Source organism: Cnephaeus nilssonii, assembly GCF_951640355.1.
Source record: "Cnephaeus nilssonii genome assembly, chromosome: 4".
NCBI classification, from domain to species: Eukaryota; Metazoa; Chordata; class Mammalia; order Chiroptera; family Vespertilionidae; genus Cnephaeus; species Cnephaeus nilssonii.
The window spans coordinates 2,370,169-2,440,879 of NC_137075.1; the positions used below are offsets into that span (position 1 = coordinate 2,370,169).

A 70,711-nucleotide genomic window follows, 5' to 3' on the forward strand; every position below is an offset into this window, starting at 1 on the left:
CCTCCCAACTGCCCTCTCCTGCTGGCCATCTTGTAGTGGCCATCTTGTATCCACATGGGGCAGGATCTTTGACCACATGGGGGCAGCTATATTGTGTGTTGCAGTGATGATCAATCTGTATATTACTCTTTTATTAGATAGGATAGAGGCCTGGTGCACAGGTGGGGGCCAGCTGGTTTGCCCTGAAGGGTGTCACAGATAAGGGTGGGGGTTCCCTTGGGGTGTGGGACGGCCTGAGCGAGGGGCCTGTGGTGGTTTGCAGGCCGGCCATGCCCCCTGGCAACCCAAGGGGAGGCCCTGGTATCTGGAATTTATTTCCCTTCTACAATTGAAACTTTGTAGCCTGTGGCGGCAGCCATTTCTGGGGCGGCAGCCATTTCTGTGGCAGTTAATTCACCTTCTACAATAGAAACTTTGTAGCCTTAAGCGGGTGAGCCCGGCCAGGGTGTGCGGAAAGCTTTGCTTCCCCTGTTGCCGCCGGCAACCCTGGCCTGCTCTCTCAAGCTCCATTCTGCCGCCATTTGTTTGAATTTGTTTACCTTCTATAATTGAAACTTTGTAGCTTGAGTGGAGGCTTAGGCCCTCAACGGCAATGGAAAGCTTGGCTTGCTCTGTTACCTGGGAAACCTTGCTCTCTGTGGCTGTAGCCATCTTGGATTGGGGTTAATTTGCATACTTGCCCTGATTGGCTGGTGGGCGTGGCTTGGCTGATGGGCATGGCTTATGTAGCGGAGTGATGGTTAATTTGCATATTACCATTTTATTAGCGAGGATACCATATTTTGTTATCCACTCATCCACTGATGGACACTTGGGTTGTTTCCACCTTTTGGCTATTGTGAATAATGCTGATATGGACATGGGTATACAATGTATCTTTGAGACCCTGTTTTCAATTCTTTTGGGTATATACTACCAAGAAGTAGGGTTATTGCATCCCATGGTGATGTTATTTTTAATTTTTTGAGAAACTACCTCCTGTTTTCCATATTAGGGTAAGCGTGCTCCTTTAATGAGCTTTCCACAAAGCCCCAACTAGTGAGCTTCATTCCCATCTCACGGGCTACAATGAGTCACTTGACCACCTCTGGCTGCAAGGAAGTCTGAGAAAGGATGCATTTTCAACTGGGCATAGAAGAAATATTTTTTGAACTGAGGGGATTCCTGTGTGTATGATGGTCACTCAGTTTGTGTCCCGGGCCAGGTATCTGGGTCTCACATGCTGTCTGTCGCCTGCCCCAAGTGTTTGTCCTTTCTGGGGGGTCAGTGCCCTCTCAAGCCACTGCGTCACACTCATTTCCTTCCCTCTTGACCTGTTCTCTTGAACACTATTATCATAACTGTCTTTTGACTTTTATCAGAAGTCTCCCCTCTCCCCCACTATCAACTGCCCTGTGTTGTTTCTTCACTGTCCATTACAGCTGAGGCGTGCCTTCCCAGTCAGACTAGTCCTCTGGGACAGAACCTGTGTTACCACAGCGAGGCACAAAGCACAGAACTGACTTTTGAACAAGGGAAGGAAAGGTAATTCCTCTCGGGTTCTGCTGCAGGGCTCGTGGCTCTCAGCCTAGGACACCTCTCTCTGGATGCTTCTCCCCAGGGTGTGGGGCGTGTGGGGGTTTGGGGGCTGAGACTTTCAAGGCCAGGCCCAGGCTGCACAGGGCCTGGCAGGGCAGAGGGAGCAGTGTGGATTGGTGGGGAGGCTGATGACCTCCAGATGGCCTGGCCTTAATGCCCCACTCCCTGCTCCCATCCCTAGGAGCAACCCAACATACAGAGAGCCACCATCAAACTTACACTCAGGAATGCATGTGCACATAGACTGAAACACAGAGTTGCTCAGGTGTTCACAAATACACATGCCCATGCACCACAACCACACACACACACACACACACACACACACACACACACACCCCACAGAGTTAAGTTTGAATTCAGCACTAAATTCAAGGGGGGAAATCTTGGTTCCTCAAATCCTGGATATCCTCAAGCAAGTTAGTTAATCTCTCTGTGTCTTAATTTCCTTATTCATAAAGATAATAAATGCTATGATAAAAATAACATTTACCTTACTGAGTTGTTGTGAAGATGAAAAGAGATAAAATGGTACAGAGCTTTAAAACAGTGGCTGATAGGCAGAGATGCACGTGTTCATGCATATTTCTTAAGTCCTTCTGGGATACATCTACCGCCACTTGGTGGTAGGCCTGGCAAAAGCACAGTGAGAGACTCAGTTTTTGCATCTGTGAAACGGGGACAATGTTACCCGATGGACTGTTGTGACCCCGGCCCAGCGAGTCCTGTTGCACTGTAGCTGTCACCGTTTGTAAGACTGAAGGACCGGCCGCAGAATGGATGCGGGAGGGATGGGCCAGGCGGAGTCCGGACTCCATCTGCTCCCGGGCTGGAGCTGGGTCTTTTAAGGACAGAGCCCAGGCCACGGAGTCCGAGCTGCTTCCCTCGGTCGGAGCCAGCCGGGCCTGGCCAGTCCTGGCCTGCGGCGGGGCAGGGTGGCCAGGGCCGTGGGTGGAAGGGAAAGGGAAAACCAGCTCCGTGGAAATGGCCTGCGGTCGGCCGGCGCCCACGACGCGGTATTTATGGAGCAGGCCCGACTCCGCGCAGGCGCGTTAACCCTTCCCAGCCAGCCTGGGCCGGACGGCTCCCGGGGCTCCCGCTCAGCTGCCCGCTGTTGGAGCTGTAGAAAGGGGGTTCGGTGACAAGCACCTGTCCCCCTCACCGGAAATGAACTCCGCAGTCTGGATTGTGGGAACAGGGGGGGCGGGGGAGAGATCAGCCCTGCGCCCCCTTCCCGGGGCGACCGTCTCCCCACGTGGTCGGATGGGGTTTGGGGGCGGGTCCCAACCCGCGCCCTGCCCGGCGGGCGGGCTCAGGCCTCGGCTCCAACCCCCCCCCCCCCCCGCGGGGCCCATCCGGTCTCGGGGCGCTCCCGCCGCCTTCCGGGCCCACGCTTCCTCCCGCCCGTCCCGCCCGCCCCTCGGGCTCGCGGGCCGCCCCCGACTCCCGTTCGGCCCGGCCTCCGGGCGGCCGCTCCGCAGCTCCAGCCGCTGAGCCGGGACCGGGCGGGGCGCGGCGGGGGAGTGCCTGCGTGGCGCGGGCCGGCGGCCTTTGTCTGCGCCTGTGCCTGCCGCGGGGCCGCCGCCTCTGGGGCTCCCGTCCTCCCGCCCGCCCGGCCGGGCCCCCGCACGGTGAGCACCGGACCGGCGTCATCGCCGGCCCCGGCCCCGGGGCCTCTGGGCGGCTCGATCCCCACCCGGCCCGCCCGGGCCCCCCTCCCTCTGGCCCGGGGGCCGCGGCCCTGAGCGACCTGCCCCCCCCCCCCCCCCCCCGCCGCCGGAGGAGGAGGAGGGCGGGAGGGCGGCCCCGACGGCGGAGGTCCGGGGTGGGTGCCTGGGGCGGAGCAGAGGTGTCGCCGTGCTGGTGGCTCGGACGCCTAACCAGCCCGCTGGAGCCGGGGGTCGGCGGCCTCTGCGCCCTGCGGACCAGAGTGAGGAGGGGAGCTGCCCGGGGGGAAGGGGGCGCCGGGGCCCGCCCTGTGTGAGCTGGCAGGATGGAGGCATGGGTGCCGGCGGCCGCGGGCCTGCGGGGACAGATCCCGAGGACCGGCGGGGACAGCCGGCCTGGGTGAAGGGGGAATGGGTATTGGAGGAGGGAAGAGACGGGACACCAAAGCACAGGAAAGCACGGGGTGAGGGGTGGTTTGGGCTTGGGGGTCTCAGGGAGGTGGTGGGTGAGGTTGGGTGGCGGGAAGGGAAGGCAGGACCAGGGGGAAACTAGAGGGGAGGGGATTGAATTCCAGGTCCCAAGACCCTCACTTGCTGGTCAGCCAGGGAATGGACAGGTTTGGGGGCTAAGGTAGCGAACTGCAAGAAAAGGGGATTCATTTCAAAGGGCAGCCTGCCCTAAGAAGAAATGTGTGGTGGGTGACGGGTCTGTCATTGAGAGAACATGTCAAGCAAACAGTAAAGCAAAAAAATTGAGGGGGGGGGAGGGGTGATTGACCTAATTGAGAAAAATTACCTTAAAATGGGATGTGGGTAATTGTAAATGAGTCTGATTTTGTCAGTTATTTAAGGCCCTGGGTCCTTTCCTTACGGGCATCTTGAGCGGTGAGCTTAATGAAGCGCCTGTCTTTAAGAGAGTTCTTTATTTAGTTCAGCTCCTGGCTAATCCCTTCTGGCCTCCCAGAAATTCCTAGGAAATCTGATGCTGTGCCGCCCTCCTTATAGTTTGGGTGCTTTTGGAGGCTGAGGGAAATTGAAGTCTAAACTTGAAATTGAAGTTTAAACATGTGGGCGGGTCAGTCTGATCTCAGCGGCAGGGAAAGGTGAGGGGCTGTGGGGCTGGAGTCTGAGTGGACTGTTTTGGGTGAGTACATTTCCCTGACATCTCAAGTTTCCGAGCTCAAGCACTACCACTTCTGTTAACTGTTGAGCATGGAAATCTTTCTCCCTACATTACGTACAGCACAATCTGACATCAGGACGCTCATTTTTCTTCATGACTTCAGGTCAGCACTGTGAGCATCAGTGTTTGCACTCAGGGGTCATAAGACAAGGGGACTCTTGGAGTAATCTTTTCATTTAGTGGGCTTCAGCGATGCTTTTATTGGTCCCATGACTGATCTCTGGAGTGCTTTTCTCTCTTCAATGACCGCATTGGTAGTTTCTCCTGCCTGCCTGCTCTGAGCTTTCCAATGTACTTCAGACGCCTGCATTCCAAGAAATCAGACACCCAGCTTGTTAGAGGTGAGCAGCCTGTCAATGCCATGAGAAGGGTGCCACAACTGAGGACCGCTTTCCTCCTGCCCCTGGTCCTCTTCACCTCATGGAGCAGGTGGCTGGATGTCTGGGATGCTCAGATGCCTGGCATCTGGGTGCTTGAATGTTTGTGGGAAGGACAGTTAGAGAAGTGTTGTCTGTTTTGAGGAGGCTGTGTCCGTATTACTGGTGAAGTTGACTTCTGAGTCTTCCTGTGGGAATTCTCACATCCTTAAACTGTGGTCTTCTCCAGAGTCACATATCTTCATTTGTTGGAGCAGGATTTGGGTTTTGCAATTACCTGGACATTACTGTTTGGGGTCAGAGACACAATGAGATCATAGAGCCATGAGTTGGGACTCAACAGCACCTAGAGAGACTCCTAGAAAGTGTTGTGGCACAGGCATCTGGCCTGCTGCTGGCCTGTTGCTGACATGGTTTGGGCTGGGTGAAGAAAATGACTTAGGTCCAAACAGCCTCCAAGTTTATGACTACATAGGGCCTGAGCCTGTGACCCTGAGTCATGGGGTCAAATAAAAGAGAAAAAAGGCAGGCAGGATGATGTTATTGCCCATGTGCTTGTCCTCTGAGTGGGTGGCAACTTCTCGTTGCTGTACCTCTCCCACACCCTGCCCGGACAGGAGTGACAGGGAGGTCCACCAGCAAAAGAGGGAAGGAACAGCTTGGCTCAAATGGAACAAAAACATCTGGAAGAGGCTGTTATGCAACCCTCCATCCCCTGCCATCCCCAGTCCGCCTCACCTGCAATATGAAGTTCCAGATAAGGACATTGGATTTTCAGGTTGGAGGTGGAGCTGTGCTGTATGCTCAGTAAACATCATTTCATTTAATCATCATAACAGTCCTGTGAGGTAGGGTGTCATTAGCACAACCACACCTCCAGGGGACACTTCTATACCCTCTGGCTCTGACCAGTACTCTGCCTCCTCCACACCCCTGTGCCTTTTGGCCTTCCTGAGGCCTAGAGGGAATATGTCGGAGGGAAATCTGCGGGGAGTGGGGACGAGAAGCATTTTTTGTTGGGAGCCTTGGAGCAGGGAAAGATACATCCTCAGGGAGGCAGGGCTCCTAGGTCACCCTCAAATCAGCATAGACTCTGAGGAACTGGAACTCCTCAGGGGAGACACTGAAATGTGTGCTTGGGGGAGAGGTCCTATATTGGGGGACATGGCAGCAGTAGGGGCTGGAGCCTATGATGTGTGGTGCTTGACCTAGCTTCTGGAAGGAGGAAGGGGGAGAGGACTGCTAGGGGTGAGCCAGACAGGGATGGAGCTGAATTGTGCATTTTCTGCTTTGGAGCTGGGGTGCTGGTGGGGGTTCTAGGTGGAAAGGGGGTCATAGGAGGAGTAATGGCCCCAGGGACCTGGATGTATAGCTCAACAGAGAGGACTATTGGCTGGGGAATGTAGAGTGGGAGGGAAAGAGGAGGCTCAGTGCAGAGGGCCCAGGAGGCCTAGTCCCCATGATAACAATAATAGTAATAATTGTTACCACTGTTTGGGTGCTAGGTACTTTCCTAAGTCTTTTCTGTATATCGTCTTATTTTATTCTCATAACTAGAGGCCCGGTGCACGAATTTGTGCACTGGTGGGGTCCCTCGGCCTGGCCAGCGATTGGGGCCAATCGAGGGGGGAGAGGCTGGCTGGGGGGAGGGACCGTGGGAGGTTGGCTGGCCAGCCCCCTCTTCCTTCCAATCGGGGCCAATGGGGGGGGGGGGAGGTGGCCAGCTGGGGGAAGGGACCGCGGGAGGTTGGCCGGCCATGGGAGGTTGGCTGTGGGAGCACACTGACCTCCAGGGGGAAGCTCCTGTGTTGAGCATCTGCCCCTTGGTGGTCAGTGCACATCATAGCAACCGGTCGGCTGGTTGTTTGGTCTTTCAGTCATTTGGTCGCTTTGGCTTTTATATATATAGACTAGAGGCCCGGTGCACAACATTCATGCATGGGGGGGTGGTGTCCCTCAGCCCCGCCTGCACCCTCTGCAATTTGGGACCCCTATATCTTTTTCTTATCTAGCTAACCTCTTCACATTTAAAAAAATTAACTGAAATATCACCTACTCTAGGAAATCCTCTTTGAACAAATGTCTTTACAATCTGTATTAAGTATTTTCATAGTATATCATTCTTTTTCTTTAACAGCTACTTAGAGTGGATGCAATGTGGTTTTCAGTCTTGCATCTGAATTTTTTCTACTTGCTCTTGTAATAGCAAAGCTTATCCAACTTACATTTCCCCTTCAAGGGCTTGTATTTGGTTCAGTTTCTAGTTGGTTCCCTGCTTTTTTTTTAAGCAATAAATTTGGGTTGTGATAGTAAGTCTCACTTGTAACCAAGCCTGTACGTCTCCTTATCTGAATATTTCTATAATACCTATCACTTTAGCATACCAGAGATTGTGTTCATTTATAGAAAATAACAATAAATGTCATCTGATCATTTGATCTTCTAGTAATATTTTATAGCAAGATGTATTATTCTAGTAATTTAACTATTACAAAACTGAGGTGTACAGAAATAAATTACGTCGAACAATAAAGAATGACTCAAATATCAAAGCATAGTTCACTTAGGGCCTCCCTTGTCCTGTGCCTCAGATATCATAGCACAGTACACAGTTCACACGGAACTCAGCTTCCTTTAAAATAGGAAGGGATGCCATACTCATGAAGCAGCTACTTCCACACATACTTTTTTTAAATTTAATTCATAGCACATACTCTTTGTACTAATTATTGGAAAATCATCCTAGCAATTGCCTCTGTTCCTCTCTGTATTGTTGTCTTACATTCTGATGTTATTACTGTGCTTTTATCATCCACTCGCTCTAATAAGATTGTGAATTTTTTAAGGGCAGAGATCATGACTTGAGCTTGTGTTTCTCTGTCCTGGTGCCTAGATAAATACTCAAATGCCATCCAGTCCTAATGACTGTGATGAGAGAGGCCCACCGTTGCTGGAGACCTCTGGTTTTTATTTAAGGGCCTCACTTGTTCTGCACCTTTACAGAGGGGTGAGTAGGGGCTGAGGGAGTTTGAGGAAACCCAGACAGAATTCTCCTAAAAGATTTTACTAAGCTGGCGCCCGGGACGCTGGGCATTTGTCCAATTAAAACCCGGACACACGGCGATAACAAAGGCACTGGTCTCCTACTGCTCATGCGTGGGGCTCAAACCCCAGCCTGCAGGAACTCACCCCCGCAGTCAGGACCAGGCCGCTGGGTAGACCTGGGCTGGTGCTCCTAACTCTGGGGAGAGGGAGATTTCCCGTGGCTCCAGGCTAGAGGCCCCGGACTCTGCGCCACGCCGCCGAACAGGTCCCTAGTGCAGGTTGGTCAGCAGAGCAGCTTCTTCGCCTGGGATTGCGGGGCAGCTTGGCCAGGCTCGGCCTGGCCTGTTCTCCCCATGATCGTGGGGCAGCTCGGCCTGGGCTCTTCGCCCCGTGATTGCGGGGTGGCTCGGCCTGGCCTGGGCTCTTCACCCCGTGATTGCGGGGTGGCTCGGCCTGGCCTGGGCTCTTCGCCCCGTGATCGCGGGGCGGCTCGGCCTGGCCTGTTCTCCCCATGATTGCGGGGTGGCCCAGCCTGGCCTGTTCTCCCCATGATTGCGGGGTGGCCCAGCCTGGCCTGTTCTCCCCGTGATTGTGGGGTGGCCCGGCCTGGCCTGTTCTCCCCATGATTGCGGGGTGGCTCGGCCTGGGCTCTTTGCCCCGTGATTGCGGGGTGGCTCGGCCTGGCCTATTCTCCCCATGATCGCGGGGCGGCCCGGCCTGGCCTGTTCTCCCCATGATTGCGGGGTGGCTCGGCCTGGGCTCTTTGCCCCGTGATTGCGGGGTGGCCCAGCCTGGCCTGTTCTCCCCGTGATTGTGGGGTGGCCCGGCCTGGCCTGTTCTCCCCATGATTGCGGGGTGGCTCGGCCTGGGCTCTTTGCCCCGTGATTGCGGGGCGGCTCGGCCTGGCCTGTTCTCCCCGTGATCGCAGGGCTGCTCAACCTGGGCTCACTGCTTTCCACCAGCTGCAGCTCGCCAGTCTCCTATGGGCTGGAGGAGCCGACCCCACAGCATATGGCAGCTGCTGTGAAGGTCTCCACGGCAACCCAGCACTGACTTCTGGTTTGTCAGCCTTTGGTCGTGATCGGTTGTTACAAGTTACAACCCTGGGCTTTTATTATTAGGACTAGAGGCCAGGTGCATGAAATTCGTGCATGGGAGTGCAGGGGTGGGGTGTCCCTCAGCCCTGTCTTGGCCAGCATCCCTCACCCCGCCCTCTAGCCAGAGGTTCCTCCCCTTCTTCTGCACAGCCTCTGGGAAGATGCTTGTCCTGGGGCCTCCTCAGGGCCCTGGCCCACGACGCCCTGCAGTTCGGGTACTCAGGGGCTTGGGCTTTCAGGTCTGGCTTCCTCACCTGGCATGGTGAGCATCAGCTGCCATGGGAGCCTTGCCTTAGGAGTCACCCCCTTGGACCATACTACTTGTGAGTGTGTGTGGGGGGGTGGCCTCGGTGGCAGTGATTTGATGTCTGTAGCATGCCCGCTGACACCCACCACTGCGGCGCAACACTGGTCCCATCTGGACTGCTGGCAGGGGGCTTCCAGTCTGTGACTGGGGCTGATGGGCTGCGACTGGGGGCTGCAGGTGGAGGACCCCGGCACCCATAGGGCTGTCAGCATCAGGAACTGGAAGGATCCATTTTTCTGGTTCCTCCCCTGCCGCGCGGATCCTGAGCTCTGGGCCCCACAGGCCCGTTCATTCCCGCCGCACGGCCGGCTGGGGCGGGGACGTGGGCTCGCTGCCCCAGAGGCCCCTTCTGTGCCCCAGCACAGCCATGGCGCAGACGCTGAGCTCGCGCCGCCGCTGGCGATGCGAGCTCAGCCTCCCGCAGGCCCCATTCGGTCCCGCTCAGCGGCGCGGCGGCCGATCGATCGCGTTGGCGGGGGACGGGGACTCGCGAGTCCCCGCCCCCCGCTCCTCCCGCCGGCCCAATTGGCCACCCCAGCCAACCCGAGTCCCGCCCCCCCACGCCTCCTGCCAGCCCAATCTTGGGGTAGCGGAGGGATGGTTAATTTGCATATTACCCTTTTATTATGTAGGATAGCTGTGGAGTAAGGATTGTTACCCTGTTTTAGAGATGTGGAATTGGTTCTCAAAGAGGTTAAGGCATTTATACCTGGTTAGTGTCTAGCAAGTCTTCTGAGTCAGAATTTAAACTCAGGCCTGCCTGTGTCTGAGCCCAAGCTGTACCCTGAGGCAGACAAGGCAGCCTGTTAAGTCCATTTAACAGATGAGGAATCAAGTCCTGGTGACACTTGAGAGCTCTTAGTCACTTCTAATGGTGACTGATGACTCAGCCTAGGCCCTTGGGCAGCCTGCCCTCCTTCTGTGGGCTTAGATTCTTACCTGTGCAATGGGCATGGAGATGGACACTGAACCAGGTGAATTCCAAGAGGCCTTCAAGCTCTGAGGACTAAAGGAGCCAGCTACACTCCTGAGGGGGAATCCCTGGAGAGCAAGAGGGCTGATACTTAGGTGAACAGGGATCAGCAGAGTTGTTCTACTAGAATGAGCTTCTTTGAGGATAGAAACTTAAAGAATTTAGAAGTAGGGAGGCATTTAGATAGAACACATCTGGAGAAAATGGGTTCTTCCTGAGTGAAGTCTGGAAAGTCTTCTGGAAGGGATGGGATTTCCAGACACATGAAGGCAGGCACCTAGCAGGACTCAACAGAGGTTGAATGGAGGCATGTGTGCTGCAGCCTGCCAGGAGCCCTGTTCTAATTTGATCTTGCAATCCCTCATCTCTTTCCTTTCTCTCTCCCTTCCCCTTGTTCCCATCCCTTCTTCTGGGTAGACCTCTTCTGAGTTCAGTGTAGCTTTACCTCAGGGTTCTGTACCTCCAATGATGTGTGTATGTGTGTGCATGGCCTCGGCACACACTTGAAGTTCTGAGATAGTGTCACACTGCCTTTTCAAGTGATGTTGAGCCCTAGAAGATGCAAACTCATGTTGGGGTGGCCCCCTAGCCAAGCGATTTTCAACCTTTTTCATCTCATACACACATGAAAGTAATTACTAAAATTCTGTGGCACACCAAAAAATATATTTTGGCCAATCTGACAAAAAAATTGCTATAATTTTTATTCATTCACACTGGTTAACTATTGTTGTGTTGGTTGTTGTCATTTTTTATTTGACAATCTAAGGGAAAAGAGGTCAGTGCCTCTGACTAAATAGTGAGGTATTACATGTTTAAAAAATTCTTGTAGTTTACTGGTTGAAAATCACGATCCTAGACAGAAGAGGAGTGAAAGGCAGACCAGCTGCTGCAGTAAAAGTCTCACCATGCTCTCGGACCCACAGAGATGGGCTGGGTTCTCTCTGGTTTTGCCTCCTCCCATTCCGATTCCCTGATTTCAGTGTGGAGAGGATGCTGGGTGGGGATGGTGTGGCTTGGAAAGACCAAGGCTCTTCTCTGTCCTAGTCTCCTCTCTTCTCTGTTCTTCCTAAAGCCAGGAGGGAAGTAGGTGGAGGATGCCAAGAAAACCTTGCTGCCACTCTGCTGGACTGGTCCTGATGACACACTGCTGCCCTGACTCACACAGAAATCACTTTGAGAGGAAGAATTGATTTCTTCTCTTGGGTGGGATCATGGGGCTTGGAGCAGTTCTAAACTGACTCAGATTATCAGAAAAAGGGAAGGTCAACATGGAGCTGTTTCCAGGGAACTCCGGAGACTGCCCCCTCCCCAAGCCTCTTCCCATTCATAGAGCACCTGTACTAACTAGGTATGTTTAGATAATTCTGCTCAATTCAGTCCTACAATCATCCTAAAATGGTAGAGTTTATAATCCCTATTTTACAAATGAGCAAACTGAGGTTTAGAGAGTATGAGTTCCCAAAGCCACATGACTAGGAAGTGACGAGTCTGGATTTGAACCTCTACCTCTGACTCCAAAGTCATCTTCTGAAATACCAGAGCTCACTTCTTCCATGAAGACCCTTGTGGCTAGGCCAGCCCATCATGTTGTCACAGCATAGACCCACTTTTGAGGGTTGAGGAGATGAAGATCCAGAGACACAATGGGTTCACTCAAACCTAGCAGTGAGTAATGGAGCCTTGTCTAAAATCCATATAACTCTTCAATGTTGCTCTTTTCTTTGGTTAAGTGTAAAATAATTACATTCTCATTGTCAAAGTTACAGAAGTGTATCAACTAGAAAATAGTTGTAGACTCCCACACCCCAGGTTGGGTTTCCTATCAGGGTTCTAGACCCTTTTCCCATATACAACCATCCATCCATCCATCCATCCATCCATCCATCCATCCATCCATCCATCCCTCTGTCCACCTAAACATTCATTCATTCATTCACTGAACAATGCACTGACCTCTTATTATTCCCAAGCTTTTGCTAGAATTAAGAATACAATAGTAAGTAAAGCAGATGCGTTTCCTGCTCAGACAACTTCCAGTATGATAAGAAGAAAACAAACTGGGCAATGAATGACAGGGACTACCTTAGAGTGGCGGACCTCTGATCCAACTTTTTTTCTGCCAAGGTGAATCTCAGGATAGAGAGAGCTGAAAGGGAACTGAGGTCCACTGTGGGGGGGTGGCCAGTCTGGGGGGATGAGGCCCAGGCAGGTAGTGCCATGGAGGAGCTGGGATCTTATTCCAAGTAAGAGGAACAGTCCTGGGATAAAAATACTGAAATATTAAAAGTGATGATATGATGCAATTTGGGTTTTCATAGCAGTTCTTCTGGCTGCTGTGTAGAGTATAGATTTTAGATTGGAGTATAGAACTGGGTGGAGGGCAAGGGATAAAGTGGGGAGACTGGTGAACAGACTTCTGTGGTTATGCAGGCAAGAGTTGATGGTGATTTGGCAGACTGGAGAGAGAAGCAGAGGTGGAAGAGATAGAGTAAAGATATATCAGGCCAGCAAACCTTTTCTGCAAAGGGGCAGAAAGTAAATATTTGAGGCCAATTGCTATTATTTGTTCTGCTGTTGTAGTGTACAAGCAGCCACAGACAATGTGCAAATGAATGAAGTGTGGCTGTGTGCCAATGAAACTTTATTTATAGACACTGAAATTTGAATTTCATATAATTTCCTTGTATCACAAAATAATCTTTTTCTTTTGATTTCCCCCAGCCATTTAAAAAGGGAAAACCTTTCTTAACTGGTGAGCTGAATAAAAACAGGTGGTGGGTTAGATTTGGTACTCAAGCTGCTGTAGTTTGCAGACCCCTAATATATATACACTGAGTGGCCAGATTATTATGATCTCTGAACGCATAATAATCTGGCCACTCAGTGTATATCCTATATAATAAAAGGCTAATATGCAAATTGTCCCCTCGATCAGGAATTCAACCAGCAGGCAGGCCGGCCAACTGCCCATGTCCCCTCCCCCTGGCCAGGCTGGCCGGACCCCACCCATGCATGAATTCAGGCACCGGGCCTCTAATATATATATGCTGAGTGGCTAGATTATTATGCGTTCAGAGATCATAATAATCTGGCCACTCAGTGTATATACTAGAGGCCTGGTGCACGAAAATCGTGCACGGGGGGGAGGGGGGGTCCCCTCAGCCCAGCCTGCACCCTCTCCAATCCGGGACTCCTCCAGGATTGGGCCTAAACCGGCAGTCGGACATCCCTCTCACAATCTGGGACTACTGCTCACCTGCCTGCCTGCCTGATCACCCCTAACTGGCCCCCACCCACCGATCTGGTTGCCCCTAACTGCCCCTCTCCCCCACCCCCCGCCAGCCTGGTCACCCCTTACTGCCCCCCTTGCCAGTCTGGTCACCCCCAACTGCCCCCACTGCCAGACTGTTCACCCCTCACTGCTCCCCCCCCCACTGCCAGCCTGGTCGCCCCCCTGTGGGCCTGGTCACCCCACATAGCCTGCTGTTCGGTTGTTTGGTTGCCCCTCACTGCCCCCCAGCCTGGCGGCCTGGCCACCCCTAACTGTCCCCCACTGCGGGCCTGGTCGCCCCACGCAGCCTGTTTGGTTGTCTGTTTGGTTGCAATGGTCGCTTAGGCTTTTATTATATATATATTGGGATGCTTGTTCTTTGTGATGGACTGTAGAGGTGAGAGAAACTCAGGTTTCTGGCTTGAGCAGAGGGTGGGAGAGTAGTGCCTTTACCAAGCGTAAAGGGCTGGGGAGGAACAGGTTTGGGGAAGAAATCAAGAGTTTGAAGAGGGCCATGTGAAGAGGGAGATGCCTGTACAGACATTAGGAAGCAGTTTAAGTTTGGAACTCAGATGAAAGGTGCAGACAGAAGAAGTAAATTCAGGAGTTGCCAGTATATAAATGATATTTAAAGCCATTGGAGTGGATAAAATCCTCTAGGCCCGTGGTCGGCAAACTGCGGCTCGCGAGCCACATGCGGCTCTTTGGCCCCTTGAGTGTGGCTCTTCCACAAAATACCACGGCCTGGGCGAGTCTATTTTGAAGAAATGGAGTTAGAAGAAGTTTAAGTTTAAAAAATTTGGCTTTCAAAAGAAATTTCAATCGTTGTACTGTTGATATTTGGCTCTGTTGACTAATGAGTTTGCCGAACACTGGTCTAGGCAGAAAATAATAGAGAATTGAAGAGAGAGCCTAGAAGATGCAAGGAAGTGCTGGAGAAGGAAGGGCCTGCAATGATAGATACTAGGTGTCTAGGTCTGAGACCATAAGACATTTTGTTAATACAGAAATGAGATCATATTATATTTGTACTAGAGGCCCAGTGCACAAAATTTGTGCACAGGGTGTGTGTGTGTGTGTGTGTGTGTGTGTGTGTCCCTCAGCCCAGCCTGCACCCTCTCCAATCTGGGACCCCTTGAGGGATGTCCGACTGCCCGTCAAACATCCCTAAAACATCGACTAAATGGGCAGTCGGACATCCCTCTCACAATCCAGGACTGCTGGCTCCCAACCGCTCGCCTGCCTGCCTGCCTGATTGCCCCTAACCACTTTTGCCTGCCAGCCTGATCACCCCCTAACCACTCCCCTGTCAGCCTGATTGATGCCTAACTGCTCCCCTACCGGCCCGATTGCCCCTAACTGCCCTCCCCTGCCGGCCTGGTCACCCCTAACTGCCCTCCCCTGTCAGCCTGGTCACCCCTAACTGCTCTCCCCTGCAGGCCTGGTCCCCCCCAACTGCCCTCCCCTGCAGGCCTGATCGTCCCCAACTGCCCTCCTCTGCTGGCCTGGTCTCCCCCAACTGCCCTCCTCTGCCAGCCCAGTCGCCCCTAACTGCCCTCTCCTGCTGGCCTGATCACCCACAACTGCCCTCTCCTGCAGGCTATCTTGTGGCAGCCATCTTGTGTCCACATGGGGGTGGCCATATGTGTGTTGGAGTGATGGTCAATTTGCATATCACTCTTTTATTAGATAGGATGGTTGTTCACTCAACAATACTAGTATGTCATGGACTTATTTCCATATTAGTATGCCTTCTTTTGAAAAGCTGTATGCTATTCCATTATCTAGATTGGCCATAGTTAATGTATCAGTTCCCCATTGCTTCCTACTTTTGCTGCTACTTGGATATCTTTGTGCAGTGATGCTAAACTAGTTTCTAAAACTATGGCCCGTGGGCCAAATCTTTTGTTGCTTTTTTTTGTATAGCCACAGCTAAGAATGGTTTTTCCATTTCTCATGGTTGGAAAAAATCATGTGATTCATGAAAATTATATTTAATTCAGATATGAATTTTTCCCCTGAGAATTGTCAGTCCACTCCCTTTCTATGCCCCTGATTCTATTATATTCACCAGTTTTTCTGTTCATCAGATTTTTTTATTCACTTAATTTTTAAATTCCCTTGTTGATAGATATGTATTTGTTGTTCATAATTTTTATCTTTACCTTTTTCTTCTTTTTCCTCTTCTTAAAGAATACCTTTCAGCATTTCATATAATACTGGTTTGGTGGTGATGAACTCCTTTAGCTTTTTCTTATCTGTGAAGCTCTTTATCTGCCCTTCAGTTCTGAATGATAGCTTTGCTGGGTAGAGTAATCTTGGTTGTAGGTTCTTGCTATTCATCACTTTGAATATTTCTTGCCACTCCTATCTGGCCTGCATAGTTTCTGTTGAGAAATCAGCTGACAATCGTATGGGTGCTCCCTTGTAGGTAACTAACTGTTTTTCTCTTGCTGCTTTTAATATTCTCTCTTTGTCTTTTGCTCTTGGAATTATAATTATGATGTGTCTTGGTGTGGTCCTCTTTGGATTCCTCTTGTTTGGGGTTCTGTGCGCTTCCTGGACTTGTAAGTCTATTTCTTTCAGCAGGTGGGGGAAGTTTTCTGTCATTATTTTTTCAAATAGGTTTTCAGTATCTTGCTCTCTCTTTTCTTCTAGCACCCCCATAATTCTGATATTGGTACACTTGAAGTTGTCCCAGAGGCTCCTTACACTATCTTCATATTTTTGGATTCTTTTTTCTTTTTGCCTTTCAGATTGAGTGTTTTTTCTTCTTTGTAATTCAAATCTTAGGCTTGATTCTTGTGATCCTCTAGTCTGCTATTAGAACTCTGTATAATATTTTTTATTTCAGTCAGTGTATGCTTAATTTCTAGTTGGTTTTTTTTCATATCCTCGAGGGTCTTGCTAAATTTATCGGCCTTTTCTAGAAAATTCTTGAAAAACCTTATAATCGTGGTTTTGAACTCTATATTCAGTCATGTGCTTTCCTCCATTTCTTTCATTTGTGATCTGTTTCTTTGTCTCCGCATTTTGGCTGCTTCCCTGAGTTGATAGAGTGGCTTTGTGTGGTAGGTGTCCTATAGGGCCCAGTGGCTCAGCCTCCCCAGTTACCTGAGGTGGACACTCTTGGTGCACCCCTTTATGGGCTGTGTGCACAGTCTTGTTGTAGTTAAGTCTTGATTGTTGTTGGTATCACTGGGAGGAATTGACCTCCAGGCCAATTGGCTGTGAGGATCAGCTGTGTCTACGATGGGAGGACTTCTGTGCTGGAGACACCCTTATGAGACAAGACCTGCAAAAGCCTCTGTGCTCAGCTTGGATGGGGCGGAGTCTCAGGGCGGAGCAGACAGCATTGGTTTCCCATCAGCCCTGCCCTAAGAGGCCCCTGTGTCTCAGTGTCCCATGGTAATTGCTACAAGCACCTCTGAGAGAAAGCCGCCCCCGAGTTTCGCCCGCTGCCAGACAGTCCAGTTTCTCCCCAAATGAGTCTGGGTCCCCAGAGTCTCGCCCGGAACTTGGGTTAAGTGCAGTCGGGAGCTTTTGTCTCCCTCCTGCTTGTGAAAGCCAGCTGCGTACTCAGTTGCCCGCCCTCTCCGTGTGTGTGCCTCGGTACCTCTGCCTTCTGCAGTTGCTCTGAGTCTCAGTGTGCTTTTCTCTTTCCTGACAGTCCAGTTTCACCCCGTATGAGTCTGGGTCCCCAGAGTCTTGCCCGGAACTGGAGTTCAGCGCAGTCGGGATATTTTGTCTCCCTCCCGCTTGAGAAAGCCAGCTGCGCACTCAGTTGCCACTCCTCTCTGCGCGCGCACACACACGTCTCAGTACCTCTGCCTCCTGCAGCTCCTGTGAGTGTCAGTGTGCTTTTCTCTTTTTTTCTAGTTATAGAATTTCCACTCAGCCAGCCTTCCTGTGGTTCTGGATGATGTCCGTTTTGTCTTTTCGTTGCAGTTTTGAAGTTGTTGTGCAAGGCCGCAGTTTAGGTGTTTACCTATGCTGCCATCTTGGTTTCTCCCACAAATTAGTTTCTTAAGTAAAAGATAAAAAATAAAAATGTGCAGTAGTGAATGTCATTCACTTTTTCTACTGTTCTGTTTGGCATGCCTGTTTTCTATCAGGTAGTCAGTACAGTATTGAAGTTCCCTGCATTCCACTGCTCCTCTGTGTTGTAAGCCACAATCCTGTTTTCAAGCACGTGGTATTTCTTAGTTTCTCAGCCTGCCTTTAGATGTATTTACACAAGAGTCAATTTATGATTCCACCCCTGGGTGGCAGTGTTTCTGTATTGACATCTGTGGCTATAAGTCCTCTCTAGCCAGTATTTAATTTTTGTTTTCCTTGCCGCACTTAATACTGGGTTGGGGGAATGGACTGCCCCAGAGCTGGTTTCTGATCGTTTCTCCCTACTCTGATCCCCAGGCTCCACAAAAACAACTTTCCCCTGCAGTCTCTGAGAGTGTTTTTTATTTGGGAGATCCTATGTACTGGGAATAGTAATCAAAAGCAAGGATTTAAAAAGCCAGAGTAATCACGTGGCAACTTTTCCCCTCAGCACTGCGCACATCTCTACGCATGTCTTTTTCCCTTGGCACAGCACAGCCGGTGTACTGGTAGAACTTCCGGTTCCCTTTCTGTGCCCAGCCCAGCTACGGGTTGATTTCTAGAGTTCCCTTCTGCCAGCAACCCTTTGGACCCTTTCCACATTCACGGGCTACGCTTACCCCAACGGCTGTAGATTTTGTGGGGCGCAGACTTCCTTTGAAACTCTAGATTCCGCTATGCGCTTTTCTCCCTCCAGCCTGGATTGCAGACCTCACCTTTTTCTAGGTGATATTTAACCTTTCCGTGAGAAGGTGCAGACCTCATCTGCGTATGCGTATTCATGCTGCTTGAGACCGGTGTTCGTGGGTTCGCAGCTGGTCCCTGGGTGTTGTGGTAGTATGGTCCCAGAAGGTATCTGAGTTCTTCCCAGTTGAAGGTAAGGTTAGGCTTCTGATCACAGCCACTCTCCCCTTCAAGATGGTGCAGTCTCTCTTAACATTTTTCTTTATAAACATTCTACAACTTCCACAAACCATTCTATGCCTTGTGCCTTCTATTACACCAAAATCATAATTTATTTCCAATTAGTTAGAATTCTTAACCCTTAGAAGCCCTAATTTTAGGTGACACATAAGTAATTAACATTCCTCAGATTAGCAATACATTCACATTTTAAAGAGTTACTTCAAATAAAACACAAGAATTCTTCATCAACAGATTCAAATCCATCCTCTAGTAGGGCTTTTTCCGGGCAGAGAATCCTCTGGGCGGGTCTGGATCCTAGGAAGGTCCAGAGGGGAAGGTTAATGGTCTTAGCAAGTGGAATGTGGTCTAAGTGAAAGGGAATGTCCATTGTGAAGTGGCTTAAAGGTCAGTTCCCAGGGGAGGGAGTATTGATTCAATTAGTTGATCAGACCTAACTTTCCAGCCTTTTTGTCTTATGGAATAGGGATGAAGTCATATCTTCCGTAGTTACTTCTTGCTGAGGGAGGACATCGAGATCATAGGGGATGGACTTTTATTTTAGTCAGCTAGAACACTGTATAGATTCCTCCTGGTTGGAGCGAGGGGTTCTAGCATAATTTCCCTGAGAGACTGGTTGGTGAAGGCTTGAAAGCAGTCCTGTTGAGTGACTTGGGAGGTAAAAGCTGGTCCTGAGGCTGCCACAGCATCACTTGTCTGGTTTTGCTGCTTTTCTGGGCCTGGAGCTGAAAGACAACTGAAGCCTAGATGTTATCTTTAGGGAGGAAAAGACCAGGGACCTACTAGTAAGTTGCCTGACTAGTGCTATGAAAGAGGAGGATAGGTTACCCTGGGGGTGAGGTTCTTGTTTTCCCAGTTTTGCCCCTTGTTAGGCATCCAGAGCTTTCTTGTAGGTCCTGAGACAGGATTTCAAAATATGGTTGAGCAGTGGTTAAGCCCCCTATGCCAGTCCCAATACCTGCTGTGATTCAGAGTGTTATGAGGAGAGGGATTATCTGGACTGCCCTTTTGTGCCAGATATGATGGGTTACAGGGACTGGTAAAGACTGATTATTGGGGGCTACATCTACAGTGGGTGAGAGATAGATGAAAGTACAAGTTCCTGTCCAGTGGTTGGAGCAAATGTATGTGTTTTCCCCGCAGAGGAAGAAAAATCCCTTATCATGGAGATTAGCTAAAAGGTGTAGGGAGAAGAGATGGACTAAAGGGTATAAGGTTCCTTTCCCCAGTTCCACACTCCAAACCCAGAGGGTAGTCACCATGGTGCTATCGATAAGGGGTAACAGATGCATACTTGAGATCCTATTTCAGTGAAAGTGGGCGCGAATACTAGAATGGGCTGTTATCCAAGGGAAGAGAGAAAGGGAAGTAAAGGAGCAGTTGAAGCCTTGGGCCTGGATGGTTGGATAAGAAGTAAAATGGACCGGCTGTAGGAAATAACCATTGGCTTCTGGGGAGACCTGGTAGTCAACCCATTGGGACCAATGGCTGTTGGGTAGTTCTAGGTTGACTGTGGTGTTGCAAACTGATGATGACAGATGGCCTATTGATATATTGTCCTGTGACCTTGTAAAGCATAGAGGGTCTTAGGCAATTAGTGGGGTGTATAGAGTGATATGACCTGTGACCAGGATGGAGGAAGTAGCTGCCTTAGTAAAAAGATTGAATATAAGTACAGAAAAGAAGGGAGGCTTGATTTGCCTGGTCTCTTTTCCTTTTTATAAGCTAGAGTGATTTTTGCATGACCCCATCTCTTGATTGTTATAGGGATGGTGGTAGACACTGAAGAGGAGAGGGAAAGGCAGAGCCAGCAATTCCTGGCAAAGGCTGGATTGGTCTGGTTTAGGAGGGAATTGTAAGGTTAAGTTTTTGTTCTAGATGAGGGGAGGTGAGAAAGTTCCTTATGGGTTTAGGAGAGGAGGGTTGGGATAGGATGGGAAGGAGAGCTAATCCCCACTTCCAGGGTCCGGATCATCCCAAGGTGGGGAAAGGGTATGTTTGGGATCTAGAAAGAAGGAAACCTCATCCCATGGGTAATCGAAGTCCCCTTGTAGAAGGGAGTCCCATAGAAAGGTGAGAGTCCTGATGCAAAGGGAGAGGGGGCAGTAGCTAGGACCTGGAGGGTTTGCATTGGGAGAGAAGGTGGGCTTTCAGGGAGGTCAGGGTTATTGGGGTCAGTGCATAGGGGGTACGTGCAGGGTTGCTCACTCATTTGTCCTCTTCTTCTGGGATGTGGGTAAGGTGGAGTCTGGTGGGCCTGATCTGGTGGCTGTGATACTTAGGGGACTCAAGCTCATGTGATGGTGGTGTTCCTGGGACGGGTTTTAATCAGGAAAGGTGGAACCATGGGGTATGCCTGACAGTTTAGCTGCAGTTGGGGTAGTTAGGAGTATGTGATAAGGGCCTTGCCATGTAAATTGTTTGACAAATGGATTTCCTTTAGGAGGACCCAGTCCCCTGGCTATAGGGAAATGGGGCGGGGGGGGGGGGGTGTCTCCCGTAAAAAGTCAATCATCATGTTCTCTCAGTAATTGTCGGATGAGATTTAAAATGGGGACATAGTCTCCTAGAGGGATCTCTGTGGAAGGGAAGTTTCCTAATAAGAAGGGTCTTCCATACATGAGTTCAAAGGGACTAAGAAAGGAGGGTGCACGGGGGTTGCCCTGATCCACATAGGGCTAGAGGTAGGAGAGTAGTTTAAGGTTCTTTAGTTTCAAGAGTTAATTTAGTTAGGTGAGACTGAATTAAGGAATTGACCTTTTCTACCTTGCCTGAAGATTGAGGCTGGTAGGGGTACATAAGATCCACTGGATGTTCAGAGTGGAGGAGATATAACCTGTTGAGTCATTTGAGATGTGAAAGCAGGTCCATTTTCTGATTGTAATGAGGTGGCTGGACATAGTGGGAAATGCTTCTACTCAGCCTGAGAAGGCATCTATGAGGGTTAAGAGATATTTGATTGAAGTCAATTTGCCAGTCTTGTCCAGGGATTTGGCCCCTAGACTGATGAGTGGGGAAAGAAGGAGGTCTAATCAAACCTTCCTTGGGGAGATACTGAGTAACAAGTAGAACAGGTTTTGGTGATATCCTACAGTAGGGAGGTTAGGCTAGGGTTAGGAGTTGTAAAAGTGGTCTGTATCCTATATGTATGGAATTGTGAGTAGCCCGTAAGATATCATGGGCCTGTCCCTGGGGAAGGATATATTTTCCCTGAAATTTTAATCTGGGATCTTCCTGAGTGGCCCCAGGAGTTAATAACTGAAGTTCCTCTGGAGTGTATTGGGTGTTAGATGGGGTAGAGCTAAGAGCTGGGGAGACAGAGGCTTCCTCTGAGCTGCTGCCTTGGCCTCCTGGTCTGCTTGGTTATCTCCCTGTGTTATGGGACCATTCCTGACTTGGTGTCCTTTGCAGTGTATGACTCTTAAGAAGGCTAGAAAAGGGGAGAGAAGGTCCTAAATGCCAAGCAGGAAGACCTGTCCCGCCTTTCAGTGATAGTGTCAAGGACTGTGAATGAGCTGTGGAAATAAAGAAAGTCTAGGCTCTGATCTAGGAACATAAGCAACAGGAGAGAGCCTGGGTGGGCTTGCTTTAGCTTACTAGGAGAGAAGGGGTCCCTTCGGACATCAGGTCCCTTCGGAGATCAGGTCCTGACTTCCTGGACAAACTTTTCTATAATTTTCACAAACCTTTCTACTGATTCACAAATAACCAGCATTAGCCAAAAAGTAAACAACCAGCATTTCTCAGATTGACATTTATGAACACACTTTAAACACACTCTTACTTCTAAGAAAATATACCTTCAACAAAGTACAAGAGACCATCTGTAATAAAAGCTAAGAGCAGGCAAATTTAAAACTTGTCTAGCAATCAATGTTTCAGTATTTCATGTTATTTTAAAATATTTAGATGTTTATCATTTAACCCAGCAATGGTCCAAAGCCTTTAAGTGACCAAAGACTTTGGAGGATTATGTACAGGCCTCCGAGGCTGGAGAAAAGGCGGGGGAGGAGGGAGCAGGCCCACAGCCTGTTCCCAGGCCTCCAGCCCCTTGGATGTAAAGCTGCCACATTTTCCTTTAGCGATTACACGCTAAGGTTTTGGTGATAATGAGTTCAACTTCTGATAGTAGCAGGACGGGTAAGTAAGCATTTTCAGTTTTGCAGTAAAGAAACTGTTTTTTGGGAAGGTGGAGGTGAGAAGGTGCTGAGATGAGAGCAGTTTTCAGAGCATTAAAGGGGTGAGAATGCTGGCCTTGGGATCTAAAGGCTCAGTGAGGGATCCCTTTGCCCTGTCATAGAGGAGCTTTGCGAGAAGACTAAAGTTGGGAACCCAGGGGTGAAAGTACCCAGCGAGCCCGAGAAAGGAAAGTATTTCTTGTTTAGAGGAGGGGAAAGTCATGGAGGAGATAACGTGTTAACATTTTAAGGTAATGGCTGGACTTTGTGGGGTGAGAGTGAAACTGAGGTAGGTGACTGTGGTTTGGGATAACTGGGCATTATGAGGGGATGCGTGGTAGCCCTTGTTGGGCACTGAGGTAGAATGAGAAAAGAGTGGATAAAGGGGGTGTCTAGTAAGATGCAGTGCAGGGGTGAGGTGGCTAATGGCTGTGAGACTAGTCCCTCAACCCCCATAATGGAGACTGAGGAGGGGACAAGGGTCCCAGCAAATTTGGGAGGACAGAATAAATGGCCACAGAGTCAATTAAAAAGGAGATCGGCTTACCTGCCACCACAATCATTACCTGAGCCTCTGTCCTGGTGATGTAAGTCTGTGGGGCCATGTCAGGGCCTGGGCAGCTTCAGTCTTCAGTGGCCAGTCCCAGGAGGTCTGGGAACTCCAAAACAGATCCAGAGGGTGGCCTTGCTGGACTGGCTGAGGTCTGACCTGGAGAAGACAGACTACAGTCTGATTTCCAGTGGCCTTCCCTTCCACACTTTGGGTTTGAGCAGGACTTGGCCCAGTGTCCTTCTTTGTTGCATTTGAAGCGTGGGCCTGGAGGAGGCTTAGCCCCTGACTTAACCTTGGTTGAAAGACAGGTACTTCATTTGGGGTTCATGAGAGCGGTGGCTAGGAGCTGGGAGGCCTCATTCTGGGCCTCAGCCTTGACCTGATCTCACCTTTGTTTTTGGATTTGGTTCTCCTCGTCTCTATTATTAAAGACCTTAAAGGCCAGGTTAATGGGTTTTTTTTGAGGGGTTTGTGGACCTATGTTTATTTTTTGAAGTTTGTGGTGTCTGTTGGGGTTGATTGGGAATATAAAATGGATGTTCAGAAGAAGGTTCCCGCCCTGACCGGTGTGGCTCAGTGGATAGAGCATCGGCCTGTGGACTGAAGGGTCCCAGGTTCGATTCCAGTCAAGGGCATGTACCTTGGTTGCGGGCACATCCCCAGTAGGGGGTGTGCAGGAGGCAGCTGATCGATGTTTCTCTCTCATCGATGTTTCTAACTCTCCCTCTCCCTTCCTCTCTGTAAAAAATCAAACATATATATATATATATATATATATATATATATATATATATGAAGAAGGTTCCCTCTGGGGAGGTGAGGTCTAAGGTGGTAAGTTTCTGTAAGGCCTCCATGAGGCAAGAGGAAGAGAGTTGGGTTTTCATCAGGGCCCTGAGTGATTTTATTAAGTTTGTCATAGTTGACTGCATTACAGGCAGTCTTTTTGAGTTCGGCAATATGGCTATGGAGCTGGTGCCTGGAGAATTAACCTGACAGTCCTACCTTGGGTTAGTTTGAGGGACCGTGCCAGTGCCAACCAGAGTCCTGTCTATGGAGGGCATCAGCATGGTCCTGAGTTGCTAGCCAAACGCACTCCTTCTCCTCTGGGGTGAGAGAGAAGGACAGGATGACATAGATGTCGTGCCAGGTCAGGTATTCAAATTCCTTAGTAAATGTGGTGGGATCAGTGGAAAAAGACCTGAGATGCCTCGCAATCTGTGTGAGGTCAGACAAAGAAAATGGGACATGGACTCGGACTATCCCCTCAGTTCCTGCTCCCTCCCTTGGGTAGAATGGGCTCGGGAATAGAAGAAGCTGTTGAGGAAGGCGGCCTTTGGGTGGCCCTAGAGCGAGTGTTAGGTGGGATAAGGCTGTTTTGGAGCTCACGTTCTCAGTATTTGGGCTCTCAGGGCCCGGGGAGAAGATGGTTGCTGGTTAGGAGGGTCTGGGTTATGGGAATCCACTGCAGATCAGGGAGGGGACACATAAGTGGGTGAAGGTTGGTGGTCTGCTGGGTCAAAAGTAGATTCAGAAACCGAAGTGTTAGGGGTATGATGTTTTGTGTGAAGGAGAAGAATCTGATGGGTAGAGCAGGACTGACAGAGAGAGAGAGAGAGTTGAGACTGTAGGGTAAAAAGGCCTGGAAGGTAGGGAATTTATGACCATTTCCCTTGTGACAGAAATTACCTAAATTACATAATGTGTTAAAATCAAAAGTGCCATTTTCAGGCCATTGAGACTTACCATCTAGTTTACATTGTGGCCAAACAGTGTTACAAAAGAAAATGCAGGGCTTGGGCGTGATCTCCCCTGTGAGTGTGCAGAGGGAGTGCGGCGTGACCACGAGAGAGGAAGGGTGAGTGACAGACCACAGATCCAAAGGCGACCATTTAGGGGAGGCGTCCCCACTGCTGAACAAATCACCACGAGAAACGAGGGGTGACCCTCCAGTCTAGGCATCCCCAATCCAGAAGGACCTAAAGCTGAATGGCTGAGGAGTCTTCTGGCCTAGTGCTAGGACTTTTGAGAAGTCAGTGAGAGTGAGTGGTCAAAACTCGAGACAAAGGAAATTGTGGGAGGTTACTCACCTAGAGAAGATTGGCTGGTGTGGGATGGAGGGTCAGCAATGGAAAAGGAGAGATTCCCAATCTAGCGTCCTCCTTGGCTGGTTTGGGAGGGCCCATGAGGGAGGGAGGCCTAATCGAGGCCAACAATTGAGTCACCCAAATAGGATTTGGAGGTAAACCCAGGATGAGCAGCTGATGCCTACTGCTCTCTGAGTAGCAAACATGGGGTGACCGAAGCCAGTATGATGGCTCCCCTTCCCCATGCAACCCTCCCAGGCTTCAGCACCAAATTTTAGGGTCACCAAAGGAGGAATGCACAAGGCCAAAGTGGTAAGGGATTATAAATTTATTAGGTCATCTGGATACCAGATGGGCTGAGCTCCCAAATGGTGCCAGAATCCAAAGACAGGGAGTTAGAGATTTTTAAAGGACTGTAGGAAGGCTTTTTCTGGGTAGAGAATTCTCTGGGCAGGTCTGGATCCTAGGAAGGTCCAGAGGGAAGGATAATGGTTTTAGCAAGTGGAATGTGGTCTTAGCAAAATGGAATGTGGTCTAAGTGAAAGGGAATGTCCATTGTGAAGTGGCCTCAAGGTCAGTTCCCCGGGGAGGGAGTATTGATTCAATTATTAGATCAGACCCAACACTGTTATTTCAAAATACCTAGATATTTAATAATTTTTTACTATTCAACCTAGAAAACTCCGAAAATTTTAAGTTACCAAAGACTTTGGAAAACTATGTTTAGGCATATAACTATCACTGAAAAAGCTTTATCATATACCCTTCATTTTAGTTATATTTATTTTGTCTTAACAACTTTGAAATTTTAAAGCCAATTATCATTACCCAAGACATTTTCTTGGCAAATTTGTAACAAGGATAACTCACCAGCCTTCAGTGGCTTTAGTGTGAAAGTACTATTTTATTTTATTTTTCTTTATAAACTGGGAGTGGCCCAATTTCCACAGCCTGCTGGAGGGCACTTCTGCAAATCTGGTCCTCCTAGGAAAAAGACTTGAGGGGGGTGTGGTTTAGAAGGTTTTATTTACCATACTAGTGGCCCGGTGCACAAAATTCATGCATGGGGGGTGGGGCGGTGTCCCTCAGCCCAGCCTGCACCCTCTCCAATCTGGTACCCCTTGGGGGATGTCTGACTATATGGACTATTTGGAATTTGTGTTCCACATGGTCCATGTACCATATTTGATTTTACAATTTGAAAAAGTTGAGGACACTGGTCTTCACCCGGAATTTCTGTCTTAACTATACGGTCAGTGTCATCTTCTGTTCATAATTTGGATTCACTATCTAATATCAATAATATGTGAGCATGAGGCAGTCCGTATTTCTGAAATTCAGTGACTTGAATTTTAGCTATTACTTTGCCAAATAAAATGGAATTTACATATATCATTTAAAAGAGCATTCAGCTTAATATTAAAAACTCTGGCTACCAAGTCAGGTCTTTGCTAGTATTGTAAATTGTTTGTAATATCTGCCCATTTGAGGTTGCATGTCATGGTTATGAATAAATCGGGCTTGCCAACTTTGTTACAATTGCCAGAGCATCCTGATATCACTGCTGCATATTTCTGGGACTACCCTCCAAAGATGATGGAAGTATTATCATTTTACAATCGGCACATTGTCATTTTGAGATCTAGATGTGAGATAATCCATCAAACCACTAATATTTTTCAACTCTCACCTTAGATTGGTTTGCTTTAATGAAATTTATCTCATTGACCTCCATTTTTTAATATGAATCCACAATAAACTGTTGAGTTAATTTTCCTGCATTTAAAATAGGATTGACGGTGTCCTGCACAGAGAGATGAAATCCATAATACTGCATTTGTGTGACTCGTGTCCTTACATTTTGTCTAGTATCATTATCGATTACACTGTCGTCTCTGAGTCTTAATGCAATATCTGTTCCCCAGCCTTTTTCACCATGTGGAAAAAGAATAGGATATGTCATTGCATTTGATGTAGGAAACAGGATATTGATTTGTTTCATTTTAGTGGCATTCAGATTATTGGGATCTGGTTTACAATGAATGAGCAAGTCCCTTTCAAAAGGAGGTTCTCCATCTTCGTTTCTGAATATGATGGCAACCTCGGTTACACGGGGAGAATTATATCTACCCGGATCACTGTTATGATCATATTTAATCGCCATTGTTACTTCCGTGGGAGCAATACCCTTTGCTGCTGCTTCAGATTGGGCTTCCTTTTCTACCTCATGTAGCATCTTGTACGATTTTGTTAATTTGTTTATTTCATACATGAGGTTGTTGATGTTGATCATGAGTCTTTCTGAGCAGCCCTGGTTTTCTGGCATTGCTAATCTTTTACTTGTCGCTTCGGCCGTATCTAAAATATAGAGTTGAGCAAACTTCCGAGAAACACCATCTGAAGGATGTAAAGTTCCAGTACGGTGATAAACTTGTCCGCATATTCTAAAACAGTATGGTCCACATCCTGATGGCAATGCAATATTTGCACCCATGGAAGCAAAAGCAAAAGAACTATTTATTGAATGAATATTTTCCATGAAATTTTTACTGTCAAAATCTTTGTTTGTCATTAATCTTTTTAAATATGCTGGGTATTCTGGAAAATGTGTATCATTTGGACAAACTTTACCTTTGCTACAACATCGAGTAAATTTTCTATCAGATGGTTTTTCATCAGAGAAATTTAGTGATAGGCAAAATTCACATCTAACAGTCATTCCACCACAACTATGTTCGAGAATTGCATCCTCATACACTCCATTTTAGCCGTGAAGGCAGTTCCTACCATTATTGGTAGTACTTGTTGATGACTGTTCTTTAGACATATTCTGTCGTTGCCGCCGCCTTCTTTCAGTTTCAGAGGCACGTTGGTCTTTAGACATTTTCTGTCGATGACGCCGGCTTCTTTCAGCTGCAGAGTTACGTTGTGCCAATAGTTGCTCTTCAGATACATTCTGTCACCGACACTGCCTTTTTTCAGCTTCAGAGGCACGTTGGTCTTGAGACCTTTTCTGCAGATGATGGCGACTTCTTTCAGCTGTAGAGCTACATTGTGTCAATAGTTGCTCTTTAGACACATTCCCACCTCCCGGCTGTCAGGGTCTGGGATGCAGGTGAATGAGAGTCCTGGCTATCAGGCCGCTGAGAGCTGGCTGACCAACAGCTGATTCTGGCTGATTATGTGGGGGATGGGACTCCCTCCTCCCTGCTGTCAGAGTCTGGGCCGGCACCCACGGGGACGCAATGTCAAGTCCGCCCGCGCCGGGAGACCCAGAGTCAAGTCCCCGCCCACTTGCATGTGCCTCAAAATCCCACGAGATCCAGACCTGCCTGTGCCCACGCAGACAGACGCAGCATTAAGCCACACGGAGCCACGGGACCCCCCGCGGAGCCGCCTCTGCAGCGCACGGGGCTGAGGGAACCCTGGTGGAAGCCATGCAGAGCAGCAGCTGGGACCCGCCCCCTGGTGGGGCTGAGGGAACTCCTGCGGCAGGCATGCGGAGCGGCCACCGGACCTCCCGCCCCCCCCAAGGGGCTGCGGGAACTGTGGCAGTGGGCGTGCGGAGCAGCCGGCCCCGCTCCCGCTGTGTGCACTGCCATCTTGTGACGGTGTTATGGTGTGAGGGTTAATTTGCATATCACCTCTTTATTATATAGGATTTTTTTCTGAGTAGACTAACAATATGAAATCTTGCATATAAGAAGAGATCTCAAAAACAGAAACAAAAACCCTACAGTAAATAAATGAGTACTCTCAAAAGGGTGGACTGGGGACATTAGCCTTAGAATCTTATCTCACACTTACCCAGCATAGCAAATGGGTTCTGAGTGGCACAAAGCCCAAACAACAGAGTGAGGATTCCTTATGTTCATAAAATGGTGAAGAGAAAACTAAGTCCCCCCAAGATAAGAAAGCAAGCAAAGAACATCAGTTACCAAGTTACATCACAGACAGACGAGAACTCTCACTAGCTAAGAGTGTCCAGTGGCTGATGTCTTGAGAGGGAGAGCAGAAAGGGTCCCCAAGATTAAGAACTCTCGGCAGCTGCTGGAAGTTCCTGCAATCCCTGCCACAAGCAGGTGGGCCCCCAAAGCAGGACATGCCCCACCTTTAAACAAATTAAAGCAAACAACAAAGAGACACAAAACACCAACAGAGACATTCTTATATACAATATTTACAGGCATGCACAACTCATGGACAAGAACTTCATATCATGCTCCTTGTCTGTCGAGCCACAGTCACCACAGAATGCCCTGCATAAAAACTAACAAATAAACAAAAAACACCAAAGCATGCCGAAACCGGTTTGGCTCAGTGGATAGAGTGTCGGCCTGCGGACTGAAAGGTCCCGGGTTCGATTCCGGTCAAGGGCATGTACCTTGGTTGCGAGCACATCCCCAGTAGGGGTGTGCAGGAGGCAGCTGATCGATGTTTCTCTATCATCGATGTTTCTGACTCTCTGTCCCTCTCTCTTCCTCTCTGTAAAAATCAATAAAATATATATTAAAAAACAAAACAAAAAAAAACCAAAACACCAAAGCAGAGTAATGTCCCTTGTCCCAGAGTGGATCTGGGCTAAGGGCTCAGAGACCAGGCCAAGGACTGCTAGAGGTCTCTTGCCATCCGGAGCTGATCAGGATAACCCAGTCTTCATCTGAATCAAACTTGGGCAAAAAGACAGACGGTCTATGAATTGGGTCTTTAGGCCATATAAAACAATAGTATTTGATCATCTCTTGTTTCTTTTGTCCCTGGTTCGGGGACTGTCCCCCCAGAACATCAGCGTTCTCCCCAGTGGACTATCCGGGGGAATGTGTAAGGGAGCCTCCCTGATTCTGCTTTCCTTGGTTTTCCCAGGCCTGGAGTTCTTGTTTCCCATCCTCAGCAAGTCCCTGTGACTATTCTATGCACTCAACCCTCCTTACTGGAGGTTTCTTCTTTTTCTCAAAAATATTTTCATTGACCTCAGAGAGGAAGGGAGAGGGAGAGAGATAGAAATATCAATGATAAGAGAGAACCATTGATTGGCTGCCTCCTGCACACCCCACACTGGGGATAGAGCCTGAAATCCGGGCAAATGCCCTGACCGGGAATCTAACTGTGACCTCCGATGCTCAACCACTTAGTCACGCCAGCTGGCCCTTACTGGAGGTTTCTTGCACTGCACTCACCTCACCCCCCACCCCCTTTACTGGAGGTTTCTTGCACACCCCAAGATCTGGACTCACCCCCAAATTGTGAGAAACCCTCACCTGTCCAAATTCAAATAACAGATTCAGAGACATAAAGTATGGCAAAAATGGGACATTTAATGCACCCTTGCAAGAGCAGGTGTCCGGTTGAACAGGCACATATGGAGTGGCGATCACAGGCAATTTATTCCTAATGTGCGAGAATCCCTCCCCCGGTTCCTCATTGGCTGAGTACTATGGGATTAACAGTTTTCCCCATACATCGCCTTTGTCTTATTGTTTCCTATTGGATTATTTAAAAAAATGGGCTGAGGCCTTTTCTAGTCTCCACCTACCTTTTTCTAATTATGGCAGGTGGATCTACCTGGAAAAGGTGCTACTGGTTATGCACACAGTTCTTTGTTTTAATACCTCTCCCCTCCTCCCTACATCCGGTTTTCCCTGGGAAAATTCAGTAACCGACCTGCCACATGCTGTTAGTTTTCTCTAAAAGTTGACTATGTCGAAGATGGATTACAGAGGCCTTTTTCTTACAGTCCAAGGGGTCGAATGAGGACTAACATGGGTTATCTGAGAGACAGATTTTGGCTCAGTATAAGGTAGAGCTGTCCATCAAAGGGAGCTGCTCAAATGCCAGCACACTAACTTGGGAGGTATTGGGCATCTATTAGTGGAGGGGAAAAGAGAGGTTGTGAGGTGGTCAGAGAGAAGTTCCCTGTTCTGATCCTGACCATTAACTCCCACAGTTTCTCCAGAATTCGTTGAGGAACCTCTTCTCACTCTGTTATCTCCCTCATTGATCTCAACTTTGGCTTTGTGACCACCAGTGCATGGATGGCTCCCTTGTCCCTCTCTGTTCTGAACTCCAGCTCTCTGTGTTCAGGAGTCCAGCAGACATTCTGGCATGGATGATCTATAGCTCAAGCCCAATAGGAACTGTTCTTCCCCCTATACATGCTTCCTTTCCAGGTGTCCCCACCTTTGTGTGCCACATGCCCATTGTTCAAGCCCTCAGTACACATTACTCTTTTAGCCCTTCCCTCCCATACAAACAAGCCCATCATGTCTACCTTTGAAGTTCAAATTTGGGCCAGGCACCAATGAGATAGTGTCCAGTTCTTATTTTGAAATACCTATTTTATATGTGGTTTCTTTTGCTGCTCTGAGCAGTGGCAATTTTCATGGGGTAAGCAGAGTGGGGAGAGAAGGAAGGAAAGTGACGGAGGGATGGCTCCCTGATTAGTCACTTCAGGTGGTGCAAGAAAGACCTAAAACAACAGTGACTTATGCTAGAATAGATGCTCATTTCTCCCCTGTGACAGTCCGGTAGTCCAGGGCTGAAACTCAGCCCCACAGGAGCCGTCTCTTGCTGCTCTGCAATTCCCAGGGTGCTGCCTTTGGCAGCATGGCCCACATCTGTGTTCCAGCCAGTGCGAAGGGGAAAAGAAAAGAGAGGCTATATGTCTTCTTAAGGGCATGACCCAGAAGTTGTACACATCAGTGGCTCTCACATCCTGTTAGCTAGAAAATGGTCAAACGACCACAGCTAGCTGCAAGGCAGGCTGGGATCTGTAGTCTTTAGCTGAGTAGCCATGTGCCTAACTAAAAATTCTACAGAAGAAGAAAAGATTAGGTGTAAGAGGAAAACTTGTCATTTCTGTCATAGTGATTTTGTACATTTCAGTGAGACCTGCATAGCAGCTAATTGGCTAACTTTAACTAGTACATGAAGGCTAAACATACTAATGAAGTTCTAATAGCATCCAGCAAAGCTCTTCATTTATGGATGGGAACATTGAGCTCAGAGAGGGAAGTCACCTGTGAAGACTGCCCAGTAAAGTGTCAGAGCTAGGACTAAAACCTCAAACTTTCTACCTCTTCAAAGAGTTCAGCTGAGAGGCAGACAGGCAGTGCTAGGAGGACTCAGGCTGGGGAGGGGCCACATTTCCCAGTCTGTCTGTTGGGGGAGTACTAATAGGACTCAGGGTTATCATGTCTCTGAGGTGCCTCCACGTGACCCTCACTGCATTTTAAATAGTACACTATACTGAACTGCAGTGATTCCCTATTGGAATGTAGCTCCTTGATTTTAGTCATCTCTCTGCCCTACTACCTGCCTAATAGTTAAATGCATTATGGAATACGTGAATGAATGTGTTGCAGAAGACCAAAGAAAACCAAAAACGCTTCTGAGAAAAAGGAGGGACACTGTTTAATACGCCGGCGGGCTCAGGGAACACCCTTCCCAATCTGAGTGAAGGAACATGCAGGGGGCTTCTCTTTATATCCCCCTCCCTGTGGTCTTTGTCCCACAAGCATGGATGATGCTTCCGGTCCTTTTCGAGGGCCTTGCAAGAAGGCTCCCAGGTGCTGGGGGTCTCCAGGCCATATCTGAGGGTCTGGCCTGGCGCCAGCGTTAATAACCCTCCCTCCGGGGCAGTGCACTGTTCACAGTAACAGGTTCTGCAGGACCAGTATCTGGGAAGGAGAGAGGGACTTAATTATAGGTTATCAGGAATGTACACTGAGCTTGCTGTCTTGGATTCAGATCACTAGCCCCAAATATCAGGGTTCCATTGGAATTAGCCCTTTTTAGCCTTCTCAAATGTATATCCAAGGACTCCTTCAATGGCAGGTAATAGAAACTTAGTTCAAACTGGTTTAAGAAAAAAGTAAAAATAAAAGACTGGCTGGAGTATCTGGGCAGTCTAGGTGTGCAGCTTACCTTGGCTTAGCTGCCATTTTTAGAAGCGTGCACCTGTACTATGCTGTTAGCATAGATTTGACACTGGATATATTTCTTGATCCTTCTTAACTTTGTGGGAAGTGCTGCCCAAGCACCCCCTGCAAGGGTTGGGAGGAGGCTGGAGAATAAGGGCAGCTGCTAGTGGCATTGGTTGGGGCAAGGGGTCCCTCTTGGGCACCCCCAAGGCCAGAGCATCTTGAACCCAGTCTCAGCCCTTGTTGTTTTTGTTTTTTGTTTTATGGGGGTCACATCTTGGGTCATTTCTCAGGAGCTTCCCTGTGGCCCCACCTCTGTCGGGGTTGGATGCGCCTGCTGTACTCTCAGGCTAAAGGTGGCCTGGGCCCTAACCCCTGCTTCTTTCAGAAAGCCCAGGCACTCTGGTCTTTCCTGGCAGAGCTTCAGCCAGGACTGGGGTAGGGAAGGGAGGAGCAGGAGGAGGGAGGAATGGCTGGCTGGTGACTCACTGGGGGTGGGGGTCGGGGGCGGGGAGGGGGTGGCATATATTGCAGGGCAGGTCCCGCCTGGCGCCTGGCGGGTGAGAATTCCCCTTTGTAGAGAAGGTGGGCAGGGCCCTACAAATGGAAGCAGTCTGAGGCCCTCGGTCTGGAGAGGGCCTCTACGTACTGGGCAGGGCTGCTTATCCTTCAGAACACCCTGATTGGCTTTCTGTTCCCGGGAAGGCTTCTAGGTTTGTTTTTCCTTTATGCCCTCTACTCTTGGGAGCCCAGCTGCTGTGGTAGAGCCACTGGGGGCTGCAGAATTCTCTGGTCTCCTCAGTTCTGGGCTCTCGGGCTTCTTCCCAGGGTTAGCCACAAAGTGGGAGTTTTCCTGGGACCAGAGTCTAGGAAAGCAGTCAAAGGGAGCAAGCCCAGATCCCCTCATTCTTCCACTGGAGGGAAGGACAGCTGGGTCCTTGGGGAGTCCTGATAGGTCTGATCCGGAGACGGGTGCTCCCTGTTCCCCCACATTCACAGAGGTGGTAGGTATTCCCAAGACACCCTGGGGAGTAAAACCCCAGTGGCAGAAATTAACTTGATTTATAGAAGTGACAGTCATTAAGAAAGGTCTTGAGTGTTGGGCAGGGGATGTGGGTTAACTTTGGTAGTAAATGGGGAGCCATGGGGGGCTCTTGAGCAGGGGAAGGACATGAGCAGGTTCATGTGTTGTCCTAAGAGGAAGCATGTGGAGAATGGGGTTATCGTTGGGGACAGAGTGGAGATAGCAGGGACAGTAAGGAGGGTTGCCATGCAGTCAGGGTAGGAGACTGTAGGCAAGAGCAGCAGGGAGAGAGTGAGGGAAGGGCCCAGGGAGAACAGACAGGCCTTAGTTTGTCTGGGGGTGAAAGTGAGGAACGGAGACTTGGAATCTGGGAGCTTCTTAGTCCTTAGTCCTGATGCTTCCTTGGAGGGGCAGGCAGACATGGCGGCCACTCGCTGGCTTTTCCTGAGGGCCATGGTGGCCCTTGTAGCCCAGGATGCCTTTATGAATGTGGGGTGGGGGAGGGTGGGGAGAGCCTGCTGATGCAGCAGTGGCTTTGGGCCACCAGGTTTGGAACGGAAGCCTCTGGGAAGGAAGTGGTTGCTCAGGACTTCCCCACTGCGGACAGCTGGGAAGGGGGCTGGCTGAGGGACTCCCTCAGGCCAGCTTCTGGGTGTGTGGGGGTTGCGGGGGCTTCTTGGCTGGGATTAGAAGGGTTGAAGCCAGCTGCCTGTGACTGGAGCTCATGCTAATGTAGAGATTTGCTCCGTGGAAGGGCAGAAAGTTGTGGTTGGGAACCCAAATACTTCTCAGCTATTCTGTCAAATTACATCATATTAATATGTCACTTCACTTATCTGGGCTTTAATTTTTCCTTTTACAAAATGGGATCAAACAGGTCAGCCTGTTTCCCCCGGGGGCTATGAGAACGTGAAATTGTTTATAGGCTTGGCGATCATGTTGGATAGCATAGATCAACACTGGCTACGTGGCTTGGCAGGAGCAATCAGGCAGCAGCTGTGGGACACGGAGACAAGGTTTGAGCAGCCTGCCCAGGTCAGACACCTTGGGCACAGCCAAGATTGGGAGCAGGGCTGAACCCAGGGAGGTCTGGGGTCCCGGCCGACGCCACAGACCTACCTCTCACTCAGTCCTGCCTCCAGTCTTGGGGGTCAGCCCCTCCCATTTCTGATTGTCTTGGTCACTCAGTCAATATCTCTGAAACTAGCAAATGTTCCCTCTTCCTGGGCCCACACTCATACACCCAGCAGCTTCCCAGAACTTGCTCCTGGAAGTTTCTGCACAGACCATGCTAACATCACATGCCCTGCACAGAACCGTTTCTGTCTCAGTGAGTACCCCACCGGTCACTGGGCACAAAACCGTGGGCCCCTCACTGCTCCCTTTCTCTGTCCTCACACCCTCCAGTCCTGTATCTTTCACCCAGATCTACTTTGTCTCTTCTGTCCTGCAGATGCCTGCAGAATAATCTTTATGAAGCAAAGTAGGACCATATCCTTTCCTCAATTCCAGAATCTTTGGTGGCTCCCAGCTGCCTTCCAGGTAAAGGCCAGACCTCTTAGTCTCTGTCTAAGTCTGGCTCCAACCTCAGCTCCTCTCCCCACACTGATCTGAGCACATCCTTGCCCTGAGCAGGCTGACCTTGCCTCTACTTGCCTCCTCTTCCTTATATTTGCGTCTTAGTTCTGAAAGGGTGGGTCACAGCCACCTCTCCTGGTTTACCCTCCCCAGTGACTCAATTCCTGCCAGCAGCTCTCGAAAATTCCCTCAGCAGAGCCTTGTGGGTGTGTGGGAGGAAGGACCTTGCCCGCACCGGTGCAGGGGAGGTGGGGTGAGGATGCCTGGAGAGGACCTCTTGAGACAAAGGCTTCCATTCCTCTTCCTCACAGGCAGGGGAAGCCTTCCGCCACCGAGAGCCCAGCTGCCAGCTGCCTCAGAGGAAGATGGGCGGCCCTGGCGCAGGTGTGCACGTGGCCGCCGCCCTGGGAGTGCTGTGGTTCTTCACAGGTGAGGGGGCGGGTTCAGGGCTGGAGGGGGGGGACTCCCACTCCCACCTGGGTTTTGTGGCACCTCTCTGTCCAACAGGGATGGGGAGGGTTAGGGAACCTCTTCCCAGTCTCCCCTGTCCCCTGGCCACGCTCGTTCCCACCTCCAGAATCCAATAGGCAACTTATTTCACACTAGTGGCCCAGTGCACGAGATTCGTGTATGGGGGTGGGGGAGGTGGGGGGGGGTCCCTCAGCCCGATCTGCACCCTCTCTAATCTGGGAGCCCTCAGGGGAGCCCTCTCCAATCCGGGAGTTTCTGCCTGTCTCTGCAATCATATGAGCGAATTGTCTGAGACCCCAATCCAGTTTGGTTTGGTGCTCACAGAATAGAGGTCTTTTTTTTTTTTTCTTTGCTCCATTGGTGGAGATTTCCTAGAAGTTGCAGGACATCTTCCCTTTAATTTTTCCTCGACACTCTGATTTTACTTACGTCTCTCACCTCTGCTTTCCCTCCATCCCCCACCTACAACAGTAACTTGCTCCAGGCTCACTTTGCTCTAGTGTCTAGGACCATGGTCGGCAAACTGCAGCTCGCAAGCCACATGTGGCTCTTTGGCCCCTTGAGTGTGGCTCTTCCACAAAATACCATGGCCTGGGCAAGTCTATTTTGAAGAAGTGGCGTTAGAAGAAGTTTAAGTTTAAAAAATTTGGCTCTCAAAAGAAATTTCAATCGTACTGTTGATATTTGGCTCTGTTGACGAATGAGTTTGCCGACCACGGGTCTAGGAGATCCCGCACCAGAACTACGATTCCCAGCATTCCTGGTGCTCCCTGTGCTCTGGGTTTCCACTTCCGGTCCAGGGGCTGCACAAACCAAAAGGACTGTGAACTCCAGCTGCCCCCAGGATGACAGGACCGGACATCCAGTGGTGTCCCCGGGACCCCAGCCAGCCGCTCAGCGCCGGTGTGCGCGCTTGCGTTGGCCACAGGCTCAAAGTGGACGGGGTCCCGGGGATGCCACTGTGTCGCCCTGGCTACGCGGAGGCCATGTGGGTGTCCCGCTCCGCCCCTGGCTGCTCGGCACCTGTGCGAGTGCGCACTGCCCACAGGCCCGCCATCTTTGTCAGGTTAATTTGCATACGCACTCCTGATTGGCTGTGGGCGTTGCAGGGGTATGGTCAATTTACATATTTGTCTATTATTAGTATAGATTTCTTAGCCTCCATTTCCCCTTCTATAAAATGGCATTGTGAGCACTAATAAGTCAAATGTCACCTCCTCAGCAAGGCTTTCCTGGCTACCTTGTATAAAACAGCACATCCCTCCCCATCCCTGACCTTACTTCACGCTTCTTCTGGCATTTATCTCCACTTGACATATTGTATGTTTACTTTCTTATTGCTTTCTCTGCTCTAAGAAGAGGATTGGTGCCAGCCACATAATAGGTGCTCATGCACTAGATTGAGTAAATGATACAAATCTTCCCACATTGTTGTTTGGCACAGAGTTGGTATTCAACAATGGCAACTACTTTCATAACAATAGCCTCACCTTGTATTTCAAATCCTAATCAGCACCTCTGCTCTGAGGAGGGACCACATTCTTCCTCCATAGATGAAGACAAAGCTTAGTGTCTGGCGCCATCTAGTGGTCACAAAGAGACATCTCTACCCACTGCTGCTCTTCTCTAGAGAAAGGACTTCGGGTGATTCCTCAGGTTTCGTTCCCCAAATGCCCTCTAAGAAGGGCACTCTGGTCCAGTTGGTCTCTAGTAGCAGAGCTGGCCTGGAGCACCTGGGGTTGCAGGGAGAGACCTCAGTGCACTGCACAGATTATGATACCTCCTTCTTTCCATAAAATGTTCTTTTTTTCCCCATTACCATATTATTTTATTTATTTATTTATTTATTTATTTTTAAATTGAATTTATTGGGGTGACATTGGTTAATAAAATTATACAGGTTTCAGGTATACAATTCTACAATACATCATCTGTATATGGTATTGTGTGTTCACCACTCCAAGTCAAGTCTCTTTCCATCACCATTTATTCCCCCTTTCCCGTCTTCTACCTCTCCTCAACCCCCTTCCCTCTGGCAATCACCATATTGTTGCTGTGTCTATGAGCCTTTCTCTTTTTTCTTTTCTTAATCCCTTCACTCTTCTCACCCAGCCCTCAACTCCCTCCCCTCTGATAGCTATCAGTCTGTTCTCTGTATTCATGAGCCTGTCTCCACTTTTTTAGTTTATTTTGTTCATTAGATTCCATATATAAGTGAAATTATATGGTACTTATCTTTCTCTGATTGGCTTATTTCACTTAGCATAATACTCTCCAGGTTCATCGGGCTATCAAAAAAGGCAAGATTTCCTCCTTTTTTCAACTGAGTAGCATTCCATTGTGTAAATTTACCACCGTTTTTTTATCTATTCTTCTAAGGATGGGCACTTGGGCTGCTTCCAAATCTTGGCGATTGTAAATAACGCTGCAATGAACATAGGAGTGCATATATTCTTTCGAATTAGTGTTTTGGGTTTCTTTGGATATATTTCCAGAAGTGGAATCACTGGGTCCATTTTTAATTTTTTGAGGTAACTCCATACTGCTTTCCACAGTGGCTGCATCAATCTACATTCCCTTTTCTCCACATGACTGGTGCAGAGATGATATCTCATTGCGGTTTTAATTTGCACTTCTCTGATGATTAATATTGTTGAGCATGCCTTCATATATGCATTGACCATCTGTATGTTTTCTTTGGAGAAGTGTCTATTCAGGCCTTTTGCCCATTTCTTAATTGGATTTTTTAATTTTTGGTATTGAGTTTTATAAGTTCCTTCTAAATTTTGGATATTAAGCCCTTATCAGACGTATGGACAAATATGTTCTCCCATTTGGTGGGTTGTCTTTTTATTTTGTTGATAGTTTCTTTTGCTGTGCAAAAACTTTTTAGTTTGATGTAGTCCCATTTGTTTAGTTTTTTTTTTTTGTTTCCCTTGCCCAAAGAGATATATCAGAAAAAATGTTGTTACAAGAAATGACTGAGATTTTACTGCCTATGTTTTCTTCTAGGGTATTTATGGTTTGGAGCCTAACATTTAAGTCTTTAACCCATTTAGAGTTTATTCTTGTGTATAGTGTCCGAAAGTGGTCTAGTTTCATTTTTTGCACACATCTGTCCAATATTCCGAACACCATTTATTGAATTGACTATGTTTACCCTGCTATATGTTTTTGCCTCCTTTGTAAAATATTACTTGACTGTAAAGGCATGGGTTTATTTCTGGGCTTTCTATTCTGTACCATTGATCAATATGCCAGTACCATACTGTTTTGATTACTTTGGTCTTGTATAGTTTGATATCAGATAGAAAGATTCCTCTAACTTTATTCTTTTTTATCAAGATTGTTGTGGCAATTTGGGGCCTTTTGTGGTTCCATATAAGTTTTTGGAATATTTGTTCTAGTTTTGTGAAATATGCCATTGGTATCTTGATAGGAATTGCATTGAATCTGTAGATTGCTTTGGGTAGTATGGACTTTTTAATGATGTTAATTATTCCTGTCCATGAACATGGTATATGTTTCAACTTATTTGTATCTTCTTCAATTTTGTTCTTCAGTGTGTTATAATTTTTTGAGTACAGGTCTTTTACATCCTTGGTTAAATTTATTCCTAGGTATTTTATTCTTTTTGGGGCAATTTTGAATGAAATTGGTTTCTTAGTTTCTCTTTCTGATAGTTCATTATTGGTATACAAAAATGCAACTGATTTCTGGATATTTATTTTGTATCCAGCTACTTTGCAGAATTTATTTTTCAGTTCTAATTGTTTTTGTGTGTGGAATCTTTAAGGTTCTTTATATATAGTAATGTGTAATCTGCAAATAATGACAGTTCTACTTCTTCCTTTTCAATTTGAATATCTTTTATTTCTTCTTCTTGTCTGGTCACTGTGGCTAGGACTTCCAGCACTATGTTGAATAAGAATGGTGAAAGGAGACATCTCTGTCTTCTTCCCAATCTTAAGGGGAATATTTGTAGTCTTTCCCATTGACTATGATGTTGGCTGTAGGTTTTTCATATATGGCCTTTATTATGTTGTTGTATGGTCCCTCTATTTCTGCTTTGCTGAGATTTGTGTGTTTTTTTTTTTTTACCATAAATGGGTGCTGGATTTTAACAAATGCTTTTTCTGACTCTATTAATATGATCGTATGGTTTTTATCTTTCATTTTGTTTATGTGAGGCATTACATTTGTTAATTTGTGAATATTGTACCAGAATAAATCCCTCTTGATCATGTTGTATGATCTTTTAAATGTATTGCTGGATCTGATTTGCTAATATTTTGTTAAGGATTTTAGCATCTGTGTTCATCAGAGATATTGGCCTATAATTTTCTTTCTTTATCTGGTTTTGAAATTAGGATAATACTGGCCTCATAAAATGAGCTCCAGAGTTTTCCCTCCTCTTGAACATTTTGGAGTAGTTTGAGAAGGAGAGGTGTCAGTTCTTCTTTGACTGTTTGGCAGAAGTCACCCATGAAGCCGTCCAGTCCAGGACTTCTGTTTGTTGGGAGTTATTTTATTACTGCTTCAGTTTCACTCGTTGTAATCTGTCTATCCAGATTCACTCTGATTCAGTTTTGGAAGATTGTATGCTTCTAGGTATTTATCCATTCATTCCAATTTGTTGGCATATAGTTGTTTGTAATATTTTCTTACAAAAATGTTATTTTTGTAAATTCAAGAAACCTTTCTGAATACTGTATTTAGTAAATTATGTGTCAAGACTGATTTTTACACTTTTTTAGTGTGCCTGTTTTGCTGGTACCAAAAGCACACACTTAATCGAACTATGACCCAGGAATGGCAATGTCAGGGTAGGGGCGTACCTTCCCCAAAAAGTCAATTGGGGATTCTTTCCTAATTTTGCAGGCCTCCAAAAGAAGAGCTGGAATGGAGACAGAAGTGATAAGGTGGGGCAGCTACAGGGTACATCCATAGGGTGGAGGGCAGGTGTGGAGCAGAGGGTTTGTCTCTGGCTATGCCTGGGCCCTGCTTTTGGGGATGGAGTTGACCTTGGCTGATGAGATCCATGCTCCTGTGTTCCCCTCACCTAGACTCCATCAGCAAACCCTGTTCATCCTCCCTCCTAAATAAACCTTGAATCTGTCTCCTTTTTTCATAGCCACTGCCACCCTCTGAAGCTAAACCATCATCACTTCTTACAGGGACCACTGAAGAGCCAGAGTGAATTTGAAGCATTGTTACCCAGATTATACCCGATTAAAACTCTCCAAATGACTTCCCTAAATTCCTTTCAGGTCCACAAAGCTCTCCCATCCAAGTGCTGCGGCCGCACCGACAGTTTCCTGATATTATCGCATGGTAACCTGGACCTTGACTCAGGACCTTCACACCTGCTATTTATTGCCTCTATGTGGCTCTTTATCTTTTTTTTTTAATTTTTATTTTTCAAAGTAATATTTTACTTTTCAATTATAGTTAATATACATTATCATATTAGTTTCAGGTGTACAAAATAGTGATTAGACATTTATATAACTTATATGAGGTGATCACCCCCATAAATCTGGTATACTTCTAACACCATAAAGTTATTACGATATTATTGGCTGTATTCCCTATTCTGCATTTTACATCCCCATGACTATTTTGTGATTACCAATTTATACTTCTTTATCCCTTCCTCTTTCACACCCAGCCTCCCAAACCCCCTACCATCCGCAACCATCAAAATGCCTGTATCTATATATGAGTCTATGTTTTGCATGTTCATTGATTTTGTTTTTTAGATTTCACATATAAGTGAAATCATGTGGTATTTGTCTTCCTCTGAGTTATTTCACTTAGAATAATACTTTTTTAGGTCCATCCATGTATGTTAAGATTTCATTCATTTTTATGGCTGGGTCATAGTCCATTGTATGTATGTACCACTTCTTTATCCATTCATCTATTGATGGACATGTAGGTTGCTTCCATATCTTAACTATCCTATATAATAAAAGGCTAATATACAATTAGACTGAACTGAACCAAACAACCAGTTGCTATGATGTGCGCTGACCACCAGGGGGCGCACGCGGAACATGGCGGGCGTTGGCAGCAGGTGGCAGAGAGCAGAACATGGTGGGCGGCGGGACAGTGGAGCAGGTGAGCGGGGCGCTAGACCAAAGCGGGGCGCCGGTCGCTGTCATCAGGGCGAGCCTCTGGTGGTTACTAAAAATTCTTTGCTCCTGCATGCTGCGGCCCCGCCCAGTGCTCGCACCTGCTGCCGGCACTGGCCCTGCTTGCACCTGCTGCCAGCGCCGGAGCTGCCTCTCGCACCCGCTGTCAGCCACAGCCCTGCTCGCACTCGCTGCGGTGTTGGAACCGCCACTCACACCCACTGCTGGTGCCGGCCCCGCTTGTACCTGCAGCCGGCGCCTGGCACCAATCCTGATCGCTGGGCACCATCAGCAGATGCGCGTGGTGGCTGCTGGTCCTGATGGCCCCTGAGGGCTTCTCCACCGCCCCCTGCTCCTGAGGTGTGATCGGGGCAGCAGCTGCCACTCGCACCCACTGATGGCTCCAGCCCTGCTCGCACCCACTGCTGGCACCAGCCCCAATTGCTCTGCGCCCTCAGCACATGGGGGCGGCAGTGGGAGCGGGGCTGCAGGCAGACAGGGGACCGGGTCCACAGTGGGAGGGGCCAGGCGGGGTGCGGAGGATGGGCCAAGACCCGCCTCTGTGCCCACTGCAGCCTCGCGGCCCACAGTCCCTTTCAAGGTGCACAAATTCGTGCACTGGGCCCCTAGTTGTTAATAATGCTGCGATGAACTTAGGGGTGCATATGTCTTTTTGAATTAGTGTTTTTGATCTCTTTGGATAAATACCCAAAAGTGGAATTGCTGGGTCCTTCTTTGTCTTTTGTTATAGCCTTTGTTTTAAAAGTCTATTTTGTCTGGTATAAGTATTGCTACCCCAGCTTTTTTACTTAAATTTCATTTTCATGAAATACCTTTTCCATCTCTTTACTTTCAGAGTGTGTGTGTATCTTTTGATCTGAAGTAAGTTTCTTGTAGGCAGCATATATAAGGATCTTTTTTTCTTTCTTTTTTTTTTTGTGTGTGTTAATCCTCACTTGAGGATATTTTTTCCATTGAATTTTAGAGAGGGTAGGGTGGGGGGAGGGAGGAGGAGAGAGAGAAACATCAATGTGAGAGAGACATGTGCCCTGACTGGGAATGGAGATCAAACCTGCAACCATTTGAGACATGGACCAATGCTCTAACCACTAAGATCACCAGCCAGGGCAAGCGTCTTGTTTTCTTATCTATTCAGCCACCCTATGTCTTTTCATTTAAGCATTTAATACATTTATATTTAAAGTAATTGCTGATAGATACGTAGTTATTGCCATATTATTATTCACACTTTTTGTTGTTAATCTTCACCTAAGGATATTTTTTCCATTGATTTTTTAGAGAGAGTGGAAGGGAGGAGGAGAAACACAGAGAGAACCATCAATGTGAGAGAGACACATCAATTGGTTGCCTCCTGCACTCATCTTGATGGGGACTGGGGATGGAGTCTGCAACCAAGGTATATGCCCTTGACTGGAATTGAACCTGCGACCTTCAGTCTGCAGGCTGATGCTCTAATCACTGAGAAAAACCAGCTAGGGCTTATCATTCATACTTTTGATCTTTTTTTCTTCTTTTTCTTCATGAAAGCCCTTTAATATTTCATGTAATACTGGTTTGGTGGTGATGAACTTCGATATCTTTTCTTGTCTGGAAAGCTCTTTATCCTTTGATTCTAAATGATAGCTTTGCTGAGTAGAGTAATCTTGGTTTTAGGTTCTTGTTTTTTATCACTTTGAATATTTTGTGCCAATTCCTTCAGGCCTGCAAAGTTTCTATTGAGAAATCAGCTGTCAGTCTTATAGAAGCTCCCTTGTAAGTAACTCTCTGCTTTTTTACTTGCTGCTTTTAAGATTCTCTCTTTGTCTTTAACCTTTGGGATTTTAATTATGATGGGCCTTGGTGTGGGTCTCTTTGGGTTTATCTTATTTGGGACTCTCTGTGCTTCCTAGTCTTGTGTGTCTATTTCCTTCTCCAGTTAGGGATTTTTTTCTGTCATTGTTTCTTCAAATAGCTTTTCATTTCCTTGCTTCCTCTCTTTTCCTCCTGGGACCTCTATGCTATGGATGTTGATACATTTGATGTTGTCCCAGAGGTCCCTTAAAGCTATCCTAATTTTTAAAAAAATATATTTTATTGATTTTTTACAGAGAGGAAGAGAGAGGGATAGAGAGTCAGAAACATCGATGAGAGAGAAACATCGATCAGCTGCCTCCTGCACACCCCCCACTGGGGATGTGCCCACAATCAAGGCACATGCCCCCGACCGGAATCGAACCTGGGACCCTTGAGTCCCCAGGCCGACACTCTATCCACTGAGCCAAACCGGTTTCAGCTATCCTAATTTTTTAATTCTTTTTTCTTTTTGCTATTTTTATTGGGTGTTTTCTGCTACTTTATCTTCCAAATTGCTGATTTGATCCTCTGCTTCTTCTATTCCACTGTTGATTCCCTTTAATATATTCTTCATTTCACTTAGTGAATTCTTTATTTCTAACTGCTTTATGTTTTCTATCTCCATTTTTATGTCTTTTATTTCTTTGTTGAAGTCATTACTGAGATCATTGAGCATCCTTATAACCAGTGTTTTGAATTCTGAATCTGGTAGATTGCTTGTCTCCATTGTGTTTAGTTCTTTTTCTAGAGTTTTGGTCTGTTATTTCATTTGGGACTGTTTCTTTGTATCCTTATTTTGGCTGGCTCCCTGTGTTGGTTTCTATTTATTAGGTAGATCTGCTCTGCCTTCTGGTCTTGGTAGAGTGGTCTATGTAGTAGGTCTCCTGTGGGCCCAGTGGCACATTCTCTGTGGTCACCTGAGCCAGGTGCTCCAGGTGTGTCCATTGTGTGGATTGTGTATGCCCTTCTCTGTAGTTGAGCCCTGATTGTTATTGGCATGTCAGTGGGAGGGATTGACGCTTAGGCTGACTGGCTGAGGACTGGCTATGAGTACAGTAGAACTGTTATACAGCAATTGACTATACAGAACAAGATTACTTTAGTGGGGCTCCAGTGAGTCAGGCTCTTTTTCATTCCCTTTAAATCTCAGCTTAATAGCTCTAAGAATGTGCCTCACTACCATATTTAAAAGTATGGGCACTTTTTTTCCTTCTGTACAAGCTAATCGTGTTTATTTAAGAAAAGAAAAAAAGCACTTGTGATCCTTTCTCATCCTGAGAAAACCACCATTAACACTACAATGCATACTTTTTTAGACTCCCCTTTCCAATTTATAAAGATAATACTAGATGCCTGGTGCACAAAATCTGTGCAGAGGAGAGGGATGGTTCCTCAGCCCAGCCTGCACCCTCTCGCAATCTGGGACCGCTGGCTCCTAACTGCTCACCTGCCTGCCTGCATGATCGCCACTAACCACTCTACCTGCCTGCCTCATCACCCCTAAACACTCTGCCTGCCTGCCCAATGCCCCTAACTGCTCGCCTGCCTGCCTGATTGCCTCTAACCACTCTGCCTGCCTTTCTGATCACCCCTAACCACTCTGCCTGCCTGCCGGATCACCCCTAACCACTTGCCTGCCTGCCTGATTGCTCCTAACCACTCTGCCTGCCTGCCTGATTGCCCCTAAACCACTCTGCCTGCCTGCCTGATTGCCCCTAACTGCTTGCCTGCCTGCTTGCCTGGTTGCCCCTAACCACTCTGCCTGCCTGTCTGATCGCCTCTAACTGTTCGCCTGCCTGCCTGATTGCCCCTAACTGCTTCCGCCTCGGGCCCCGCCGCTGTGGCTTCGTCCAGAAGGATGTCTGGAAGGTCGTTTGGCTGTCCAGTCTAATTAGTATATTACACTTTTATTATTATAAATATACTCATGGGAAAATGAAACCAGCACAGATAGCTGTTAAGTACCTGCTAGGTGTTTGAAAAGCTACCACTGTACTTTCTAATTCATTGGCATGTTTTCTTCCTAGTCTAGCCCCAATCACATGCTAATAAGGATTTGCGTGCTAGTGTGTTCATCTCTTCCATTAAAATGTCAGCTCTGTATAGATGTGACTTTGGTCCTATTCTCTTGCATTCCTAACTACTTGGCAAATAATAGGTGCTTACTGTATTTGTGTTGATTGAATGAGGATTGCAGCCAGTAAATTTACTTTAGGTCTCAGGCCTCAAAGGACAGCTGGATGGGGCTTGGGGTTCACCCTGAAGGAGAAGGGGACTAGAGAGGCCAGAGTGTCTCCACCCATCCTGACCACCTTGCCCCACGGACTCTGCCCCCAGGCACTGCCTTGGAGATACAGGCCCCCACTAGTCATGTTGATTTAAGAAAAGATAAGAGCAGGGTCAGTAGTGGTAAGGGGTGAGGGTGATGGTAACAGACCTTCTCTGCTCTCTAGATCTCCTGACTCAGGGCCCTGGAGATTTCTGGAAGGATGGAGAAGCATTCAGATCTCATCTCAGCAGGGATGAAGGAAAGGGGAGGGAAATGAGTCCTAGCTGGGAGGAGAGGTTTGCTAGGGCCAGGGGCAGCCCAAGTCTGGCCCCCAGAATGGACCTTGTCAGACCAAGGCCAACTGCTGTGATTTCTGTCAGAAGATGAGGGAGACTCTATGTCTGGGAGTCCTGAGGCTCGATCTGCTTTTGGGTGTGGGGAGAAAATGGGAAAGTGGAACGGGGCCTGGGGTTGATTGGGAAGGAGGTGTGGGAGGCTGCAGGGTGGTAACGTAGAGTGTTGCTACCCCTCCTCACTACCCTGCTCCTCCAACCTCGCTGTCAGGCGCAGTAGAGGTCCAGGTCCCTGAAGACCCTGTGGTGGCCCTGCTGGGCACCGATGCTACCCTGCGATGCTCCTTCTCATCGGAGCCCGGCTTCAGCCTGGAGCAGCTCAACCTCATCTGGCAGCTGACAGACACCAAACAGCTGGTGCACAGCTTCACCCAGGGCCAGGACCAGGGCAGCGCCTATGCCAACCGCACCGCGCTCTTCCCTGACCTCCTGGCTCAGGGCAACGCATCCCTGAGGCTTCAGCGTGTCCGAGTGGCTGATGAGGGCAGCTTTACCTGCTTCGTGAGCATCCGAGACTTTGGCAGCGCTGCAGTCAGCCTGAAGGTGGCAGGTGAGCACCAGAAGGGGGCGCCCTCCCCCTGAGTCACCCCTCTCACTTCCCTAGCTCCTTACCCACTGCCCAGTGCTGACCCCTGTTACTCACAGCCCCAGGCACCCTGTTCCTCCACTGTGCCCCCTCTGTCCTTGCCTCATTTTGACCTCTACCCTTTGCCTCCCTCCAGCCCCCTACTCAAAGCCCAGCATGACCCTGGAGCCCAACAAGGACCTGCAGCCTGGGGATACAGTGACCATCACATGCTCCAGCTACCAGGGCTACCCTGAGGCTGAGGTGTTCTGGCAGGATGGGCAGGGTGTGCCTTTGACGGGCAATGTGACCACGTCGCAGATGGCCAATGAGCAGGGTTTGTTTGACGTGCGCAGTGTTCTGAGAGTGGTGCTGGGTGCGAATGGCACCTACAACTGCCTGGTGCGCAACCCCGTGCTGCAGCAGGACACTCACGGCTCCGTCACCATCACAGGTAGGGGACTGACGAACAGCTGGTGGGATGGAGGAGCCACCCCCTCTTTTCTAGATGCTGGGCTGGAATTTAGATAGCTTTGAATGTTCAGAAGACTTGAAAAACCATTTTCATACATTTTAGGTGTCTCAAATTCTCTCCCAAGAAGTCCTTAAGGGACTTGCCTGATGAACTGGTAAGAGGCATTTGTAATGTTTGCTATCCTAGCAGCACCTTAGGTGGCACTTATGCTTCTTCTTCTTTTTTTTTAAATTTAATAAATCTTTATTGTTCAGATTATTACAATTGTTTCTCCTCCCCCCCCATATCTCCCCTCCACCCGGTTCCCTCCCACCCTCTGCCTTACCTCCCCCCCTGCTGTCCTCATCCATAGGTGTATGATTTTGTCCAGTCTCTTCCCATACCCCCCACACAGACACCCCTTTCCCCCTGAGAATTATTAGTCCACTCCGATTCTCTGCCCCTGATTCTATTATGTTCACCAGTTTATTCTGTTCCTCAGATTTTTAATTCACTTGACTTTTAGATTCACTTGTTGATAGGTATGTATTTGTTGTTCATAGCACTTACGCTTCTTACACAGGGAACAAAGTACCTGCCTGCAATATGAGGTGTGGGTGGGAGTTCTGGGGCAGCCCCAAGGCATGGTCCCAGGACATGGTGAGGGAGTGTTTTCTTTGGGGACTTCTCTGGCTGGTGGGAAGGCTTTGCTGCGTCCATGGGTGCCATTTGATTCTGAGACCCTGAGAGACAGCTGGGCTTCTCCGGTGGCCAGCCCCCAGCAGCCCATCAATGTCAGCTCTTCTATATTTGCGCTCGCAGCCCAGGCAGCAGTCAGAATGGCTGGGGCTCTCTCTGCTGCTCCTATGTGGTCAAATACTAGGTTGATGCCACAATCTCTGGTTTGGGGGGTCCTAGCACAGACACCCTTTCTCTTCCTTGAATGCCCATCTTAGTGGGCATCCCTTGTGCCTGGGGATGTGAAGCAGGCTTAGGCCAAGGGAAGCAGTCTCCATCTGTGTTTGGATCTCAGTCTGGCTCCTCAGTTCCTCCCCGTGAGCCAACTGACCTTTCCAGGGGCCTCCCCATGAATCTGGGTTCTGTCCTGTTTTTCTTCCTATGACTTCCACTCAACCGCCCAGCCCACCCAGGTCCTGATCTGCACCTGGTCCCCAGTTTCTATAAAGCCTCAGAATTCACTGACTTACTCCTGTCTCTTCTCACAGGCGAACCGGGACCTTCCAAGGCCTTCACTTGTCTTATGGGCACTCAGGCTCACTCCTCCTTCCTTTCAGTTGTTGCCTTCGGTAAAGGCTGTGTTCTCTCTGCCCACCCTGCAAGATGAACCCCACCCTATTCCTGGAGACCCCCTGGGCTAGTGATCTTTGTGGGGAAGTCCCTGCCCCAGACTTTTGGATGTTCTGAGGGGTCTCCTTGGCTGTTTAAAGAACAGCATATTTTCTGGTGTGTTTGCAGGAGAGAATAAGAACTATCAGATAGTGAGGTTTACTGGAGTGGTTCAAGAGAAGTCTCCAGGGACTGGTGAGAGTTGAGAGACTTTGATGGATCGGTGGGCTTCCTGGCAATTTGCACACTGGGCTGAAATGGACATTTGCCATGCCGTGCAAAAAGGGCTTGCCAGTCAAATGTAATTGCAAGGAGAATGTTTACCCCACCAAAGACAAAGATCTTTATTTAAAACTTTAGTAACTAACATTTAAAGTGCTTTCATTTCACAGATGAGGAAACTGAAGCCCTGCCAGGCCACAGACCAGCCCAGTGGCTCTGGCTCTTCTCGGGGTCAGGCACCTCTTTGAAAATTGGATAAATGATAAATGCAATAGCTTGTATTTAAATTTTGAGGGTGTGTGGCCCCTCTAAATTCATGCCTGGGGGGGTCTGTTGACCTTGGCTCTAGCACCCTCCAGTGAGCAGATGAACCAGGACCAGAATTCAACTCTTAGCCTTTCAGTCTAATTTTCTCTCCTCCCCACCACCCAGCCTCCTGTTTTTGTTAGAGCAGGTCTGGCCTACTTAGGAGTCCTTGGCCTGTATTTCACTTCGGGCAGCTTTGTAAAACATCCTGGGATTGAAACTTTCAGTCCTCCAGCCTAGTCTCTCCTACACCTGCTGAGGTTAGTGAAGCTGAGTGGGCTTTATGGAGCAGGCACTGTACGGGCGCCAGAGACAAAGGTCTGAGCCCTGCTCTGTCCTTTACTGGTTGAATGAGGGCAAGTCTGACCTGTGTTCTAGGCACCAGCCCACGATGAACACCGAAAGAGTCTTCCTCCCCCTGGGTATTTCTTTGGCTCTGCTCTGTCATCGCTGCAGGAGCCCCACCCGGGGCTCCCCAGGGGTTTCATGGACTGGCCCTCCTGACTCCTCATATAACTGCTGTCCTCTGCTGCTGATCAGGTGATGGGTCCCTCTGCTTCCTATGTCCAGACCGGCAGCTTTGCCAGCCACGCCAGCTGAAGGTGGCATCTGCCTCAAATGCCCGTATCTATGCCAGGGCCTCCACTGCTGAAGGGCTGAGGACACTACTCTCAGCACAGCTGGGGCATCCTACAGGAGCCACTGGGCCTCAGGCTGCTAATGCCCGGGGTGCTGTGTTCCCGGAGAGCACAGGGAGGCAGCGCTGTCTTTGGTTAGACTTGTTGTCCCCAAGCCTTCTACCCTGGAGCCAGCAGGAATCCGGGGACTGGGCTGGAGGATGGCATGCTCAGAACAACTGCTGGCCCTGACCCAGGTGTGGGCACTTCATCTCCTTCCATCTGTCGTGAGAGAGTTCACAGGAGGGCCCTCAGCATTTCACAGAAAGATGCCCATGGCAAGCTCCTCACTCTAGCGCCCTCAGTGCCCATCCTCATTGACATGCAGGATCTGAAGACGCTTTCCGTCAAGAGCTGGGTAATAAATATTTTAGGCTTTATGGGCCACACCATCTCTTACTGCTGCTGCTTTCCCACTTCCTTCTGTTCTTCCCTTGCCATTTCTTGGCAACCCTTTACAAAAATTATCTCACGGGCTATACAAACACAGGTCACAGGCCAGATTTAACCGACAGGCCTTAGTTTGCTGACTCCTGATCTGTAGGGTGGGGAATATCACCAGGTGGGGCTGGGGTAGTCAGGGAAGGCCTCCTGAGGAAGTGGACTTAAGGTAGGTGGAGAGCTTAGGAGCATTTTTTAGGTCAGGGAAACTGACAGCAATGTATGGTGGCTGGAGGGAGCCAATTATCTCTGCAGAGAAGGACCAGGACACCGGTCTGGCTGCAGCAGAGGTTCCTATAGTGGAATTAGATACAAAGGAGGGGGAGGGGGAGTTAAGTGGCAGCTAGATTATTGAGGTCCTGGAATCTTGTAAAAAAAGATTGAAGCATTATTCTCAGATCCGCAGGGAGCCATAGAAAGTTCTTGAGCAGCATCAACTGAAGACTCTTCAACCTTACCAGGTTGAAGCATGTTCCTACCAGCACGGTCTGTCAGGGCTTGGAGGGCGTATGGATGAGCAGGGAAAGGGCATGCGCATAGTGTTGGGGCCCAGAAAGGGGGGGAGCCCCCATTCACCTGGGAACCAGCGGGTACTGTCTCATGGCCATGGGGCCAGAGACGATGATTTCTCCCCACTGTCCCTCCCAGGACAGCCCATGACATTCCCCGCTGAGGCCCTGTGGGTGACCGTGGGACTCTCTGTCTGTCTCGTTGCACTGCTGGTGGCCCTGGCCTTCGTGTGCTGGAGAAAGATCAAACAGAGCTGTGAAGAGGAGAATGCAGGTGAGAGGGGTGTGTGGGTGTGGGTGCACATGTCTCTGGCATGTTGGTGTGCCTGTGACGTCAATGTGAGTTTTACTTTCCCCTGACAGAATGAATGTGGGTGTGCCAGTGGGGCTAGAGTGTGTGTGTATGACCTTGGGGCTGAATATGTCTTGTGCGTGTGAACAAGTTGAGTCTTCCTGTGAGTGTACAAGTATGGCAGGTTGAATATGTATATGAGTGTGACTGGAAGCGAGTGGTGGACGTGTAAGGCTGAAGTGTGAGGAGGTGATGAATGTGTCTGTGAGAATACCAGTAAGTCCCACAAGTGTGTCTGTGAGTGAGAGCACAGGTTTAGAAATTTAACGTAAGTGTGAATGTTTCATGGGTTTGGGGTCATTATGTGAGGGTGTGTCTGCCTCAGAGGGGGCAGAGTCTGGATCCTCTGCCATTTGCTGGGCTAGGATCGGTATGAGCTGACTTTGGTGACTGGCAGGTGGTGAGCTGATCTCAGAGGATGGGTGGCTTGACCTTGGTAGGTAAATTGACTCTGGTGAGTGGTGGGTGAGGGAGTGGAGTGGGTGAATTGACCCTGGTTGGTGGTACAGAGGTTAACAGAGGTTTTCTTGGGTAAACATGAAAGTAATGGTGAGAGATAAAGATGACTCGGTGTCAGGAAGGACAGTGAATGTGTGAATGGGGAAGAGGCTGGTCAGTGACAGATAGGTGATGCCTGTGCAGCAGTGCCTGGGTGGGCTGGTGGAAGGATGAGTGGACCAATAGATGGGTGGGTATACATGTTGGAGGGTGGTGGTTGACTGGATTGGTAAGTGAATGGACAGGTAGATGATGGGTTCAGTGGATTGGTGAAGGTGAGTAGCTGGTCCTTGGCTAGATGAGTGGCTGGGAGCCCTTTATCCTGCCCCAGGGCTCTGCTCTGTGATACTTGCTCTCAAGTTATGACTCTATATCTAATACTGGACCACGGGTCAGGCCTGCTTCCCATTTACCTGCCTCCTGCACCCCCAGGTGGGGAAGTGCAATAAGGGAAATGGGGCTGAGAAAGCTTTTGTTTGCTCTTCCAGGAGCTGAGGACCAGGAAGGGGATGGAGAAGGATCTAAGACTGGTAAGTCTAAGCTTGTAGCTGGCCTTATTGGCTGAGGAAAGGCCACAGGGACAGGGCAGAGGTTTTCAGGACCTGGAGGAGCCATATTTGCTTGAGGTTGAATGAAGCGTGTCCTGTGAACTGAGGCCTCACCACCCAGGTGAGTCTGGTCTCTGCTCAGCATTAGGCTTGGAGGTGGCTCTCCCCTGATTCCTTCCCAGGTGCTGCTTCACCTCGCCTGCCTGCCTTCACCCACCTGCCAGCCAGTGCCACCCTTAGGGACCCTGCACTGTGGAGTCTGGTGGATTCCTAAGGGAGAGGGAGAGGGCAGCCTGAGGTTCAGTTCCAGCTCCTGCTCATATAAGCTAAGTGGCCTTGAGCTTTGCTTCTCTGGGCCTTGGACTCCTCATCTTTGAGTCAGTTTTCTCCTAAGAACTGCCTCCCTTCATTGGGTGTGTGGGTTTGATTAGATGAGGTAATGTTTATAAATGGCCTACTATCATACATGGTACCTAGGAAGTGATCAATACCTTGGAGTCCTGTTACTAGGCAGATAGTGTAAAGTAGTCCCATTCTGGATAGAGGTTAAGTAACTCTGGTAACTTCCCCCCTTTGGGCTTCAGTTTCCCATCGGTAAATGTCATCCTGCCCTTGCCCTGATGGCACCTGAAGCTTGAAGTGACAGGATAGGAAAGAGGTTTTTGAAGGCCCTAGTACTGTGGGGACACAAACTGGAAGCCCAGCGTGGGGTAGGTGCCAAGGTGCTGGTATCCCGTGGCCATGGTGCCCTCATTGCCTTCTGGCTCCTGGGCTGGGAGAGGCAGGTTCCTGCTGAGCCATTTGGGATGATGCCAGTTGACACCGGTTCTCTCCCCACACCCACAGAACGAAGGGCAAGAAATTGACACCTGGGACTGCTATAAATTATGCCAATTAATTATCTGCCTTTGGTGTCTGGGTGTGGAGATGGCTCTGGGATCAGGCCTCCTTTTTTCATGCTCAGAGGCAGATGGAGTTGAAAGAAGGGAGGGCAGGAGCTGGTGGCTTAGAGATTTGGTCAGTGTCTGTTCCACACGGTCCTGGGGACATCCGGGGACAATCTGCAACCTCTCTGGCTCCTTACTTCACTGTGTTTGTGGAGTAGATACCACATCTCTAGCTCACAGGCGGGCAGGGAGTTGTTCTCATTCCACTGATGCAGAAAACTGAGGCGTAGAGATGGGAATAACAAGCCACAGAGTGGAGCTGGGACTTGGGAGAGCAGCGTAGGCCCCCGTCCTTGGTGCTATGATGTTGCCCCCACGCTCCGCCTCCTCCCAGTTCTTCTCTCTCCACACCACCCTCTACAACACAACTTCCCACAGTTCCTCCTAACCATGTGCTTCTTCCTCTTTTGCAGTCCTGAGGCCTCTAAAGCACTCTGAAAACAAGGAAGGTAATGACACGTGGTGCTTGAGATTGTGTGCGTCTGTGCACCTGTGTGTAGGAGGCACGGAGGGTCATGGGGAAGGGATTGCACTCCTTGGTGGTGACCTGCTCCCCAGGAGAGCAGCCTCCACTCCCCTCACACCCCCTAGTAGAGCTGCTGGGACCTTGGTTACTCCACCCTCTGAAGGGTGGGGTCAGACCAAACCTGGGTTCAGCAACCTCGGTACTTGGGTTCTGGCCAGGAAAGGATTCAGAGCCAAGACCCAGACTGTAAGAGGACATTTATGTAGTAAATCAGAGAGGTAAAAAAGTAATTCTAGAAGAAATGCACCTAGTAAACCAGTTATAGAGGTGAAGGCAGGGCCCTTGGGGCTCAGGAGTGAGGAAGCAAATGGTAACGTGCCTGGGGCAGGGAGGGGCAGGGGGAGGGAGAAGGAAAGGTGGGGGCGGGGGGAGAAAAAGAGTGAGGAGGAGAGAAAGGCAAGGGCATGTTCCCAGAAGGGAGAAGGCACTGGGTCCTCCGTCCTAAGGGTTTGAAGGGTGGAGAGTTTAGGGAGGTCCCAGGGGAAAATCTCAATAGAATATTCAGCAGCTTTCCAGGTGTCCTTTCGGGGTCTAGGTCTCCCCAGATTGATTGGTGGTCAGGGCAGGGGGTCATTATCCAATGCAGCTGGTCCTGAGGCGGGCCGTGGCTGGTTTTGTTGCTTATCTGGGCCTGGAACTGAAATCCAGCTGAGGCCTAGATGTTATCTCTAGGGAGGAAAGGTTAGGGGGTCCAAACCCCGTAACCAGCCGTATGCTAGGGGAGGAGAAATCACCCTGGGGCAAGGTCTTACTCTACAATTGTCCTTTGCTAGGCACCACCCTGGTGATATATGTCCTTGCTCTGTGCATGTCTCTAATCGCCTATCACAGATCTGAGTGGCTTCCACCTAGAAAATCAAGGTTGATTGCCAAAGGTTATGGAGCCTTAGAGTTTTTTCAAGTCACCTTGGTGTCCCTGTTAGGAATTCCTGGATGCTCATCCCTGCACTTAGGGACCTCTGGGTCCCAGGCTCTGGACTTGCTGGGCAAGCACAGGGGCAGTCCACAGGAGGAGAGCTATTTTCCCAGACAGACAGACTGCCAAAGAATGGGAGAGGGAAGGGTGGGGTCACACATGTCCCTGTTTCCTTCTAAACTCTCCATTCAGGCCAGGAGTAGAGTGAGGCCAGGGCTGTGAATCCATGAGGTGCCCTCTACATGGAGACAAGAAGCCAGGGGGAAGAAGGCTTCCCACAGCATGGCTGCTAGGGAAATTGGTGTGGGGAAGAGAAGCCGGAAAGGGTTTCCTGCTAGCCGACAGAAGAGGTGGGAAGGGAAAGTGTGCCAGGCAGAGGGGCAGTGGGAGGGAAGTGTTTGAGTTGAGTGGACCCATAGGGATTGGTGAGGACTAAGCAGTCTCCCTCAGGCGCCCTGGTGGTCTGTCTGATGCCCAGCTCCGGTGTTTGTGTCTTCAGGGCTGCTGGCTGGACCTCCGTGCCCACTCCCCACACTGCCCACTCTGAAGTATATGGCCATGTCCTGGCTTCTGGCACTCTCCCAACAGTAGAACTCAGATACTTAATGCCCCCCTTTTTTTTCTTTCCATCATGGAATTCAGGTGATGGACCAGAAATAGCCTGACCCCAGGATCAGGGAGCTGCTGCCCGAGCCCTGGGCTCACCTCTGCCTGCGCTGGGGCCTCCGTGTGAGCCCTGGGCTGGGGCTTCCCTGCCCCCAACAGATGGCTCCCCTCCTGGCCAATCTACTCATTCTGCAAAGGACGCGATACAAGACCACTTGTAGCCTCGTTTCTCCAATGGACATGACTCCCAAGTCATCCTGCTGCCTTATGAACACAGACCCCACCACCTGGTTTCTCCAGTGGATGTGCTACATGGACCATCTGGCTGCGTTTTTTCTCCAGAGCGCACAACATGCAGACTGACCTTCTGACTTGTTTCTCCAAAGACTTGATACATAGTCACTCCTCGCCTTGTTTTTCCAGTGGCCCTGATACACTAGCTCTCACTTCTCAGGCTTCCTCCCACCGGCCTGTGCTCCGTGTCCTCAGATGGGGCCCCTAGCCCAGCATTGCCTTGAGTCTAGCGGTGTCCCCTCTTGCTTTCTCCCATGCTGGCCCCAAGGCTGGCCTTTCCCTCCTCCCCCAAGTGAGCGCAGGTCCCCTCCCCAGGCATGCAGAGGCACAGGTGCACGTGCTGGGACACGTACAGGCTTTCTCTGGGGCCGGTCTCTTCCACGGTGCCCTGGTCTGTGCCCTGTGAGCCCCCCTCTGCCCACCGTCCCCGCGGGAAGCGTGTGCTGGTCACACTGGGTCCTGGGGATCAGCTTCTGTTCCCTGCTTTTCTGCCTTTTGCTTATTCATTCAAGTAATGTTCACTGAGCCCATGGGGGTTGGTACTGCGTTAGGTGTGGGGAACCCTCCCTGAGAAGACAAGCTGCTTCCTCAAGGACTTGCCCTTCAGCTGCAACCCTGTGAGGAAATAGCAGCTCATGGGAGGGGCTCCTGCTGTGCTCTCTGCTGTGCCCCCAGCGCCCCAGGTGCCTCACCCCATCCCATCCCTGGTTCTTACTCAGAGTGGCAGGGGGTGGGTAGAAACCTGGAGAGAGGGATGGAACCTCTCACTCCAACTGGTGAGAAGCTGATGGTTCCCAAAGTGTCTTTCCAGGGTGAGCAGGTTTGGGGCTCGATCCCCAGTGAGGGGTGTGCAGGAGACAGTCGATCAATGTCTCTGTGGGCAGTCAGGCAAGACCAAACAGACCCCAAGAGCCCAGGAAGGAGGACGCCCGGGGCCTCGGCCAGGGGTACAGCCCCTCCGCCCTTCCCCCACCATGGTGCTATTCTGGGGCTGGGCAGACATTTCCTGGCCTCTCTGTGGCCAGCCCCCAGCCTCTGGTAGAATGAACTTCTGATGTTCTCCCACTGCCATAGCTCCGTTCGCCAGCAGTGGAAGACGTGGCGATTTCTAATTTAAGTGTGGGACTCTCAGGAATTTCATTAACTGGGGGGGTACTTGGAGGAAAATAAATGCCTTTGTAGAAAGCTTTTTCTCTGTGAAGTGCATGGAATAGGGCCGGGTCAGGACTCAGCAGGAAGGAGTCCTTCCTGGACATCACAGCTGGGCCTCCTTTCACCATCCTTACAGCACTCGGTCTTGGGAGCCATGTCACCCCTCCTTGGCCTCAGTTTCCCTCTTGGTGAAGTGAAGTTGGCTGTGTAGAAAGTCAGGCCCTTTGGTTACTCTATGGGGCTCCACTCATTCCAAAACACCCCCTAAAGAAGACTCTGACCCCAGGTTTGTTTAGGGCTTCTGCTAATACCCCATTTTGCAGATGGGGAAGCTGAGACCTAGTGAGAAGCTGGTACCGGGAAAGGAGTTCTGCGTGCTATTCTTTTTAATAAAATTTTATTATTATTATTGGTTTTGGGAGAGAAAGGAAGGGAGAGGGAGAGATAGAAACATCGATGAGAGAGAGACATTGACTGTCTCCTGCACGCCCCTCACTGGGGATCGAGCCCCAAACCTGCCCTAACGAGGGAATGGAACCAGTGACCTCTTGGTTCATGGGTCGACACTCAACCCCTGAGCAACATGACTCAGTGGGCCTGAGACCCGGAGCAAGGTGTTAGCTTCCTTGGGTCTTCTTTTCTTCTATGAAAAGTAGGCCTGAGGTTTTCACCTCCTTCCACCTCCAAAGACTGAGAAGGAGGGGTGAGCCACGTCCGGGCTGCAGGAGCTTGCCGCATGCACTGAATCTCAGCACCAGCCCGCTGGTCCCAGAACGCCACAGGCCTTGGGGCGGCAGCAGGAGCCAGGGCTGAGGGTCAGGACACTTGAATTTGGTTCCTGGCTCTGCTACTAACCTGTGACCAAGTCCTTCATACTTCTGAACCTTAATTTTCTTATCTATTTAGTAGGGAGGATGAGTCCTGTTCTGAAAAGGATGTGACATTCTTGCTAACCGGAGCACTTGTTATAAAGTAGGTGGTCCTGGGAGTGATAGGGTCACGTTGCTTGAAGTCCCACCACTGGTTTAGAACCAAAAGGTCCCTGAGAGTCTCTGCCTTTGCTTCCCCCATCTACCACCTTGGGTTTGCTCATATTACTGGGCTTCAACCCCATCTATAAGGTGGGATGACAGTAGTTCATTTCATAGGATTGTTGTGAGGGCTGGCCAGGCAGTGGGTAAGGAGACACTGCAAACTATAAAGTACTGGACACATAGGAGGGCTTATCTTTCCTCTCCTGAAGTCAAGGGTGCACGCTCTTGCTCCCTCGGTGATGTTGTGGCCCAGAACAAACTGACTGGATCAGTTTGTCCATCTGTGAAACAGGTATGATTACCAGTGCGTTTTCTTCCTAACCGGGCGGTTAGGCTTAGAGATGACACTGTATTAAGTGCTTCTAGGAGCGACCTAGCAGGTCACAGACTTGCCTTGGGGGGGGGGGGGGGGGAGGGGCTGAGGAAGGTGGCCACTCAGTTCCCTGTGACAAGTACCCAGAGAGCAGTATTTTTAGCTGCCCTTTCTGGGCAAAGCTCCAACTCTTGCATTTTAATGGAGAAATAGTTCTCACAGTGCGTCAAGCTGTAGCCTGCAGGTGTCACATCCATATTAAAAAGGGGACAGAGCAAGGGTTCATTTGCCTGGCTTGAGGTGTGACTGGAATTCAACTCCAGGACCATTTGTAACCAAGGCTGTGAAGACCAATTAGTATATCTGACCACTCCGGGGGACGAGACTGGTGGAAGTGAAATCAGCATGGCCAGGGGCCTTGAGTCACCCCGTCTTTCTCTATCGGCCTCTTTCCTCCAGAATGCTCTGCTTCTGTTCACAGGCATGAGTGGTGCCTTCCAAGGGGTCTGTTCAGGGGTAGGCCTGTGACCTTGCTCATCCCAGGAGGCAGTTGTTGAGTAGGATGCTGATCCTTGTGGGCCAATGAGCAGAGACCAGGGCTGATCTGAGTGGGGCAATGTCAACATATCCTGTTGCAAAGCCCAAGTATTAAACTGAGATATGGAGCCAAAGTTGGCCCCAAGTAGCCAAACCCCAAGCCTCCAAGGGCAGGGAACCCACAGAGAAGCTGGAGGCTGACATGAAGTGAGGAGGCAGAATGGATGGGGGTGGGGAGCAGCAGATCCAAATGCAAGCAAAAGAGAAATGTATAAAGTGCTCGCCTTCACTTCAGTCCCCTACTCAGAGGGAAGCACTAGTAAGGGTTTGCTGCCCTTCCAGACTTTTCCCCAGGTTACACATTTACAAAAATGAAGTCAGACATATTCTGCAACTTTTTGTTGTTGTTTTTCTTTACCCAAGTCAGTTCTTCTGTTTCTTTACTTTTTAAGTGAGGTGTAACATATATCTAGTGTTTAAAAGACACTAGTCCTCAGTGTATAGCTCCATGAATTTTCACACAAGTATCTCTACCCATGCAACCATCATCCAGGTCAAGATATAAAACACTTTTAAAATCCAGAAACTTCCCCAGAGCCCCTTTGTTATGCCAAGAGCCAAGGTCTGAGAAAACCTGGGGGTATTACTTGTGGATTTCAAAGAAATAGCGCGGAGGCCTAGCTGTGAAAGACAGGTTTACTACTGCGCACTGGTGGCGGCTGTGTGGTGCAGTCTGCAGCACAGGGTTCGCAGCGAGTGTAGGAAAGCAGGCAAACGCACAGGGGCCCGGGCTCGCACACGGCTGTGGGACGTTGGAACGCTAGCTGATTCTCTACAGTTGTTCACAGCCCAGGCTCTCGTCTAGAAGCAGTTTCTCTTTGGCAGTTTCGTGACTGAGGAGCTGGCCAGGCTCCCGAGGTCGGCCCTAGTCTGCTTACTGATGGCCTTCATCACATTCCCACAGGGTGGGAGGGGAGTTGGAGCTTGGGGAGGGGCGGGCCCATGTTCTCACATACCACACATGCTTCCCAGTCAGTGGCCCCGCCAGAGAGATTATTCTGGCTGCTTTCACCATAGAGTCGTTGTGCTTGTTCTTTAACTTCATACAAGTGGAATCCTATAGTTTCCTCTTTCAGAGTGCTCTGCTTCTGGCTAGAGCCCCTGGTTAGCGATGATCTCAACCATCGGCACCAGGTATCTCTATTCTTGAAAACCTAAGTGATTCTAATGTGCAGCCAGGGTTAAAAAAACACTGGATTAATGGGATCCAGAGCTGTATCTAGAATAGTATATTCTATTTGTGTCTAGCTTCTTGCAAAGAATTCCTCATTCTATTTAAATTGTTACATAATATCTCATAGTACTACTGTTCTGGAATATATTTTGCCAGTTCCTATATCTAGTTTGGATATAAACAAGGTGGACTTGTGCTCGAGTTTCTATAGTATGGAGCCCAATAAGTGGAAACTTGGGGTCACAGGCCTGTGCATTTTAAATGTTGGTAGAATTACCAATTGTTTGGGCTGCCTTTATAGCCAGTCCCTGTGGCAGCAAGAACCTGCAAGCAAAGAACATTTAGGCCACCAGCAAAACCGATTCTAGACAGGGCAGGAAGGCTGCTGGGAATCCCCACCCTAGCTGGTCAGGGACCTGCGGGGTGGAACCTAACTCAGCAGTGGACGGGCCTGGGATCATCTCTTCCTCTCCACCTACTCCGGACTGCTTTCCCCTTCAGCATCTGCCTTGTGGCAGTGGCTGCCTCAGTTCCCTGGAAGCTATCTTCACGTTTCTGGGACCCCAGTCCTGGAGGTGAGTGTGTCTGCCTCCTGCTGGATGAAGTGGTCTGAGCGTGTGCTGGGGCTGGGCTGAGCCCTGAATCCTTCACTTGGAACACCTGACCATAATGGATGGAGGCAGTTCATCAGCACCTCACTGGGTATAGGTGCCTCAGGGCAAGTTAAATCGGCTCCTGTGTCTGAGGATGTTCATAACCTGCCATTTGGTTCCACCAACTCCAGGTAATTATGATGACACTATTTCACCACTAATGAGGTGGTGCTTGTTAGAGCACAGGAAACCCTGGGTCTCATGGGACAAAGAGTGCCCGTGGCTTTTGTCCTCAGCCTTTCCTCAGCATCTGAGCAGCAAAATAGCCCCCTCGCCTCAACTTCCTCAGCTGATTTGGTTTCTCCACCCCTACTGCCATCCTCTGGACATGTTTGTTTCATCATTGTCTTTTTAGAGTGAGGCCCCGGCATGGATTGTAATATTTCAGGTCATAATAGAGCAGTCTCTCACCTCCTTGATCCTGAGTGTTATGCTCCTAGTGATACTGCTCTGGATCCCATTAATCCAGTGGTTTTTAACCCTGGCTGCACATTAGAATCACTTAGGAGGCTTTTAAGAATAGAGGTACCTGTGCTCCCTCCCTAGAAGTTCTGGTGTAGTTGCTGAGATAATTTAGTGTAATTTGCTGCTAACAAATGATTGCACTGCTTCTTGTTCCTCTAGCTTTCATAATTGCTTTGAAGTCTATGTGCTCATGATGGCAGCTTGAGCAAATATTCCGGGAACCCACAGCTGGCCAGGTTGCAGAGGGAGCTCAGCCTCCTTGTGTGACCATGCCAAGGGCCTTGGTGACCCAAGAGGCCTGGCTGGGGTGCTGATTGCCTGGGTGTCTCTCTCCATGCTGTCCTGAGTGTCCCCTGCCTGCTGCAGCAAGGAAGATCTGCGTCAGCCCCAAAAGAGAATGTGGTAGCAGCCAGGGATTCTGGACCCCAGGTGTTTGTGGAACAGGCTCCGAACTACTGGGAGAGGGGTCATTCTGCTCTGTTGGGAGGATGGATGATGAGGGAGAAGGGGACAGAGGTGACCTGTGGAGGGCAGACATTGCATGGATCATATTCAATCTTGGTCATAAGCCTTTGCTCAAGCCCTTCCCTTCATGAATCTGTCCTCTGTCTCCTCTGCCCAGGCAAATCCTACACATGTCCTCCCATGTATCACTCTGGTCTCTGGCTGCACCTGGTGTTTTACAGCCATGACAAGGCCCTGGCTCCTTCACTGCTCTCTGGGAGTTTATCTCCTCTGCAGAGAGGTCTGCATTTGTCCCCTGCCAGCACAGTGCAAGCAGGGAAGCACCCAAACCACATTCACCAACCTCTAAATGGAAAGGACCAGGCTGAAGATTACTTCTGCACTACCCTCTGAAAACAGGGTTTCCCAGCAAGTGACTAATGGAAATGAGGCTGCCAAAGGTTCTTAACCTATTTAAAGCAATAAACTATTTTGAAAATCTCTTAGAAGTCCCCATTTGCTCATAAATAATTGATATGGTAATTGCAAGTCATTATTTATATTTACCAGAGAAGATTCCCTAAGCCTTGTTTGACCACTGCCCTGTGCTCTGTGTGGGAGACACTCCCTGCTAACCCTTGGGGAGCTGAATGCTCTGAGACCTTACAGGTAAGCACCTGTAAAACAGGGACAAGAGTCGTGCCCCCTTCCCTGGTTCACTGAAATGGAAAGAGGTCACCAAGAGGATGGAGGCTCTGCAGGGCCACCCCATCTGCACTTATGATGCAGGGTGACCCAAGAGTCCTGGCTAGGGTGCTGATTGCCTTGGTGTCTCCCTCCATGCTCAGGGATACCATTTACAACCCATCGAATAGGTCTGAGCAGATGGCATCAAGCATAGCCCAGATGCTGGAGGCTGAGGATAGTAGTTAGCATAATAAATGCGAGAAGTTCGTCAGAAGGCTGATGGACATCTTCAGCAGGGCTGAAGATCTGCATATTATTACCTGCTGCCAAACAGCTGAGGGCAATTTCCCTAACATGATGGTCCTTCATTGTTTACCAAACCTTACCTTTGATATGTATATCTGCTTTGCTAAAGGGCAAAATCTATATATATAAAAGCCTAAGCAACCATTGCATCCGAAACAACCGAACTGACGACCGAACAGGCTGTGTGGGGCGACTAGGTTGGCAGGGGGGTTAGTGAGGGGCGACCAAATGACTGAGCAGCAGGCTGTGTGGGGCGACCAGGCCCACAGGGGGGCAGTTGGGGGTGACCAGACTGGCAAGGGGGGGGGGGGGCAAGTGAGGGGTGACCAAATGACTGAGCAGCAGGCTGCATGGAGTAACCAGGCCAGCAAGGGGGTTAGTGAGGGGCTACCAAATGACCAAGCAGCAGGCTGAGTGGGGCAACCAGGCCGGCCAGGGGGTTAGTGAGGGGCGACCAAATGACTGAGTAGCAGGCTGCATGGGGCAACCAGGCCCACAAGCGGGGGAGCAGTTTGGGGTGACCAGGCTGGCTGGGGGGGCAGTGAGGGGTGACCAGGTTGGCAGAGGGAGGCAGTAAGGGATGATCAGGCCAGCAGGGGGCCAGTTAGGGGTGACCAGGACAGTGAGGTGGGGACAGTTGGGAGCAACCAGACTGGCATGGGGGGGCACTAAATGGTGACCAGGCTAGTGGGGCAGTCAGTTAGGGGTAACCAGGCCCGCTCGTGAGGGGGCAGCTGGGGGCTACTATGCTGGCAGGGGGTGCAGTTGGGGGTAACCATATCAGCAGGGGGGAAAGTTAGGGGCAATCAGGCAGGCAGGTAGGTGAGCAGTTAGGAGCCAGTGGTTCCAGATTGTGAGAGGCATGTCTGACTGCCAGTTTAGTCCCGATCCCTAGGATCGGGACTAAACCGGCAGATGGACATCCCCCGAGGGGTCCCAGATTGGAGAGGGTGCATGCTGGGCTGAGGGGACCCCCCACCCCCCATGCACAAATTTTGTGCACTGGGCCTCTAGTGTGTTAATAAAAAGCCATGGGTCCCGAGATTCGGGGAGCTTAGTCACTAGAGCTAAGTTTCCATCTTGCTCTCCCAAAATGCCTTCCAAATTTATATTTCTTGTCTAGTCTCTATTCATTTATGCACAGCCTTTCTCCAGATTCCTGAACCCTAACTGTGGAAAGACTGGCATTTATGGTGCCTCAGCGAGGGACATCTGGAGAAGATTATTCACCTGAGCGAAGGAAGAGGACCACCGGTAAAGGTGAGGATCATCGGTAAAGGTGGGAGTCACTGAAAATTCGGTGGGGAGCTTCACTGTGATTAAAGCTCATACCAGCTTTGGAATTTGCGATCCAAAGAGGGCGTAGAAGTCGTTTTTAAGCCAGGCCATAACGGGGAAGAATTTGCTTAAAAGGCAAAATTATAAAGAAATTAAAATGTCAAAAGGTATTCTTAAATCAGGCTCAAGGAAAAAGAGTGCCCTTGTTATATTTAACTATGGGGGGTCTTGTTCAAATTGCAAAATGCCTAATTCATATTGGGCATCAAAAGTCTGTAAAAACTAAAAAGGCCTCAGATATCAGCCTCTATTGTGGAGTGACTTGGCAGCTAGAAAGGGTGAAGCTGTCAGCTCTCTCGCAGAGGAACTCTGATGCTTTGTTTAAAAATTACCATATGATGCCTTGGGACAGGCAGAGTTAAGCTAAAATAATTTTAAAGTGTAGTCAATACTATGGAGAGAAATTTCCGGGAAAAGAACTGTGATATATTAAGTCTTGTCTATATGTTTATTGATCTGTCCTTTTTATTTGGTTTAATGTGTTTATTGTTAGTTTATTAAGCATGCCTTTAGTTTAATTGGGAAAAGAAATCTAGGTGGCCAGACTATTTACTAGTTATTTATTAATTATTTATTAATTATTTACTGAATTTCCCCAGAGCAAACAAAATGTTGGGGTAGGGAGACACGTGGTGATCCTGTAAAATGGACGCCCACTCCCAAGAGTGTTATTAAAAGGTCTCAGGTTTTTTATTTCCTAGTTTATCGTTTAAAAATTTTGCAGAATTTAGGAATGCATCTGGGATTTCTGTACTTGTAAAGAGAGAAAGCTGGCTTAAGACAAAAGTGCGCTCTGTCCGATCTCAGATGGGTTTTGGGCTAAGTTTAAATCTCTTTACGGATGATATAGGATAAACCCCAAGACTGTTTTTCTCAAAAAAAAAAAAAAAAAAGAAAATATGGCAAAAAATGACCCAAAGGGTGTGTGTGTGGGGGTGGGGGTGGGGGTGGGGGGAAAACAGGCTGAGTTTGGGCAATAAGATTGGTATTTCCATAATAGAGGGCAGTTTTTGAATATTACCATTAGTTAACATTCCAAAGTTAACCTTAAGGTCATTGAAAGTCAGTAAGTTATCTCTGTTACAGAATTTGCCAAAGAAAATGCCTTAGATAATAATAACTAGCTTTAAAATCTCAAAATTATTAAAACGTGGATAAATATATATAACTAAGATGAAGAACTTGTAGTGAAGCTTTTCCGTTATAATTATAGGTATATTGGTAGTGGGGGTTCACTCCTTGTTGAAGGAGGGGGCTGGTCCCGCAGCAGCAACCTCTAAGGAGAGAATGTGGCGATTTTACATTTAAAGAGCTACAGGCTTGCTTCCAAAGTCATTGGCAATTTAAAACTTTGGCGTTTACTGAATTAAATAATAAAAAACTTATTAAATATCTAGTTATTTTGAAATGACAAAATAGTTAAATATTAATCTGAGTTTCCCTCATATGAAAAATCTAGAGGATAGAATTGAATCTATTAATTACATGTGCCTTGCATTTTATTTGAAACATATTCTTAAAAATGTGAGGTTATTACTAATCTAAGAAATGCTAAGCATTTAACTTGCCAGCTAAAATTTAAGGCTTCTAAGAGTTTAAAGTTCAAATTAAGTTAGGAGAAATTATATAGTGTGATAACAAAATGCATAAAGTATAGAAATTTATTTTTGAGAAAATAATTCTTGTATTTTCTCTGGAGAAATTAGTAGTTAAAAATAGTATATTATAGTCTTTATGTGTGGTAAAATTTCAACCTAGAGCCCTAGCTGGTTTGGCTCAATGGATAGAGCATCGGCCTGTGGACTGAAGGGTCCCAGGTTCAATTCCGGCCAAGGGCACATGCCTGGGTTGCAGGCTTGGTCCCCAGTAGGGGGCGTGCAGGAGGCAGCCAATCAATGATTCTCTCTCATCATTGATGTTTCTATCTCTCTCTCCCTCTCCTTTCCTCTCTAAAATCAATAAAATATATATTTTTTTAAAAATTCAACCTAGAGTATAATATTTTATACTAGAGGCCCAGTGCATGATTAAATCATGCACGTGTAGGGTCCCCTAGGCCTAACCTGCCATCCAGGCCATATCCACTGCCCCACAAAGCCTAGCACGCTCCGCGGACACTGCTGGCAGCCTGCTCCCCGCCTTTGATGGCAGGGGGTCCATTGGTGCTGGAGCAGACACACAGCTCCCCGCTTTCGATCGCGGGGGAGCTGGGTGCCTGTCCGCTGGTGCAGCAGGCCTTTCAAAAGCCTCCAGCGGAGGCTTTTGGCCTAGTGCCGGAGCAGACAGACACCCAGCTCCCCCGCTTTCGCTTTCGATCGCGGGGGAGCTGAGTGTCTGTCCGCTGGTGCAGGAGCGGACACCCAGCTCCCCGCTTTTGATGGTTGGCGGTGGGATGTGGGCTCGCTGCCCCAGAGACCCCTTCTGTGCCGCAGCACAGCCATGGCACAGACGCTGAGCTCGCGCCGCCGCTGGCGACGTGAGCTCAGCGTCCTGCCGGCCCAATCGGCCACCCTGGCCACCCCGAGTCCCGCCCCCCCACGCCTCCTGGCCAATCGTGGGCATAGCGAAGGTATGGTCAATTTGCATATTACTCTATTATTAGGTAGGATGGTCTAATTAATAAAGAGGATTAAGTCTGTGGTCTCAACCAAATTTTTAATATAAAAGCCAGTTTATATTTAATTGATATATTTAGAATAATTATAAAAAGTATATAATATAATCTTTGGAATATATATATTTGATGGCCTTTTCAAGTTAAATTTCAAGACTTTAACTGAGAGATGACTTTGTAACATTCCATGGGCCCTGGAGTGATTCAAGGATTTATTCTCTCTTAAAAGAAATACTTAAGAACTAAATTAGGCTGATCAAATATACTTGAAATCATGTGGAAAGCTTTATCAAATAAAAATTAATAAATATATTTTATTTACATACATACATTTTAAATGTTATAAAGATTTCAACCTCTAAGGGAGGGTAGGACAAAAGTTGCTAAATATTTCTTAAGATTCAGCAGTGAAATTTTAAAGCCCTCAGGCAGCCTGCTTTTCAAATAGGCTGGGGGATGGAACTTCATCTGTACTTCATAGGTCAAATGTATAAGTTTTCTTACTTTACTTTTTCAATAAAGATGCCTACTTTAATTACTTAATAAATTAGCTTTTTAAAATATAATCAAGGTCTCATATAATTTCAGTCATATGAGAAGCCAATATTTTTCTAAGCAATTGACTTTAACAAAGACCAACATAAAAATTTGCATACCGCCAGTCCTCTGAAATAGTTCCTGAGGCCACCCATAATCCCTCTGTGTATGCAAATGAGCACTAGCCAAAAAGAATGCTGTTTAAAAGTAAATTTTAAGCTTAATAAAAAGGAGAAATTTTGAAATCTCTTGTGCTAATATTTATAGGGTAAACTGAAGACTATTATTCAAGCATTAAATCTGATCACTTTAATAAAGTCACCATAAGTAAAGAGAGTCACTTAAAATATAGGCATGACAGTATGAGCCAGCATCTGAAAAGCAACCAAGTTTGTTGCTTGGTTTAAAAGAAAGGAAAAAAAAAAAAGGTTTTTAAAAAAGAAACTTCCTAAATGTGGTCTAGAAATTACTCTGGGGGGAAATAAAAGCAAATGCCCTTCAAATATATAGAAAGCTATAATTAAAAGTCACTGTATTAGGCCTCAAAAAAAAAAAAGTAAATAATTTGTGTTTTTGCCTCCCTAAACAAAGCTTATGTGGATATGCTCAAAGACTAGTAGCAGAAATTCAATTAGTGTTGTTTACTGTCCACACCCAAGGACAAATAAAGTTAGAAAATGAGCCTTATTTCAGATTGATTTAAATTGGCAAATTGAAATAAGTGAATATTCAGGGGAACTTAGTTATACTAGGCAGGAACCTATTCCTGGAGCATTAACTATTTTTTACTGATGTTTCATCTCATAGTAAAAGCTGCTTATCATACAATGAATTCAGACCAGTCATATTTCTGTACCAAGAATTGAATTAAAAGCTATCAAGATTGCATTGCAAGATTTCCAAAAGCTTCTTGATATTATTTAAAACAAAAAAAGGGGGGGTGGGAGGATAGTGGAGTAATCTCCTGTAACTAAATTACATCAAGCCTTAATTACTTTAATTTTTTTCACTTAAACATTTTTTCACTTGTAATGCTGATAGCAGGACACCCATGATGTCAGAATAAGTCAAAAGAAAATGGTTTAGCAAAAATGAAAAGATCCCAAGAGTCTAGTTTATACAAGGATTCCTTTATTAACCTTTGGTCGAAAATATGCCTATATATCCCCAGAAAAATCCTCCAAGCCCATGTGGATTCCTGCAACAATGGATCTGAGAGAGGAACTGTCCAGACTACTCCAGTCACAGATGGTGGTGGCCCCAAACAACACGCTGACGAGACAGAGGAGAACAGTTCAGAGATGGGGGATGGTAAAGACAAGTTGCCATGCTTTGCATCATTGAAGATTGCCCAGGAACAAGCCAAAGAAGGTTGGACCTGTATTGCCATTGCTCACTGTTTGTCCACCATCCAGAACTAGAGTATCATTGCTGTCACGTCACAGGGGACAGTGATTGAAAAGGAGAACCCATAAAAAACTGTTGGACAGTAATGGAGAAGGGAACTCATAAAAACTGTTGGACAGTGATTGGGAAGGGGACTCAAAGAACTGCTGGCCCAGAAAGGAGTTTACTAGAGACTGATTCCTTTGATGCCTGGCAGCAATTTAAAAGGACATAAAAGAACTCAATCCTTTCCATTGAATTTAAAAATCTTAAAAGGACCCAAGCTCTGCAAATGGCATATATTCTTGTTAAATTTATTAAATAAAAAGGGGAATATGCTGGGGGATAAGGACAGTAGTTAGCATAATAAATGCGAGAAGTTCGTCAGAAGGCTGATGGACATCTTCAGCAGGGCTGAAGATCTGCATATTATTACCTGCTGCCAAACAGCTGAGGGCAATTCCCCTAACATGATGGTCTTTTATTGTTTACCAAACCTTAACTTTGATATATATATCTGCTTTGCTAAAGGGAAAAATATGTTAATAAAAAGCCATGGGTCTGGAGATTTGGGGAGCTTAGTCACTAGAGCTAAGTTTTTGTCTGGCTCCCCCAAAATGCCTTCCAAATTTATATTTCTTGTCTAGTCTCTATTCATTTATGCAAAGCCCTTCTCCAGATTCCTGAACCCTAGCTGTGGAAAGACTGTGGCACCCAGACAAAGCAGAGAGATTTCCCCTGAGAAATAGAGAGGGGATAGGCAGCAAGACAGGGTGTTTGGTGGTGAGGTGGGTCGGATAGAGATGGGGGTGGGAGGATGGTTCATTGCTCAGAGGGTGATGGCAATAGAGAAGCTCCAGGCACATGAGGAAGCAGCCATGGGCCCTGGGTACTAGCAGAACAGATCAATGTCATCCTGTAGCCTGCGGATCGATTCTGCTTTCTCAGGGTTTAATTGGCTTGTTGGCTTTGGCTTGTGGAAGAGAAAAGCTCTTTCCAAGGAGAGGCACTGAGTTAGAGACAGCCATAGTGCCTCCCTCCAAGCCCCACCCCCATCAGAGGGAAGATGGGGGCAGCAGACAGATGCCTTTCTTACCCCTCCCAGTCCCTGAATCGGCTCTCCCTGCTTGCTGGAGTGGGGTGGGGTGAGGCAGGCCAAGATGCTCATGGAAATGTCTATCTGGCTCTGTGTACGTGTTGTGGCTCTGCTGTTCCTGATCTGACATGGCCCTGTATGGTTGTGAGTGGGAGAGAGGGAGTAGATGAGGGAGTGGCAGAGGAGAGCAAAAGACAGCATCCACACATTTAGAAACATCAGCCTCTTCTCCACTGTATCAGTGAGCTCAGAGAAGGGGAGGAACTGGGAGCAGTTGGGAGCAAAGCTCAGAGGAGGACCCAGAACGCCCCTGCTCTGGCTCAGTGCCATGGCCATAGGTCTCTGTTATATAGCTCTATGGGGTTCAATTCAAGGACAGAAACATGAGCATCTGCTCAGCCTCCCCCTGTAAGGGGTGGTGCAGCCTAATAATGTGGGTTCTTCCTTTTTGCAGCCCCCACAGCACCAGCCCTCTTAAGGAGCGAACGTGTTCATGGTGGTGGTAGCCCTGCAGCAGAGAGACCTTACAGGGCTCCTCTCCTCCCAGCCTCAGCACCTCCTCTCTGTCCCTGTGGTTTTCCTAATAACCACCTTTAAACTATGAAGGCAAGTTCAATGAAGCAGCACAGCATCGCTTTAAAATGACTTTCTTCTTCTAATAGGTAACTTGGCATGAGCGCTGATTCCAAAGCTCCTCAGGGCTGGCCCACAAGGTGAAGCCCCAGGTTGGGCACTCAGGGCTCTCCCTTAATGAGCTAAGCAGT

The 70,711-nt window shown here is 48.5% G+C and overlaps 1 protein-coding gene across 6 annotated transcripts; it reads left to right on the forward strand.

Annotated features, from left to right (window-relative positions):
• Window positions 1-3,077: 3,077 nt before the first annotated feature.
• Window positions 3,078-57,797, forward strand: CD276 (CD276 molecule). 6 transcript variants are annotated; one of them, XM_079768191.1, is made up of 9 exons: window positions 3,083-3,209; window positions 35,735-35,823; window positions 36,171-36,288; window positions 47,155-47,493; window positions 47,666-47,962; window positions 51,604-51,738; window positions 52,803-52,844; window positions 54,223-54,258; window positions 55,894-57,797. In XM_079768191.1, the coding sequence occupies exons 2-9, from the start codon at window positions 35,755-35,757 to the stop codon at window positions 55,914-55,916; spliced, it is 1,059 nt and encodes a 352-aa protein (XP_079624317.1). In that variant the 5' UTR covers window positions 3,083-3,209; window positions 35,735-35,754; the 3' UTR covers window positions 55,917-57,797. The 6 variants fall into 6 exon arrangements, with proteins under 6 accessions (XP_079624320.1, XP_079624317.1, XP_079624318.1 ...); XM_079768192.1 differs by lacking the exon at window positions 3,083-3,209 and adding an exon at window positions 3,288-3,508; XM_079768194.1 differs by lacking the exon at window positions 35,735-35,823 and having other exon boundaries at window positions 3,078-3,209; window positions 55,894-57,795.
• Window positions 57,798-70,711: the final 12,914 nt, after the last annotated feature.

Bases quoted from the DNA above. Each gene is read 5' to 3' on its own strand.
- CD276 (XM_079768190.1), top strand. From the start codon at position 17,188: ATGAGTCTGGGTCCCCAGAGTCTTGCCCGGAACTGGAGTTCAGCGCAG. The intron at 36,289-47,154 runs GTGAGGGGGCGG...CCTCGCTGTCAG, and splicing joins AGTGCTGTGGTTCTTCACAG to GCGCAGTAGAGGTCCAGGTC. The intron at 52,845-54,222 runs GTAAGTCTAAGC...CCTCTTTTGCAG, and splicing joins TGGAGAAGGATCTAAGACTG to TCCTGAGGCCTCTAAAGCAC.